General features: G+C 45.6%; 1 protein-coding gene and 2 long non-coding RNA genes across 5 annotated transcripts; 1 reads left to right on the top strand and 2 right to left on the bottom strand.

The window, feature by feature from the left end:
- Nucleotides 1-18504: 18504 nt before the first annotated feature.
- LOC147340339 (uncharacterized) lies at nt 18505-28465 on the top strand. 3 transcript variants are annotated; one of them, XR_015159347.1, is made up of 4 exons: nt 18505-19440; nt 19538-19623; nt 24370-24588; nt 26986-28465. It is a non-coding gene; the product is annotated as an uncharacterized LOC147340339 (long non-coding RNA). The 3 variants fall into 3 exon arrangements; XR_015159345.1 differs by lacking the exons at nt 18505-19440; nt 19538-19623 and having other exon boundaries at nt 23625-24588; nt 25361-28465; XR_015159346.1 differs by lacking the exons at nt 18505-19440; nt 19538-19623 and having other exon boundaries at nt 23878-24588.
- A 3805-nt stretch (nt 28466-32270) lies between these two features.
- On the bottom strand, nt 32271-34396 carry LOC147340340 (uncharacterized). The gene is made up of 2 exons (XM_086388700.1): nt 34011-34396; nt 32271-32892 (listed from the first exon to the last, which is right to left on the bottom strand). The coding sequence occupies exons 1-2, from the start codon at nt 34260-34262 to the stop codon at nt 32494-32496; spliced, it is 651 nt and encodes a 216-aa protein (XP_086244826.1). The 5' UTR covers nt 34263-34396; the 3' UTR covers nt 32271-32493.
- A 2992-nt stretch (nt 34397-37388) lies between these two features.
- LOC147340341 (uncharacterized) lies at nt 37389-44641 on the bottom strand. Its single transcript, XR_015159344.1, has 2 exons — nt 41136-44641; nt 37389-40532 (listed from the first exon to the last, which is right to left on the bottom strand). It is a non-coding gene; the product is annotated as an uncharacterized LOC147340341 (long non-coding RNA).
- Between the last annotated feature and the right edge of the window lie 27448 nt (nt 44642-72089).

Raw genomic sequence — 72089 nt, forward strand, 5'->3', positions numbered from 1 at the left:
TTCCATCTGATCAGTACACACTGGTCCCCTCATTCTGTTCCATGGAAAGTGTGTGCTGCATGGTATAACATGAATGCCTCACCATTCGTTTACAATCCAAAGACCATTGATTATTAGTGGACATAAAGAGGTTTTACACAATTGTTTGCTACCACCTTCATTCTACACACAGCTCTCCAAATGTGGGTGTGTTGATTATACATTTTAAAGTGGAGCTGCTGGGACAAAACTCAGTCGCCAATCACCCAATGAGCACCTATTACGTGTCATGCACTGGGGTTACTAGACAAAAATGTCCTTCCCTCAAGGACAGGACAAGGATTTTGTAAGGAGTTTTCACTTTAATAGATGTTGCCACAATGCTGACCATCTGTGGTTCAGAAGTCAAGCTTTTTTTTACTATCTCCTCACATCATTCTTGGGACAGACTGAGGGGCATCCCCTTTTACAGGTGTCCATGAGGCCACCCCACCCCATTTTGCCCACGCCCATCTCCTGCAGATTTGAACACACCAGCAGCAGTGATTGGTTGTGGGGCTTGGGAGGCAAGGAATCCTAGACCACTCTGGGCAGCCCACGTAGAAAATGCAGGCTCGAGCTCTCGCGGGTTACAGGGACAGAGCCCACAGATTAGTCCTGGGCTCACACAGTCAGGCAATGAAGTTGATGGACAGGATCTTGCAGTAGGGGCCCCGGGCCTGAACACTGGAGGACCAGTGGAACCCAGTCTCCAGGAGTGTTTGCTGCCCAGTCAATAGGGCAGTGTTGAGTTCTGTCAAGAGAACGCACTGGTCATAGCAAACACCCTCTTCCAACAACACAAGAGAAGACTCTACACATACACATGGACATCACCAGATGGTTGACACCGAAATCAGATTGATTATATTGTTTGCAGCCAAAGATGGAGAAGCTCTATACAGTCAGCAAAAACAAGACGCTTCGTCAACACGCTTCCCCAGGCAGTGGCTGCTTTAGTGAGGTCACTCTAGGAGTCAGCTGGCATCTGTGGGCGCATCTCTGAGTTTTAGGTAATCAGCCTTCTGAGTTGCAGTGTCCTAGGCACTTCTATTCTTTGGAACTCTGCATTCAAATGGGTATATCTTTCCTTTTCTCCTTTGCTTTGCACTTCCCTTCTTTTCACAGCTATTTGTAAGGCCTCCTCAGACAGCCATTTTGCTTTTCTGCATTTCTTTTTCTTGGGGATGGTCTTGATTCCTGTCTCCTGTACAATGTCACGAACCTCCGTCCATAGTTCATCAGGCACTCTTTCAGATCTAGTCCCTTAAATCTATTTCTCACTTCCACTGTATTGTCATAAGGGATTTGATTTAGGTCATATCTGAATGGTCTAGTGGTTTCCTCCACTTTCTTCAATTTCAGTCTGAATTTGGCAATAAGGAGTTCAGGATCTGAGCCACAGTCAGCTCCCGGTCTTGTTTTTGCTGACTGTATAGAGCTTCTCCATCTTTGGCTGCAAACAATATAATCAATCTGATTTCGGTGTCAACCATCTGGTGATGTCCATGTGTAGAGTTTTCTCTTGTGTTGTTGGAAGAGGGTGTTTGCTATGACCAGTGCGTTCTCTTGGCAGAACTCTATTAGCCTTTGCCCTGCTTCATTCTGTACTCCAGGGCCAAATTTGCCTGTTACCCCAGGTGTTTCCTGACTTCCTCCTTTTGCATTCCAGTCCCCTATAATGAAAAGGACATCTCTTTTGGGTGTTAGTTCTAGAAGGTCTTGTAGGTCTTCATAGAACTGTTCAACTTCAGCTTCTTCAGCGTTACTGCTCGGGGCATAGATTTGGATTACCGTGATATTGAATGGTTTGCCTTGGAAATGAACAGAGATTATTCTGTGGGTTTTGAGATTGCATCCAAGTACTGCATTTCAGACTCTTTTGTTGACTATGATGGCTACTCCATTTCTTCTAAGGGATTCCTGCACACAGTAGTGGATATAATGGTCATCTGAGTTAAATTCACCCATTCCAGTCCATCTTAGTTCGCTGATTCCTAGAATGTCGATGTTCACTCTTGTCATCTCCTGTTTGACCACTTCCAATTTGCCTTGATTCATGGACCTAACATTCCAGGTTCCTATGCAATATTGCTCTTTACAGCATTGAAACTTGCTTCTACCACCAGTCCCATCCACAACTGGGTGTTGTTTTTGGTTTGGCTCCCTCCCTTCATTCTTTCTAGAGTTATTTCTCCATTGATCTCCAGTAGCATATTGGGCACCTACTGACCTGAGGAGTTCCTCTTTCAGTGCCCTATCTTTTTGCCTTTTCATACTGTTTGTGGGGTTCTCAAGGCAAGAATACTGAAGTGGTGTGCCATTCCCTTGTCGAGTGGGCCACATTCTGTCAGACCTCTCCACCATGACCCATCTATCCTGGGTGGCCCCACACGGCATGGCTTAGTTTCATTGAGTTAGACAAGGCTGTGGTCCACGTGATCAGATTGGCTAGTTGCAAAGGAAAAAAGGAAAGATATACCCATTTGAATGCAGAGTTCGAAAGAATAGCAAGGAGAGATAAGAAAGCTTTCCTCAGTGATCAATGCAAAGAAACAGAGGAAAACAATAGAATGGGAAAGACTAGAGATTTCTTCAAGAAAATTAGAGATACCAAGGGAACATTTTATGGAAAGATGGGATCAATAAAGGACAGAAATGGTAGGGACATAATAGAAACAGAAGATATTAAGAAGAGGTGGCAAGAATACACAGAAGAACTGTACAAAAAAGATCTTCACGACCCGGATAATCACGATGGTGTGATCACTCACCTAGAGCCAGACATCCTGGAATGTGAAGCCAAGTGGGCCTTAGGAAGCATCACTACAAACAAATCTAGTGGAGGTGATGGCATTCCAGTTAAGCTATTTCAAATCCCAAAAGATGATGCTGTGAAAGTGCTGCACTAAATATGCCAGCAAATTTGGAAAACTCAGCAGTGGCCACAGGACTGGAAAAGGTCAGTTTTCATTCCAATCCCAAAGAAAGGCAATGCCAAAGAATGTTCAAACTACCACACAATTGCACTCATCTCACATGCTAGTAAAGTAATGCTTAAAATTCTTCAAGCCAGGCTTCAGAAATACGTGAACCACGAACATCCAGATGTTCAACCTGGGTTTACAAAAGGCAGAGGAACCAGAGATCAAATTGCCAACATCTGCTGGATCATCGAAAAAGCAAGAGAGTTCCAGAAAAACATCTATTTCTGCTTTACTGACTATGCCAAAGCCCTTGACTGTGTGGATCACAATAAACTGTGGAAAATTCTGAAAGAGATGGGAATACCAGACCACCTGACCTACCTCTTGAGAAATTTGTATGTAGGTCAGGAAGCAACAGTTAGAACTGGACATGGAACAACAGACTGGTTCCAAATAGGAAAAGGGGTAACTCAAGGCTGTATATTGTCACCCTATTATTTAACTTCTATGCAGAGTACATCATGAGAAATGCTGGGCTGGATGAAGCACAAGCTGGAATCAAGATTTCTGGGAGAAATATCAATAACCTCAGATATGTAGATGACACCACCCTTATGGCAGAAAGTGAAGAGGAACTAAAAAGCCTCCTGATGAAGGTGAAAGAGGAGAGTGAAAACGTGGACTTAAAGCTCAACATTCAGAAAACGAAGATCATGGCATCTGGTCCCACCACTTCATGGCAAATACATGAGGAAACAGTGTCAGATTTTATTTTTGGGGGCTCCAAAATCACTGCAGATGGTGACTGCAGCCATGAAATTAAAAGACGCTTACTCCTTGGAAGAAAAGTTATGACCAACCTAGATAGCATATTGAAAAGCAGAGACATTACTTTGCCAACAAAGGTCCATCTAGTCAAGGCTATGGTTTTTCCAGTGGTAATGTATGGATGTGAGAGCTGGACTGTGAAGAAAGCTGAGTGCCGAAGAATTGATGCTTTTGAACTGTGGTGTTGGAGAAGACTCTTGAGAGTCCCTTGGACTGCAAGGAGATCCAACCAGTCCATTCTGAAGGAGATCAGCCCTGGGATTTCTTTGGAAGGAATGATGATAAAGCAGAAACTCCAGTACTTTGGTCACCTCATGCGAAGAGTTGACTCATTGGAAAAGACTCTGATGCTGGGTGGGATTAGGGGCAGGAGGACAGAAGGGGACGACAGAGGATGAGATGGCTGGATGGCATCACTGACTCGATGGACGTGAGTCTCAGTGAACTCTGGGAGTTGGTGATGGACAGGCAGGCCTGGCGTGCTGCGATTCATGGGGTCACAAAGAGTCGGATGCGACTGAGCGACTGAACTGAACTGAATTCAATGTTCCGTCTATATTGTTAAAGATATAATATTCTGAAAAACAGAAACCACATAAATTACTTTCTGAATGAATGACATACTTGCTTCTGGCATTTCAACAGGCTCTGTATTTGATGCAAGCTCCTCCTTGACAGCAGGACCATCTCCACTTTACCCCCAGTCTTTGCCTCAGCCAATTCCTGGAGATCATTTTCCAGGTCAGAATCTTTAAAAAAATGTATCAATTCAGCTGTAAAGCATACAAGATAAACAAGGGAATGATAATATTGATTCCTTCAGTATTATGAATTAAAAGCTTTAGGCCAGTATGCTAAAATGTGATGAATAAGAACCTTAGGAGCATTATTTCAGGAACGTATTGCTGGAGAAAAAGGAAAGCAGAATTTTCTGAATGCAATTACCATTTGCCTTTCCCAGGATTGTCCTCAGACATCTTAGTTGCCCCCTTCTCTTTGTCTTGAAAACAAGGGAAAATTTGAGCGACCACACTAACCTGCAAACTATGCTCAGTTTTTTAGGAACTGTCTGAAGTCCTTTTCTAATGTTTCCTTTCCTCCTCTTACTGGTTCTGTCTTAAGACAGGGACAGGGGAATACTAGTATAAGTGGAAACAGAAGTGAAGAGACACAAGAAGAAGAGCTCCCCTTCTGGACCGTGCTTAGCTCTCTGTACATATACACATAATGAAGTCTTTGAGAACTCATAGCAACACTGTGAGGTAAGCATTTTTAATGCTATCATCCCTTTTCGCAGCTGAGGAGCAGAGACACACAGATGTTAATGGGTGAATGAATCTGCACAAAGTCACCTAGCTGGCAAGAGCTGAGTCAGATTGGTGAAAGTGCTGTTAAAGTGCTGAACTCCGTATGCCAGCAAATTTGGAAAACTCAGCAGTGGCCACAGGACTGGAAAAGGTCACTTTCATTCCAATCCCAAAGAAAGGCAATGCCAAAGAATGCTCAAACTACCGCACAATTGCACTCATCTCACATGCTAGTAGAGTAATGCTTAAAATTCTCCAGGCCAGGCTTCAGAAATACGTGAACCACGAACATCCAGATGTTCAACCTGGGTTTACAAAAGGCAGAGGAACCAGAGATCAAATTGCCAACATCTGCTGGATCATTGAAAAAGCAAGAGAGTTCCAGAAAAACATCTATTTCTGCTTTACTGACTATGCCAAAGCCCTTGACTGTGTGGATCACAATAAACTGTGGAAAATTCTGAAAGAGATAGGAATACCAGACCACCTGACCTACCTCTTGAGAAATTTGTATGTAGGTCAGGAAGCAACAGTTATAACTGGACATGGAACAACAGACTGGTTCCATATAGGAAAAAGAGTATGTCAAGGCTGTATCTTGTCACCCTGCTTATTTAACTTCTATGCAGAGTACATCGTAAGAAATGCTGGGCTGGATGAAGCACAAGCTGGAATCAAGATTTCTGGGAGAAATATCAATAACCTCATATATGCAGATGACACCACCCTATGGCAGAAAGTGAGGAACTAAAGAGCCTCTTGATGAAAGTGAAAGAGGAGAGTGAAAAAGTTGGCTTAAAGCTCAACATTCAGAAAACTAAGATCATGGCATCTGGGCCCATCACTTCATGGCAAATAGATGGGGAAATAGTGGAAACAGTGGCTGACTTTATTTTACTGGGCTCCAAAATCACTGCAGATGGTGATTGCAGCCGTGAAATTAAAAGATGCTTACTCCTTGGAAGGAAAGTTATGCCCAACCCAGACAGCATATTAAAAAGCAGAGATGTTACTTTGCCAACAGAGGTCCACCTAGTCAAGGCTATGGTTTTTCCAGTGGTCATGTACAAATGTGAGAGTTGGACTATAAAGAAAGCTGAGCGCTGAAGAATTGATGCTTTCGAACTGTGGTGTTGGAGCAGAGTCTTGAGAGTCCCTTGTACTGCAAGGAGATCCAACCAGTCCATCCTAAAGGAGATCAGTCCTGCATGTTCTTTGGAAGGACTGATGCTGAAACTGAAACTCCAATACCTTGGTCACCTGATGCGAAGAGCTGACTCATTGGAAAAGACCCTGATGCTGGGAAAGATTGAAGGCAGGAGGAGAAGGGACGACAAAGGTTGAGATGGTTGGATGGCATCACGGACTCAATAGACATGTGTTTGGGTGGACTCTGGGAGTTGGTGATGGACAGTGAGCCCTGGCATGCTGCAGTTCATGGGGTAAGAACGTGTTGGACATGACTGAGCAACTGGACTGAAGCACTTCTAGGGTGCCATCTCACTTCTTCCTCACTAGGCCCCTTGAAGAAAACCCTGTCACCCCTGTGTGTCCTTAAGTCGAGCTCTTTCTCTCACAGACCCTCTCCCTTTCCCCCTAGCCCTGAGGGACGTGCCCTGGACTCCTGGTCTGGGTCTGGATTTTCTCTGGATCCTGGAATGATTTTCAGTTTGGCTCTTTTGGGGACTTTATGACAGATCCCTGTGTGTGGGCAGGAAAGAGGTGTCCTGCAGAATGTAGGGAGTAGGCAGGGTCCTGAGGGGCTCCTCTGAGGCAGCACTGGTCCTGGGTAAGAGGCCACAAAAGGGCTGAGGGTGTAAATGAGGCCTGGGAGTAGGGCTGGGGAAAGGGCTAAAGAGGCCCCTGGGTGGGAGGGGAGGCCTGGTGGAAGATGAGGGGAGAGGTGGGGATTTGGGGAGAGAGAGGACTTGTGGCAGCTGTTACCAGGAGAGGGCCTTTGGAAAACGACAGATGATTAGAGGGATGTAAGGGAGTTGTCATAGCCACAGTGAGGGGAAGACCTCTCCTAGCTCCAGAATTCAGGATCCCACAGTGGATGCTGAGAGATGACAGAGAGGACAAGGTCCTCAGGGCTTGTTCTGTGGATCTGGTATTCACTCTAAACCTCCCATTGGGCAGGGTACAAAGTCACCATGACAAGAGGTTACTAGAGTGTGTTAGGTCCATTCTCAGGACCCAGACATGGGAAATCAATTTCAGAACCCCTCAGCTCTAAGGCAGTCCCCACCCCTGGAATGAACTTGCATTCCTCAGGATGACATGCCGGTGAATGCAGATTGCAGGGACTTCAAGACGGGACGCCTCACTCTCTTGGGGTTGACTGAACAGAAACCCACTGCCACTGCCCACACAGAAGCCCAGCGGCGAAGATTTGGGGCTCTGTGTCCCAGGGTGCAGCCTGTGGGTGGTGGGGGAGAAGTGTGAAGCCTCAGAGCTAATGGGGTGCTGTTAGCTAGAGTAATGTCCACTTAAAGAAAAGCATACAACAGAAGAGTTGTGAGTTTGAGTTGAATTCAGGGTCTTCTGGGGACTATAGCCTGGGACACAGTTACTCTGTTAGCTCTGAGGAAACTGCTCTGAGGAGGTAGCAGAAAAGTCGATATGATTTTTGGCTATGAAATACATGCAGTCAAGCATGGATATTGGTAAAAAATTACTATGAAACACAGAGATCAGATATCACACGTAAATCATTTTCATGCTTTTCTGTGTGTGGGAAGATGCAAGAATCTGGGGTCACTGAACCTTTTCCTGAGGTAGGCGTGTAACTAAATAAAGGCCAGCTTGTCCAAAGCACAGAGTGCCTCATCCTGTTTTTCGTCCTGAATCCCTCAGGATGCACTGTCATTCAGCAACCACAGAGGTTACAATTTAACCCTGTAGAACTGGCTGTGAGCAACGCTGTTTGTCTTAGGGATCCTAATTTTTCTGAGTCTACAGTTGGAATTTCTGAGCTGGCTGGGTTCTGTGTCCTCAGGTGTGATCTATTAAAGCTGTTTTGAGTGGGAGTCTAGGATGAGCAGTCGCTGAAGTGATTCCAGATATCTGTCCCAGGGCATGAAGTCTCTGAACTATTTAGGGGGTCTTTGTCAAGACGGTTGGGCCTCTGAGCTGTTCATGCATCTGCATATGACAATGGTCTTAAGATCCTCTTAAGACTTGAGGCTGGATGGACCCCACTGTCACGGGTCTTAGAAGTAGACCTGTGATTTCACATTTGCTATGATTTCTACCATGCCTCCCTACAGAGATAAAAGCTTGGGGTGCCATCCTCAGAAAGGGTAAGTCATGTGCAGTTCACAGGAGCCCATGGTAATAATCCTGTTAAGAACAATACCTGCTGACATAAGTACCGCCCATGATAGGGGTCCTGTGACAAAAACTGTGTACACACACCCACTCAGTGAATCTGCCCAACCCACAACAAGGAGGGCAGCATTTGCAGAAGGGAGCTCAAGGCCTGGTGCAGATGGAAGGTCTCAGTTCATGATGATGGGAGGAACCAGATGTAAGCTTGGGCTCCTTGGCAGAGCCAGGGAAGACTCAGCATGACCCTGGCCACGTAGAGGGTAGGGGGGCGTTTGCACAGGGCCATAAGGACCCTGTGACTGACTCACTGTCAGGATATGTCTCTGTGTCTCCCCATCACATACACACAACTTCTTACCTGGTGTATGGAATGCAATCTTAATATTCCCCGGAGAGGTGGTGCTAAAAGTCACAGAGGTGAGCCTCCAAGTAGCTGGGGAGAAACCTCACATTCGCCAGTTTGCACAAGGCTTCCACCACAAATGCAGAAATCCCTGCCTCTCTTCCCCCATCAAAGCAGTAATTGGCACTGAGGTCAGCAGGAGGGAAGGCTGGGCTGGACAAACTGTGAGGGACCCTATATACAGATGAGCCTCGCTATGACTGGTACATGTCCTTATCATGATAGGCAGAGGCCCCGGATGTGTGTTAAGGGAGCATGATTAAAGCCCAGGCCATGGGCAACTGAGTCATTCCCTAGAGACAGTCCCTGGGGAGGGGCTTTTATTCTCCTATAGAGAAAATGTACTGTACATCATCCAGTAGCAGGGCTGGGGGCCTGTAGGTGGGTGCTAACTAAGTGGGGACAGGTTGCTGCCAGAAGTAGACTCTTCATCCCTGTCTAATGCTCTATATTTGTCTTTTTCTCTGCCATCTCTGTGCTTGTTATATCATCCCTCTTTGCCTTTGCAAGACTCAGTGTGACCTCCCTCACACCAAGAGGTTCCTTGGCTTTGTCTCTCCTGAGGGTATCTTCAATTGACACGGATGTTCACTGGGAGCAGTAGGGGGGATTCTCCTTGAGTGTAGGGGATTCCAGGAAAGGCGTGTTCAATTGCAGATGGCCTGTGGCTTTTCTGGGGTAAATCAAGAGCTCCTCAAAAATCATTGTGTGATATGGGTCTCTGAGAGAAGCCTAGGGGTTCCTCTGGTAAGAAACCTCCTGTGGCTCAAGTCAAAGTCCTCCCTATGGCCAGAAAGCCCTATGGGACCTGACCCTCATTACCCCTCTCATCAGATCTCCTGGCTCTCCCTCCATTATGCTGTGACAGTCACATAGGCCTCCTCACTCGTTTCATACACACTACACTGAGTTCCTGGAGAAGGAAATGGCAACCCACTCCGGTATTCTTGCCTAGAGAATCCCGTGGACAGAGGAGTCTGCTGGGCTGCTGTCCATGGGGGTCGCACAGAGTCGGACATGACTGAAGTGACTTAGCATGCATGCATGCATTGGAGAAGGAAATGGCAACCCACTCCAGTATTCTTGCCTGGAGAATCCCAGGGACAGAGGAGCCTGGTAGGCTGCCATCTGTGGGGTCGCACAGAGTCAGACACGATTAAAGCGATTTTGCAGCAGCAGCAGCAGCACACTGAGTTCCACGCCCCACTTTCTCAACTGGCCTTATCTCTGTCTGGGATACTTTTCTCCCAGATAGGCATCTCCTCTAGGCTTTTACTCAAATGTCACAATCTTAGAAAGAACTTCCCTGACCACTCTTTCTAGGTATCATCCCCCCTATTTCACTATCCCGGTTTAATGTTAATCACAGCAGTTATGAACACCTGAAAATTACTTATCTTTTGGGGCTGTATGACCCCAACACAATATGTTTCATGAAGCCAAAGTTGATTTTCTCTTTCCTAACACACATAGTTGTGCTTGACACAAACTGTGGAGAGAATGAAAGAATGACGGAATGAATAAACAAATTTGAACTTGTTGAGAGAGGCATAGCTAGACAGGCTGAGGATTCTGCCAGGGAACATATTCAGGGATGACAAGATGGTGACAAAGCTGTGGTCTTTATTTTATCTGCACGGTATCCTTGTGTCCCCTTGGAGACGACCCCTTTCCTAACAGAATGGAATGTCCTGTTGTCTTTTTCAGTATTACTCGCAGTCAACGACAGAGGCCTTCCCCATGCCAGGCCTTCAGATCCCAGTCGGAAGCTTTCTCCGGACTGTGGCTGGCTTTCCCGATGAAACCGGTTCTGTACTAAACAGGAAAACACAAACAACCACAGAGAAAATGTTTTCAATGCTTCCTGTTACGATAGTGGCCCCTACAGAGAAGTAATCTTCAGTTTACGAAGACTTTTTTCTGGGTCCAAGATAGCAGCAATCGGTGGGGCTTTCATCCTAACTTTGCCTTTCCACCCTTGGAGGAGGATCATCCTCTAATGGTCCACCGGCATCTAGATCGGCTGTTCCTCAGTCTCACCACCAAGGGGCGCGCGAGATGAAACACTTTTGTCCTGGAATGTACCACTGAGGGGTAGCGGTAAGACCACCCACTCTGGAAGGTACCATCGGGAGAGGGCGTGTGACAGCGCAGAGAGCCCCTTTACACCGCGTCGGGGATCGGCCACACTTCCCAGCGGAGGCACTCGTGGCGCCATGGGTCCATACCCATTCGCTCCATTCCGTCTTCCCGTGGCATTCGAGTCTGAGTGGACACCGGTATTAAGCTGCAACTTTCTTCGTCTCTTTTCCATCTTCACCCCTTCGTTTCTACATGGTTACATCCAAGGGGGACGGCTACGGAGCGAGATAGGCTGCCAGTTGGGTCTGTGGCGTCAGGAAGCGCTCTGGGCATTGATTGGTCACCGCGTGCTTGCCGGAATTAGCTCTTATGGGGCGCGAATAGGCGCCGGAAATCCCGCGACTCCCGCTTTCCTTGATCGGCCCTCTTCGATTTGGCTGGCTGGCTGGTACAGGCACTGGGATCGCAGAGCTGGAACTGAGGGCCACAGGCCTGTGTGTACGCGTGCGCCTGCGTTGCCGTGCGCGGCTTTTGAGAGCATACAATTTTTCTCTGAGTTTTATTGCTTTTCCCGAAGGGGTCGAATAGCTGCCCTGGTTAGTGGCGGGGTTTGGCGCTGTCGCTAGAGGAGCATGCTGACGGCGTTTCAGTCTTGTTTAGCTCTCGCTCAGTCTGTATCGTGTGGACACGCACGGCCCTTTGCTCAAATGAATGCAATTCTTGTCCAGGGAGAGGTCTCTGAGTTTGGTGTCTCTCCCTGGAGAGTAAACTGTATCTGGCAGCTTGGGATTGTGTATTGCTACGTGTGACAACACAGGTGCTGTTTGGGTACATTTGATCTCCTTGACCCTTTGGGCGGAATTGTGAGTGATGGAATATTTGATCTGAGTGGATTTTGTGGGCCATAGTACAAAGCCTCTAGGATGTGTGTGCCTGTATTCCGGGGTGTGCATTTTTGGAGCTTTCTGGCATTTCAGTCCCTGGGTGTGAAATCTCTGTGTAGGCGTGTGCACCCCAGATTGTGAGATCTCTGAGTTTTTGATTCAGGGTCCCAAGTTGTGATGTCTCTGAGCTGCTTTAAGAATGGGTTTGTCTAAAGGTGTAAACTATGAGCTGCTTGGGGATCTGTGCACAGGGTGCAGGTTCTCCATTTGTCTGGGGACTTTATCTAAAGGTTATATGATATTCTTGAGATATTAAAAGTTCTGTCTTTCTGTTTAGGGTTTTTGTATTAGATCGGTAAGTGTCGAGTGGTTTGGGAGTCAGTCTCCATGATGTGAAGTATCTGTGCAGTTTTCATTTGTTTCCGTCTTGAAGACTTTGGTCTGTTTGGAGGGTCTTTGTCACAGTGTGTATGGTTATGGTCTCAGTTGTGTTTGAGGGCCTGAGACGAGTTATGTGCTCTCTGTGCAGAGATTCAGTGAGCTCTTTTTGGTGTCTCTGGGTATCTATCTGAGCTGCTTGGAGTCTTTGTGTCAGAAATAAAACCTCTTATGTTCTTGGCTGTGAGGTCTCTGTCCGGGAACTGAGGGTTTGGAAGCTGGTAGACATGATTCCGAGGCCTTGAACCTCACATGCTGACTGTGTGTTGTTGAGCGTATCATTTGTCTCCTGGAATCTCAGTATATATCATAATTAATACAGTGCGGCCAGTGCGCGTCTTGCAGGGTACCTGTGCATATTAGCAGTGTGTGTTGCCTGGCTCCAGACTGTCCTTCCGCAAATGTTTCTGAGCACCTGCCATATACCTGAGCACTATTGGAGGAGTTTGTGACAGGACAGAACTGACCAAGTCTCTCCTTTCGTAGACTTGGTGGTCAGTAAATAAATCAAGGGTGGCAGGCACTATGAAGAAAGATAATGCTAGATCGGGGGAAAGGATATATGTAGGTATGATGTTATTATTTTATACAAGGCAATGAGGGAAAGTCTCCCTGAAAGATGGCAATTAAGCAGAGATCTGGAGGAAGTGAGGGAGCAGGCCATGGGGTTATCTAAGGGAAGAGCATTCCAGGCAGAAGGAGTAACAAATGCAACTGTCCTGGCATGGAAATCTACTTGGCGTGCTCCTGAATGTCAAGCAGTCCTGTGATGCACGGGGTTTGGCATGTAGCACTCATTGAAAGGGGGTCTGGTTGCTGCTGTCTCTGTTTCTCCCACAATTTGTGATCATCTGCATTTCACAGGTGAAGGACTGAAGGCTCCAACATGTGCCCTGCACCTTCTCTCCTACCTATCCCTGAAATTAGGAGTGAAGCCTTCTGGTCCATCATGAGAGAGAGAGAGGGACTTTGAGTGTCCTAGCTGCAGGGATGTCACGCTGAATGTCAGCCAAGCAGCAGAGGTCAGTTATAATGTGGGAATCATGCCTCGTAACATTGGTACTCTCGATGAGGGGCAGGACTTACGAAGAAAAAGGAACTGGGGCAAAGGACAGAGGCAGGAAGGGAAGCTGGAGGACAGTGAGGGAAAAAAAAAACACGGCTGGCTTCATCACATTGCTTGGGTTTGGCCCAGTTCACGTTGATTGGCTGACTGTATTAGGACATATTCACCTTTTCCTGTCCCTACCCTTTATTTCCCTTCCCTTTTTTGTGCCTGAGCAAGTCAGTCCTAAAGCCATGAGGTGTGGCCAGGCAAGGCATGTGTATGTGTAAAGGGGCATCCCTGCCTGGAGAGTCAGAGCCCAAGGTGGAAAGAAGGATATCCCTGGGGGTTGGGTGGGAAGGAGGCTAACTGCTTCCTGCATTCAAGCTTGAGTGAGGTGTGGAAGTCAAGGGCCAGGGATGGTTCTGCACAGATTGTGAGGAGGACCTTTTTGTGGAGGAAGGATCACTTACATGCACTGGCATTCATCAACTCGGCAAATACATAAGAATGCTGAGAGCCACGTCTGTCAGTTTTGGAAAAGGGAATTTCCAATATGGAAAGGAAGTGAGCTAGAACAAATTCTGAGGAATTCTACTGGAACTAAAGGTCTCCGTGCAAACTTCTTGTGTTCGATAGGTGTGCATATGTGGCTAGACTGATCTATAACTATAGATGTGTGTCTACGTGTTTGTGTGTGTGATTGTGTACACACATGTATTCCCAAGTTACTGGAAACAGCAACATGCCAATGGCAATAATTACACCAGTCCCCAGATCCTAGCTTCTGAACACCTTTCTCCACTAAATGATGGGTTCCTAGGCTGAGGAAGGAAAGGTTAAATGAGCCTGGTTCACCTTGTCAGTAATAAGGGAAAGTTCAAGAATGATGGGGAGATGGCAGAGGGCTACAGAATATACCTTGAGGGCTCTCCCGCCATAAACACTCAGGACTCTCTTATTTTTTCCACCCTTTTTGAGGTATAATTGACATATATCCTGTAAGTTTAAGATGCCAATGTGATGATTTGAAACACACATATTTGGCAAAACAATTACCATGGCAGGGTTGGCACTCTATCGCCTCACATAATCCTTTTTAAAAATTGTTGAGGAAATAACATCTCAGAGCTACCCTCTTAGCTTTCACTGTATTACACAGTTTTGTTAATTATACTCACCACGCTATACATTGGATCCACGTAACTTATTCATCTCATACCTGTAAGTTTGTACCCTGTATTCAACATTTTCTCCAGGCCCTTGAAACCTTAGAAATTTCTGTAAGTTTGACTTTTTTAGATTCTGCATATAAGTGAGAAGATACAATATATGTCTTTCTCTTTCACCTTTTTCACTTAGCATAAAGCCTTTGAAGTCCATTCATGTTGTTGCAAAAGGCAGAGTTTTCTTCTTTGTGACTGAATAATAAATATTCCATTGTATATATCGCCACATTTCCTCCTTTAAAATTAATTTATTTTAATTGGAGGGTAATTACTTTACAATATTGTGATGTTTTTGTCATACATCAACATGAATCGGCCATAGGGATTCGCGTGTCCCCCCATCCTGAACCCCGCTCCCACCTCCCTCCCTACCCTATCCCTCGGGGTTGTCCCAGAGTACCGGCTTTGGGTGCCCTGCGTCATGCATGGAACTTAACACTGGTCATCTGTTTTACATATGGTGATGTACATGTTTCAGTGCTATTCTCTCAAATCATCCCACCCACTTCTCCCACTGAGTCCCAGAGTCTTGGCTTTATGTCTGTGTCTCCTTTGCTGCCCTGCATGTACAGTCGTTGGTACTGTCTTTCTAAATTCCATATATATGCGTTAATATACAGTATTTCTCTTTTTCTGACTTACTTCACTCTGTATAACAGGCTCCAGGTTCATCCACCTCATTGGAACTGACTCAAGTGTGTTCCTTTTTATACTTGAGTAATATTCCATTGTATATGTACCACAACTTCCTTATCCATTCGTCTGCCAATGGACATCCAGGTTGCTTCCATGTCCTAGCTATTGTAAACAGTGCTGCAGTGAACGTTGGGGTACATGTGTCTGTTTCACTTCTGGTTTCCTCGGGGTGTCTGCCCAGCAGTGGGATTGCTGGGTCACATGGCAGTTCTAGTCCCAGATTTTAAAGGAATCCCACACTGTTCTCCGCAGTGGCTATAGTGGTTTGCGTTCCCATCAACTGAGTGAGAGCATTCCCCTTCCTCCACACCCTATCCAGCATTTGTTGTTTGTAGACTTTTTGATGGTGGCCGTTCTGACCGGTGTCACCACGTTTTCTATATCCATTCATCCCTTCATAGACACTTAGTTGCTTACAACTTTTGGTTGAAGGTACAAAGTAAATTTCAGGTTAGTGTTAATCCTCAAACGTTGTTTTTCAGAATTATTTGGCTATTCTAGTTCGTTTGCCTTAGCACAGAAATTTTATCATCAGTTAGTCTATATGTACAAAAAAGTCCTGCTGAAATTTCTGACTGGAATTGTATGAAACTGATGGATCTGTATGCGGACTACTGACATCCTAATTATATTGAATTTCTCATCCCGTGAACACACCGTGTGCCCCCATTTTGTTAGGTCTTATTTAAGGAACCACGTTGCATTACCTTTTCTGCCATTGTTTTATCAAGTCTAATTCTCGTATATCAAATGCTGAAGATCTGAATCTGATGAAGATATGAAAATATTAGTAGTCAGACTTTCATCAGTAATGCCTTATTTCTTGTGTAGTTTTAACATTGCCCGTTTATTGTGTTTCTTATCTTTTCTGCTAATATTCATGATTGTTTAATCCAAGGATGATGGTATGGGTATTTTCTGGGGTAAATCGTGAGGAGATGTTCAGCTGTGTTTTGGGATGGAGAGTCTGAGGACAGGGGCACAGGGGAGAGAGAGCAGAGTGGGGGTGGGGGAGGTGAAAGCGTGGGGGCACGGACAGGGGGCTACTAGTACAAGCGGAAACAGAAGTGAAGAGACACAAGAAGAGCTCCCCTCTGGACCGTGCTTAGCTCTCTGTACGTATACGTGTAATGAAGTCTTTGAGTACTCATAGCAACACTGTGACGTAAGCATTTTTAATGCTATCCTCCCTTTCAGCAGCTGAGGAGCAGAGACACAGAGATGTTAATGGGTGAATGAATCTGCACAAAGTCACCTAGCTGGCAAGAGCTGAGTCAGATTGGTGCCCAGGCCAGAGAGAAACAGCCAGGTGTGGTATCTGACCCCCAATCTGGAATACAGTGCAGTGTCTGGTGTACTCTGGATCAAAAGGCAGATCAACCTCTATCCGCATGAAACATTACTATGGATCGGTGTATAGATTGAACACAGTGTCTCCTAGGTGTGTGAAAGGCCATGGGGTGTCATGTCAACGTGCACACATCACAGAGAACAGTTCCTGGTCCATACCGAGGTCTAAACAGTGTTTCCTCTCACCGATGTTAGTGGAGCACGCTCATCATTATGGAAAGTAGCATAACCATAGTGATAAACAGAGAGAACCACAGATACAATATGATGAAGAAATTACCTCCCCCATCTCGTAATTTTCTTAAATGCAGAGAACAAAACCTGGAAAGCAATAGACCACATATTAAGTTTTTTTCTCTTAAGGGTGACATTCTAGATAATTTCCAAGTAACATTTTATTAGTATTTTAATGTGTTGTATCTTCATTATTACACAGGCCGTTTTTCAATTATAATTGAAAAATGGACTTTCTGAAGACTCATTCTCCTCAGGTATCTTGAGGTTTCAGCATAAAAAAGTTGTGTTGGTATCCCTGCCAGGTGAAAACCCAATCAGCGCAAAGAAGTAATATCTTTGGTACAGTAGGTGGGGGGGCTGTGGGGAGTAGAGAGTTCCTGATGGAAGGCTGGCTAAACCTGCAAGCGTTGTGAAAAAGGTCACTGACGGTATAGGCCCAAACCAAACAACAGCTCACAGGTCCCAGGGAAGACACTGGTGTTCTATGCACGGAAATGTCTGCGTTAGGACTTTCAGACCTTTGCTCTTTTGGCTCCCATGATGCAGTGGGGCAGCTTGTGGCGCTTATAACACAGTCCTGCTTTGACCCAGGCTGTGGATGAGAGTCACAGCCTCCCCTGCAGCACTGCCCCCTTTGTGGGCGATCTGGAGCCCTTTTTGTGATGTCTGGGAGTCAACAGATTCCAAAGAGAAAGGAGAAAGAAGATACATAGCGCAGGGGGTACATGCACCCACCCTGTGCATGTGGTGCTAGAGATGGGCTAGAGATGCAGTTGCAGCTTGTTACAGGAACCCGTTGGGGATGAGTGGAGTTGGATTCAGTGACTCAAGGAAGAAATGTGGAAGTGAATGTAAAGGGAGAAAACACACTGAGAGGGTAAACAGCTCCAACTCCCAATTCTGTACCAGGGTAGGGTGCTCCATTACTGTTGTGAGAAGGCTCCCTGGTCTGAGCTCGGGGAGGGAGTGATGAGCGTTCTAAGGACCCGCCATCAACCCTAAGCAGGGGTGCTGAGAGTGTGAAGACATTGAGTCTCAGCCTTTAACACTGACAGACACAGAAAGCTTCTTAGCCCTGCTGAGAGTGGGGCTGTGGCACCTTAGGGAAGCTCAAAGGTAGGGTGGTGGTGGTGGTGGTTCAGTCACTCAGTCGTGTCCGACTATTAACGAGCCCATGGACTGCAGCATGCCAGGCTCCTCTGTCCTACACTATCTCCCTGAGTTTGATCAAATTAATGTCCATTGTGTTGACGATGCTATCTAACCATCTCACCCTCTGTCGCCCCCTTCTCCTCCTGCCTTCAATCTTTTCCAGCATTAGGGTGTTTTCCAATGAGTCAGCTATTTGCATCAGGTGGCCAAAGTATTGCAGCTTCAGCATCAGTCCTTCCAGTCAGTATTCAGAGTATTCAGTATTCATTTCCTTTAGGATTGGCCGGGTTGTTCTCCTTACAGTCTGAGGGATTCTAAAGGGTCATCTCTAGCACCACAATTCGAAAGCATCACTCAGCCTTCTTAATGATCCAACTCACACATCTGTACACGACTACTGGAAAAACCATAGTTTTGACTCTGCAGACCTTTGTCAGCAAAGTGATGTCTCTGCTTTTTAATTTGCTGTCTAGGTTCATCATGGGTTTCCTGGGGGCTCAGCGGTAGATAATCTGTCTGCAGTGCAGGGGAATTAGGACACCTGGGTTCAATCCCTGGGTCAGGAAGGTTCCCTCGAGGAGGACATGGCAGCCCACTCCAGTATTCTTGCCTGGAGAATCCCCTGGACAGAGGAGCCTTGGTCCATGGGGTCGAAAAGAGTACACTGAGAGACGTCACCTCCCAAACAGAGTCTCTGGCCAATGGGTTGTCTCTCTAGCTTTACTATTCTCAAGTAAAATCTGTTCCCTGGCCTCAGAAGCCATGTGAGATAACAAAGGAAACTTGAGGCGGTGGTGCTTTAAGCACTGATTTGGTGCGAGATCGTTATTCGTTTGGGCCAAGTGACTGCAGGGAATGAAATGGGGTAGGGTGATGAAAGAAATGAGATGATGAATTTATTGCCCCGGCCACCTCCCTGCCCCCAGGTAGCCGACTTCAGTAGGGCTGGCTGGTGTCAAAGCCTTGTGTGTGGGCTCACTTGTAACAACATCCTGTGTGTGGTATGAGCAACTTGGTGGGCAAATCAGACAGCATGGCCAAATATTCCTTTCTCAGAGTGGATGGAGGGAGAAGAGAGAAAAGAGTGATGAACCATGGGCTAGTTGGGAGTCACTTTCTAAAATCTCAGTATTTCTTCACAAGGTGTGTGTGTGAATTCTTTTGTTTATCTGAGAATTGGCTTTCGAGTTGAGGAAATATCATCGTGAGAGACTCCTTGTGACATGTGAAAAGAGGTTGGGAGTGAATTGGATTAAGGTCATTTTCCAAGTGTTTCACACCAAGTGTTTGTTTAAGGGGACAGCAGTGGCCTAAAGGAACTGAACTGAGTGGCTGAAATACAGGTTTCAGTTACTGAAATGTGAAGAGACTCTTTCTGGGATGTGTGGTCATCCTAGGCTGTGGTCACAGGCAACTCATAAACTCATAGGATTTGAACCGTGTCTTCCTAATGTCTTTTGCTTTCTGCCCTGGAATGTGGTGGAGGCCTCAGTTCCGGTGACTAAAGTTCCTAGGTAACAGTTCTCTGAGAAAAGTAGCTCTCTAGAAAAGAGCAGTGCCTGGGAAGCTGATCTAAAGTTTTAACATAGCCTGTGATGTAATTTTTGTTAGCTTCACCCAACATATGATCATTCAAAGGATATAGAGAGATGCACCTACTTCGGTATCTACCATTGGATTTTTCAAAGAAACATACAGTAAGATTGGCCTGGTTTTCTTTCTTCTTATTTATTTATTCATTGTTGGCTGCACTGCGTCTTTGTTGCTGCACGAGGGCTTTCTCTAGTTGTGGAGGAGGAGGAGTCCTCTCTAGTGGTGGTGCATGCGCTTCTCATCTCAGAGACTTCTCTTGTTGCGGAGCATGGCCTCTAGGCTCGGGGGCTTCCGTAGTCGGAGCAGGTGGGTTCAGTGGTTGTGACACACAGTCTTAGTTGCCCTGCGGCACGTGGAGTCTTCCTGGTCTAGGGATTGAACGCCTGCCTCTTGCATTGGCAGGTGGATTCTTTTTTTTTTTTTAATCATCAATTCATTTTAATTGGAGAATAGTTACTATACGATATTGTGATAGGTTTTGCCATATATCAACACGAATCGGCCGCAGGTATACGTGTGTCCTCACCTCCTGAACCCCCATCCCACCTCCCTCCCCACCCTATCCCTCTGGGTTATCCTGGAGCACCGGCTTTGGGTGCCCTGCTTCATGCATCGAACTTGCACTGGTCATCTGTTTTACATATGGTAATGTATATGTTTCACTGCTATTCTGTCAAATCATCCTTCCCTCACCTTCTTTCACTGAGTTGAAAAGTATGTTCTGTACATCTCTGTCTCCTTTGCTTCCTTGCATGTAGAATCGTTGCTACCTGCTTTCTAAATTCCATATATAGGCATTAATATAAGTATTTGTCTTTCTCTTTCTGACTTACTTCTCTCTGTATAACAGGCTCCAGGTTCATCCACCTCATTAGCACTGATTCAAATGCATTCCTTTTTATAGCTGAGTAATATTCCATTGTGTATATGCACCACAACTTCCTTATCCATTCATCTGCTGATGGACATCTAAGTTCCTTCCCTGTCCTAGCTATTGTAAATAGTGGTGCTGTGAACATTGAGGGGACATGTGTCTATTTCGCTTCTGGTTTCCTCGAGGTGTATGCCCAGCAGTGGGATTGCTGGGTCTTGTGGCAGTTCTATTCCCAGTTTTTTAAGGAATCTCTACTCTCTTCTCCATAGTGGCTGTACCAGTTTGCATTCCCACCAACGGTGGAAGAAGGTTCCCTTTTCTCCACACCATCTCCAGCATTTATTGTTTGTAGACTTTTTGATGATGGCCATTCTGACCTGTGTGAGATGATACCTCATTGTGGTTTTGATTTGCAGTTTTCTAATAATGAATGATGTTGAGCATCTCTTCATGTGTTTGGTAGCCATCTGTATGTCTTTGGAGAAATGTCTGTTCAGGTCTCTTGTCCACTTTTTATGGGGTTGTTAATTTTTCTGGTATTGAGCCGCATGAGCTGCTTGTATATTTTGGAGATTCATTCTCTGACAGTTGTTTCATTTGCTATTACTTCCTCCCGTTCTGAGGGCTGTCTTTTCACCTTGCTTATAGTTTCCTTCATTGTGCAAAAGCATTTAAGTTAAATTTGGTCCCTTTTGTTTATTTGTGTTTTTATTTCCATTACTCTGGGAGGTGGGTCATAGAGGATCTTGCTGTGATTTATGTCAGAGAGTGTTCTGCCTATGGTTTCCTCTTAAGAGTTTTATAGTTTTTGGTCTTACATTTAGATCTTTAATCCATTTTGAGTTTATTTTTGTGTTTGATGTTAGAAAGTGTTCCAGTTTCATTCTCTTACACATAGTTGAGCATTTTCCCCAGCATCACGTGTTGAAGAGATTTTGTTTACGCCATTGTATATTTGTGCCTCCTTTGTCAAAGATAACGTGTGCATAGGTGTGTGGATTTATCTCTGGGTTCTCTATTTTGTTCCATTGATCTGTATTTCTGTCTTTGTGCCAGTACCATTACTGTCTTGATGACTGTAACTTTGTAGTATAGGCTGAAGTCAGGAAGGTTGATTCCTTCAGTTCCATTCTTCTTTCTCAAGATTGCTTTGGGTATTCGGACTCTTTAGTGTTTCCATACAAACTGTGAAATTATTTGTTCTAGTTCTGTGAAAAATACCTTTGGTAGTTTAATTGGGATTGTGAGGAATCTACAGATTGCTTTGGGTAGTAGAGTCATTTTCACTATACTGATTCTTCCAATCCAAGAATGTGGTACATTTCTCCATCTATTTGTGTCATTGTTGATTTCTTTTGTCAGTTTTTTTTTTTTTATAGCTTTCTGTATACAGGTCTTTTGTTTCTTTATGTAAATTTATTCCTAAGTATTTTATTCTTTTCATTGCAGTGGTGAATGGGATTGTTTCCTTAATTACTCTTTCTGATTTTTCCTTATTAGTATATAGGAATGCAAGGGATTTCTGTGTATTAATTTTATATGGCAGGCACATTCTGAACCACTGGACCACCAGGGAATTCCTGGCCAGCTTGTCCTTGGGTGTGCAGCTCTCTGAGCTCTGACACACGGAGAGATTCCAGTGATCACCACCACGACCAGGACACAGGCCACGTCCATCACCCTAAAAACGCCCAGGTGCTGCCCCTTTCTGGTTTCCCCTCCCACACCCCAATCCCTGGCACAAGGATCTGTTCTCTTTTGCTACATTTTGTCCTTTGCAATTTTAAAATTCCTTATGTATTCTGAATAGAAGACCTTTCACAGATCTGTGCTTCACAAACATCTTTGCCCTAATAACAAATAGCTTCCCTTTTCATTATAGGAGACATGAGTGATGAAATGTACTTTTCCTCCCCACACTCAGAGCCCAGTGTTGTGTAGCCAGCAAGTGCCTGTGAGATTCTTCAGAAGTGAAAATGAATTCTGCTGTGTGTCAGTCTGTGCTCTCAGCTAGTCCCCAGAGCTGTATTTCTGCAGAAATCCACGAGTCTTCTGCAGACAGAGGCGCTTGAGAACAGGTATATTTACTGGAGTATGAACTTGTGATCTCATCAGAGAGCTTCAGAGCTCAGCCCATCTTGCAGGACTTGTCTCCCAAGGGAGCTTTTCTTCTTGGAACTCAGAGGCATGAGTTTAGTCTGTGTGGGCACGTTTAGCAGGGCTAACATGGCATTTCAAGGTTGTTCATCCTTTACCAGGTATCAGACCACATTCAAATATTTCTTTCTGTCACCTTAGTTACTCCTCCTTCAAAGACCCATCAGTTTGGAAGATTTCAATCCTAATTGATGAGGTGAGAAACCAGAGGACAGAGAAGTTAGGGGAATTGCTCAGAGTCACATAGGCCACCAGAGGAAAAGTGACCCACAAACTTCGGCATCCTCCATTCAGAGCCCCCGCTCTTTATTTCTTCAGTAAAGTTGTCATGTGTGTGTGCATGCTAAGTCACATCAGCCATGTCCAAGTCTTTGTGACCACGTGACTGTAGCCCGCCAGGCTCCTCTGTCCATGGGATTCTCCAGGCAAGAGTACTGGAGTGGGTTGCCATGCCCTCCTCCAACCCACGCCTCCTGCAGCTCCAGCATTGCAGGAGGATGCTTTACCGTTGAGCCACTGGGGAGGCCCAAATTTCACATATGATATTATATTTGTTTCAAGTGCACAACAGAGTGATTCCATAGTTTTAAACATTATGAAATGAATTGCTAGGATAAGTTTGGTTACCATGTGTCACCACAGAGATTTCTTACAAGATTATTGACTATATTCCCTGTATGTACATTCCATTCTCATGACTTATTTTATAACTGGAAGTTCGTAGCTCCTAATCCCTTCCCTGTTTTACACATCTCCCTACTCCCTCCTCCTCTGGTAACCACCAGTTTGTTCTCTGTGTCTCTGAGTCTATTTCTGTCTTGTTTCCCGTGTTCTCTTATTTTATTTCTGAGGTTCCACATGTAAATAAAACTGTGTGGTATTTGTCCTTCTCTGTGTGCCTAGTTTTTCTTGGCATAACACCCTCTAGGTCCATCCATGTTGTCGACAATGACAAGATTTCATTTTTTTTTTATTGCTGAGTAATATTCCACTGTGTGTGTGTGTGTGTGTGTGTGTGTGTGTACACCATTTCTTCCTTTTTGACTCATCTATTGATGGGCACTTCCATATCTTGGCTCCCCTTGGCTGTAAATAACGCTGCAGTGAACAGAGGAGCACGTATATCTTTTGTGACTAGTGTTTCTTCTATTCTTGAGAAAAATACCGAGAAGTGGAACTGCTGGATCATATGGTAGTTCTTGTTTTCAGTTTTTGAGGAAACCCTCATTGTCTCCATAGTGGCTGCACCGATATACGTTTCCACCAACACCTGAGGAGGGTTTCCTTTTCTCTACATCCTCCCCAACATTTCTTACTTGACAGGTATGAGGAAGTACTTCAACTGTGGTCTTGATTTTCTAATCCCTGATGAGGAGAAGTTCAGCATCTTTTCATATGTCTATTAGACATCTGTATCTCTTCTTTGCAGAAATGTCTATTCAGTGCTTTGCCCCATTTTAAAATCAGATTTTGGGTGTTTTTCCCAATACATTCTATGAGTCCTTTAGCTATTTTGGATATGTACCACTTTTGGGATGTGTATCACTTGCTCATATCTTCTCCCACTCAGCAGGTTGCCTTTTTCTTTTGTTGACGGTTTCCCTTGATGTGTAAAAGCTTTTTAGTTTGATGAACTCCCATTTGTTTATTTTTGCTTTTGTTGCTGTTGCCTGAGGAGACGTGTCAAAAAAACTAATGCTAAGACCTATGTCAAAGAGCATACTGCCTATGTCTTCTTCTAGGAGCTTTATGGTTTAAGGTCTAACAATTTCGCCTTTAATCTTCTCTTGTTGTTGTTTATTTTTGAATGTTGTGTAAGAAAGGGGTCCAGTTTTCCATAACCATTTATTGAAGAGACAGCATTTTCCGTGATGGATGTTCTTGGCTCCTTTGTCATAGACTAATAGGCCATATGAGCACAGGTCTATTTCTGACAGAGCATCCCCAACTGTACCCTCCGTAAAGGCTGGGGTGAAGTAAGAAGACCCGGTGACTCCAGTGTCCGTCCACAGCTGGTGGCACACCAAGTCTGGATAAGGTACGTCACTGATGCTAGCCACAGTGCACTGGGGCAGGGATGGTCATCCCCGCCTGGCACAAGTTCCCCAGGGTGGGATGCGATGGGCTCACTCCAGCAGCCAACCCAGGTCAATCCTGGCATCCCCAGTCCCTCATTTAGCCAATCATGAAGGTTTTCACTGTATATGTTACATCCCCTCCATGCTGTGTCACACTGGCTGTTGAGACGGGGAGGTGAGGAGGACATGCATGGCCAGTCCCTGCCCTCGAGAGTTGACTCATTGAGCAGAGAGGAGATCTGACACCCTTAGATGTGGTGGCGAGTGTGTCACTGATCCCCTGTGAGGCTGCATTGCTAGGAGATGAGAGGACTGACAAGGATCAGGGTAGATGAAGTGGACGTGGCCGGGGAGGGGACAGGGTATTCTGGGTCCTTGCTGTGCCAGTCCCAACTGCAGAATTACCTACAGTCTGCATGAGGGCGCCCGGAGGATGGATGGGTGGCTGTAAATGAGGATATCAGCAGCGCAACCCCCTCCCCACCTCAAAGTCTGTATCCCCAACCTGCCTATTGGGTATTGGTGATCTGGGGGTCACTTCTGAGCCAGAATCCTGTGATGTGTAGAGATGACCAGCACGTCAAATTCTAGACCAGAGACCGAGTCATAGGAACCAACAGGCCAGAGAATACTGGATGGGAGTTGGCTTAAAGGCAGTGGCCAAATAACAAATCTGAATGTACCTGTAGCAAGCAACGATATTGAACCATTCATTTAAAGACCTTCCCACAGGGAAATCCTGGGCCTCCTGATTTCATCAGTGAATTCTATCAAATGTTTGAAGAAGAAATAGCACCCATCCTTCACAGATTCTTCCTGAATAGACAGGAGGGAGGAGGAAACATTTCCTAATTCATCCTATAAGCACAGTATTACCCCAGTACCAAAGCCAGACTTGCCATCACCAGAAAGCTACAGACCCATATCTATCATGAATAGCGATGCATACACCCTCAACACAGTACCTGCAAACCAAATTGAGAAACATTTCGCAAAGGGCTGTGTGAGATCTTTCCCAGGATTGCAGTATTGGACCAACGCTCAACTTCAGTTACGGGAAACAGCGTACTGATGTAATGAAGGACGGAAACCACCTGCCATCTTGACAGACAAAGAAAAAGCATTTGACACAGTTCAAGACCCGTTCATGACAAATAAGTAAATAACTATATCAATAAACACGGTCAACTGCCGGGAGCAGGAGCTCTGCCCCTGGCAAAGGTCATGAGGAAGGAGGCTCGGCATACACAAAGGCAGGATTGAGCCGCAGGAGTCCCTCTGGAAATTCTCGAGCATCTACCCCCAAAACCAGAGTCTGCCTACTTTCTGCTTTGTGCTCTCACCTACACCTCTGATTTTACGGGGGGCTGTCCCCCACTACATCTCTCTGGAAAAAAAAAAAAGAGTTAACTTACAGCTCCAGTTAATAAAGTTCCTGGGTATGGTAGTGTTTCAACCTACAAACTCCTTTGGAAGTCCTTTAGCCTGCCCCTGAATAGGTTTTTCTGGCCACATGTGATTGCTCAGAGCCTCCCAACTGTGAGAGGCATGAGATGTTCTAAACTGTCTAAATACAGATTCCTTTGAGCAGTTAAAAGATTGATTAGAAATTGTATTGGTGAAGGGTTTTTCACTTGTTGGGCCAATGTTTGCTGCTAAGTCTCCATGTCCCTTACCTGCTGTGTCCCTGGCAGTGTATTGATTAATATAATTGGTGTAATTAGTAGCTTTAATGTTTGTAACCTTGGACCCTTGAGTTAATTCTTTTTCTTGTTATAGCCCACCACACCTTTGCCCTATAGGAATGCAACTTTAATGCTTTTGGAGGGTGGCGCCTGACTAATGACCTTTAGAGAAAAATAAGTTTTCTGAAGAAAGGGTCTTAAAATGTTAACAGGCCTCCGGGCCAGAAGATGATGCAAATCACCTAAACTTTTGCATATGATAGGTCTGCAGGAAGAAAGCCTGGCTTACTGCATGAGTCTACCCCTTCCCCCATTATCCTCTATGCATAATTTAAGGTATAAAAACTACTTTAGAAAATAAAGTGTGGGCCTTGTTCACCGAAACTTGGTCTCTCCATGTCATTCTTTCTTTCTCCTTCTGGCTGAATTTTTCCTCTGAGGTGGGGAAGCTCGTCAAGCCTACTAATTTTGCCTGGGCTTCTAAGACCTGACCGGGGAGGCCTTAGTGTCTCCTCTCCTTCGGGAGAACGGGAGGACACCTGCGGCCTTCGTAGGTGACGTAAATTCCCTGCTTTGGAATTTTATTCAGCCTCTTTTCTTCACTGAATTTCTTCGCTGAGCTATCCTTATTTCACCATGCTTTATATCCTTAATTAACGTTTTATTAAGCAGTTGTTTCCTGATCCTCGCTGATGCCGTCCCCGCTTCGAATTCCCTGGATCCACCTGGGCTGGACCCCGGCAGTCAACCATCTCTGGATAGAAGGGATCGTCGTTGCTGTGCTGAAGAACATCCCTGAGAAACATCCAGCTCTCGTCACTTCACATCTAGTAGAGTCTGAGTGAATGCTTGCCTCCTGAGATCCAGACCAGGACAGGAGGTCTGCTTCAACCACCTCTATTCCACACTGACTGAAGGGTCTAGCCTGTGCACCGTGCAAAGAAGAAATGAAATCATGGAGAAATGAGAAATGAAACCCATGTCCACACAAATACTTGTCCTTCGATGTCTTTCAAAGCAGCACTGTCTGTAATCTCCAAGTAGTGGAGCAGCCTAAAAGTCTGTCAGCTGGAGAGTGGTAAACAGAGTATTTATTCTGTAGCCATGCAGTGGAACAGCATAGATGGATGAAAAGTGATGAACTTCTGCTTTCTGCTGCCACATGGGTGAGCCTCCAAAGCACTTCGCTAAGTGAAAGAACCCAGACACAAAAGGCCACTTCCTGCAGGAGTCCGTTGATGTGAATGCACACAAAGGGCAAATCTAGAGAGACAGAAATTAGATGAGAGGATGCCTGGGCCTGCAGGTCCTGTTGGGGATCGACTGCTGATGGGTACACGGAACCTTTTAGTGGTGCTGGCAGTGTTCCACAACTGCACTGTGGAGGTGATTGCACCACTGTGTGAAGTTACTAAAAGTCAGTGCCCTGGAAGTGATGGCTGTGATTTGTGGTGTGTAACTATACCTCAGTACAGCAGTTTAGGAAGGTACTGCAGATGTCCAAGTGAGACATGTGGGAAAAGATATGCCATTGCTTTTTTTGTCAATGAGGAGCCCCTGCTCCTTCCACGTTCTGGGTCCGGCCTCCTCCACATGTGCTAGATGCTCCCTCCAGAGACAGTCGCTGTGCACGTCAGGACGGAATCCCCAGTGAGCACACACGTCTAGTGTGTCTCTGTGTTTACGCACAGACGCCCATTGTGTGCCCACAAGTCAATGGCTCTGGACAGGCTCCCAGAACCCACCCTGCATCTAAAATTCTACTTAGTTGTTTTCCCAGTCTTCTCAAATCACGTGGACCCAACTTCCGTTTCCCAGATTCAGTAACGGATCTTGGCCCTTAGCTCCAACCTCTGGTCACAGGAATACCTGTTACCCTGGTGCGAGGGCCCCTGCCTGACTTTAGCAACCCAGGAGGGATGCTCGGCAGAGCAGTAAGCAAGACAATGGAACTCCATCCATCCTCCTTCTGCCTTCAGGACTGAGGTGCGTTTCCCTCCCCTCCATCTGCCTGAGTGTCTGGTAAGGAACGGGACTTGGGGGCATAACACACCACTGAGTCATTGAAATTGTTCTACATATGGCTGTGAATAAATATGTAAAAATACCGTTCAGAAGGGAAGACACATAATTAAAAAAATATTTTAACGTCTTTAGTAGCAAACATGGCTCTTCAGTTCAGTATTCTATTTAAAAGCAGGACGAGTGAAGCATCATGAGATTGTGTTTCTCAACCTAAACTGTGCATCAAATCTCCCCTGGAGAGGCTTTAGAAGAGCTGATGCTGGCAGGACATCCCCAGAGAGTCTGAAGTAGTAGGTGTGTTGCCCTGGCGTGAGCATTATCTCAAAAAGTTCTCTTATGAAAGCCGAGCTTGCAGCTGTGGAAACAGAACCCATTCTTCCAGGAGGAAATGGAAGATCGAAAATTGGCAACTCCTCTCTACAGCGAAAGCATGTTTCCATCATGACCCGCTAGGCTAGACAGATATCTTAGGCTGAGGAAAGGGACAACTTGCCCAAATTAATACTACTTTGAAAACTGACCTTGTGCTTGCTCTGCTGCATGTTCCTGAATCCAAAGTTTTACAGTTGAAACCCTGCTGTTGTTAGTGAAACTTAGTATGTTTTAGTTCTTGTCAGGATCCCTTGTGCCTAGTTAGTTGAATACATTTCTAAAACACTGTGGAAATAACTTCATTCGACAGATCAGAATAGTGCATCAAAGATTAAAGATGGCTGAGAATTGTAGCTGCTGATGTTGATGTAGCAGGATCGGCTGTCAGCATATCTGCTGCCTGTGCTCAGTTGCCATTTTAACCTGTTTCCTGTGTTATCAAATTAACTCCCGTGCTCAGATGAAGACCAAATTGGAACGGAATGCTTATTGGGAAAAATACAGTTAAGCAATCCCTTGTTTGGTGCACACCCATGAAGACCCACCTCCCTAAACGTTCTTTAGGGATCTCTTCCGGATATTCTTTGGCACATTCCCCAGCGATGGACTTGCACTGCTGTGTCCTGACTCATCGTCTTGTTAAAGACAGGGCTTTCAACCTCTCAGGTGCATTACAGCACCCGGGTTCTCTCAGAGATCCAAAAGAGGGTGAAGGCCCGAGCTCAGGACACCTTCAGAGCGTGTCTGCAGGAACAGGGCCTCTCAGAGGAACCCATCCCCACCTGTGGCAATAGGAAGATCTCGGGTGAGCCTTTTCAAGAGCAGCTCCAGGGGAGTCATGGCACAGTGAAGATCACAGCCAGCAGCATGCCTGGGATTGTGGTTTAAGGAACTGGGTGGATGGCAGTGCCCATCCATGAGACAGGAAACGTTGGCCTGGGGCTACTAGCAGGCCTGCAGGGCTTATGGGACATCTGAGTGCAGATGCCCCATACGTCTCGGCCTGTGGGGAAAATGGGGCCCAGCTGAGATCTCCTAGGTAGATTTAGTGATAGGAAAAGCCAACAGCATACAGGGGGATACTGATGAAAACAAGTCAGATGGGTAAAAGCTCTGGGGGGTGACATGGTCACCCAAGAATCATGTGTGGAGTGGAAGAGCACAGGGCAGAGGTTGGAAACCAGAGGAAAACAAAGCCCAAGATTTAGGAGGGGATCAAAGTAAGTGGACAGACAAGGATACTTAGAAGTAATGGACTGAGAGGTAGGGGGAAAGCCAGGGTGGGCTGCTGTCACATCACAGACTCTGACCAAGGAAAAGTGGTGTTGAAAACGGAATGTGTCTGTGGCCAATACAGCACTGGGTACTATGGTTTGGCCCACGGAGCTCTTGGGAGACGTTAGCAAGGGGATGTTCTGTGGATGGGCACATGGCGGAGGAATCGAGAGGTAACCAGATAAGGATGATCCTGGTGTCTGTACTTTCAAGAAGCATGGCTTGAAAGGAACCAAAGACGCATGGTATTGGAAGTAGCAGGCTGTGTGCTTGCAGGGTATGATCTCCTCTCCTGGCTCCCCCTGGTGATGCTGACCTGCACCGCCCGTGGGTGGGATGGTGAAACTTGCATTTTTGTCTCCCTCCTCTTGCTGTGGGCCCGGTCCTCCCCGGCTGACTGAGCCTCAGCCACCCTGCTGGCATGTGCAGACCCCTCTGAATCTGGGTCTGATCGTCCAGCCCATCCCCCGGCAGGGACGTCCACTCCTCAGTCTCAGCCGCAAGGTCCCCTAGCCCATTGCCTGCTTAGGCTTCATCTAGATTCAGTCCCTTTCTACATTTCTCCCTCAGGTGATGCAGAGCCCTCCCTTGGATTTCACCTGCACCGCAGCAGGAACCAAGATCAGCTCCAGACAATGAAATTCCTAAACTGCAGCCACCCTTCTGCCCAAAGACTCCGTTGGGTCATTGTACAGTGTGCCCCCTGTGAGTCCCAAGTGTGAATGGGGTGCAACCCTCCTTTCCCTGGTGTTCCTCTTCATTTCTTGTCACACCTCCCTTGTCTGAGCTCTCTCAACTCTGCCTGCCACTGCCTCTGTGGGCCGTTCCCCCGCAGTGACTGGGACGCTCTTTTCTTTGGCTTGTCTTTCATTTGACCCAAGACTTCCCATACAATATCCAGGTGTACAATGTGTACCTTGTCGAGTACATCTAGGAGACACTGTTGTCACATAAGCCCCACGCCCCTGAACTATATTAAAAAAAAGAGGGATAAAGAACACAAGAGTCAAATATGCCAAAGGTGCCTGAGATGTTGGCTAAGATGAGCACTGAAGAGTGTCTGTGGGATCAGGAAGTATGGATATTAATGATGGCCATGACGAGGCCAGTTACAGGGGAGTGACTGGGACAAAAGCTCCACGGAAGGGGGCTGAGGAGAGAATATCTCAGCAGAATTTGAAGCAGTTTTGCTTTGAAGGGCAACCGGTAATGTGCCAGTAGCTGCAGAATAGGGTGGTGGAAGACGGTGGGTTTCCCTCTGTGCTGTGGAATGCTCCGATGTAGAGGGAGCAAGTGCTGGTTCAGGAGAGAGGAATGATAACTGCAGGTGCAAAGTCCCTGAGAAGGTTCAAGGCATGGGATCCTGGGCAGAGGTGAGGGGCTGGGTGCAGTCAGGAGCAGGCGTGGAGCGGGGCAGCAGAATGCCAGGGCAGAAGCATGCAGATCGGGACTGGGAAACTTGAGAAATCCCACGGGGTTGCTTCCGTATTCTCCACGAATTATTAGTGGGTGGGGCTGGTGGTCATTAGCATGGAAGAAGGTTACTAGTGTGTACTGTAGGAGTGTAGCTAGGTGATCATGAAACTGAACAGCGGTCTACTCCCGCCATGGATTCAAGATAAAACACTTCTGTAAAGTTTTCTCCTCGATGCTCAGGTGCTCAGACACAGGCAGGGAGTGGGCAGGCAGGAGGGTGCAAGGAGCCCAACAGGTGTGTTTGTCGGGGAGAGGTGTGTTTGCGGGGGAAAGCTTCCAGCCCTGGCTCAGCCGATCCAGGAGGGGCCTGGTGCATGCTGGGAAAGGACGCATGGCCGGTGAGCTGGAGGTCTCCAGGAGGTTGTGGTATCAGTGCACTGGCAGTAGTGCGAAGGAGCTGGAGGACAGGACGTCATGTTGAGGGTGATGCCAGGGAGGAAGGCTGGAAACAGGACAGCATGAGGGGCGCGGTCTTTCTTGATGCCCGGGGCGGGACGGTGGGCAGAAGGATGCTCGGGTAGGGAGGAAGGGAACATCGCTAAGGACGGAAAGTCTCCCGGGGTGACCGGGTGAGCCTCGTGGGCACTGAGGAGGGATCAGAAGAGTGAGGCCTGAGAGAACAGCGAGTGTACCACGGGAGGAACGCGTTCACAGGCCGGGGGTGGGAGGGAGGAGAATGGACAGGGGACTTGTAACGTCCCCGCACGTGGGGGGCTTCGGCAGTGGGCGACAGGACCCGGACGTCACGACCGGTCAGGTTCTTCAGTGGAGCGTTCCAAACAAGTTCCCAGACAAAACCCCCAGCCGACCAGGGCCAAGAGACTGGCACGGGCCTCACTGGGTGGCTGCGCGCATGCCCAGAGCCAGCCAATCGGAGTGCAGCCCCGCCCACCAAGCTCCGGATCTTCCCGGACACCCTAACTTCCTGCCCGTGTTGCTATGGTTCCGCGGACTGCTCGCTGTCCAGGGATGGTTTGGCCGGACCCCGTCGAGAGATTCTCTTCCTTTCTCTGGTCCTTACGGGCATCCCCCTTAACTTTCGCGTCCACGCTGTCCAGTCCTTTGCGGGAAAACCCAGCAGAAACGATGAATTTTCTTCCGGGCTTGCGGCCTTTTGGTTTCTGTAGCCTGCAGGTGGCAGTGTTGCTCCACAGTGTCGCCGGGCCGGTTTTTTCCTCTGCCCTCGCGCTTTAATAAAATAACAGGAAGCTTTTGGCCACAAGAAACAGCTGGTTTGGTTTTATTTTGTTTTCCTCCGCTTGTGCCGGTTGGCTGATTCAGACTGCGTCTGAGCCCTTCAGAGAACCCGTTGTGAGAACTTTTGCCTGACCCACTGACACTTAAAAATCCAACAACATAATATAAGCTGACATAGTGAATGTAGTGGAAGGAGTGGTTACCCTTGTCTTGCTTCCCATCGTTGAGGAATTCCTGTATGTTTAAAGAGAACTTTATTATGACAGTGAGTTTTGACTTCAAAATCATTACGTGAAGTGGAAGTGAAAGTGGCTCAGACGTGTCTGATTCTTTAAGACCCCTTGGACTGTAGCCTGCCAGGCTCCTCTGCCCATGGGATTCTCCAGGCAAGAATAATGGAGTGGGTTGCCATTTCCTTCTCCAGAGGATCTTCCCAACCCAGCGATTGAATCTGGCTATCCTGCACTGCAGGCTGACTCCTTACCATCTGAGCCACCTACAATAATAACATGATGGGGACAAGTGCCAAGCTAAGATCCTGCTGGGTAGTTGATGCTGGACACCACCCAAGAAGCAGATGCTATTACTGCCCTCATATGCCTTTGGGACCTTGGGCACACAGAGGAAGAGTCAGCTCTCCGGGTTCTCAGGGTTCCTCAGAGAGTGTCCCTATGTTCAGGTCTCAAGGCTGTCACATTGTAGCTTGCACACTGGTTTGCAGGATACATTCCCCTCCCCAGTGGAAGAGTGAAAGAAAATGCTCACTGGGATCCAGGGTAAGACAGCCTGCAATGCTGCCAAAGACTGACTGCAGGAGGAGAAGGGGATGACAGAGGACAAGATGGTTGGATGGCATCACTGACTCAATGGGCAGGAGTCTGAGCAAGCTCTGGGAGATGGTGAAGGACAGGGAAACCTCCTGACGTGCTGCATGCAGTCCATGGGGTCGCAAAGAGTCGGACACGGCCAACGGACTGAAAACCAACAATAACGTATTTATTACAATGAGATACTAAATGAAAGGGGGCGGGGAGGGAAATTACATAGAAAACGACTCATCCACTCTATCAAGATTATGACATGATAACACATTTATAATGCAAAGCACCTGGAAGTAATCAGCTGTTAAGGAGTACAAGTTGCTCAGCTCACTGCAAGGTGGGTACGGAAGGGACTTTAATCCAGAGTCGACTGACAGAGAAGAGGTCAGGGTAGTGACCCAAAATAACCATCTTGTTGGGGCCAGGTTGGACAGGACCCGAACATCACGAATCAGGTCCCGCAGTGGAGAGTTCTAAGCAGTTTCGGGGAGAAATCTCCCAGCGGACGCAGGCTGGGAAACTGGCACTGACCTCAATGCTCCCCAGGGCAGGCCCAGAACCAGCCCTCAGCAACTCTGGATCTTCCTGGACGTCCTGACTTCTTGCCCGCCTCGCTGTGGTTCTGTGGGCGGGTCGAGCGGAACTCGCGCGGTCCAGGGGCGGTTGGCCCGGGCCCCTTCGAGATGTTCCCTTTCTTTCTTTGGTCCTCAAGGGCATTCCCCATAAGTCCTCTGCCCGAAAACCCAGCGGGAAGGATCGATTTTCTTCCGGGCTTGCTGGCATTTTGGTTTCTGTGGTCTGCAGGGGGCAGTGTTGCTCCGCGGAGCCGCTTGCCCGTTTCTCCCCCGCCCGTCCGGGTTGAAATAAAGGTCTCAAAGCCTTTTGTGGTAATCAGCGGAGGATTTTCTTTCTGTGCTTGCGCCGGTTGGCTGGCTGGAAGTGCTGAGGAAAATGCTGAGACATATATTAAGCAAACTGAAAAATGAACAACAGAGAGAAAATATTAAGCAGGTCAAGGGAAAAGTAGCAAATAACATAGGAGGGAATCCTCATAAGATTATGAGCTGATTTCTCAGCAGAAACTCTGCAGGCCAGAAAGGAGTGGCATGATAGATTTAAAGTGGTGAAAGGGAAAAATCTAGAACCAAACATACTCTACCAAGCAAGGCTCTTTCAGATTCAACAGAGTAATCAAAAGACAGGCAAAGGCTCATGAAATTAGAATACTTCCTAACACCACAGGGGGGGAAAAAAACTCAAAATCAATTAAAGACCAAATGTAAGGCCAGATACTATAAAATTCTTAGAGGAACACACAGGAAAATATAGGAAAGGCTCAGAGAATTCAGTTTGGTGTGGTACTGTGTAAAAGAGTTAGACTCGACTAACCGACTGAACTGAACTTGCTGTGTAAAATACATGAAAAGAGGATATTGCTAATTTTTTTGTTAGAGTGTTCTGCCCATTTGTTCCCCTAAGAGTTTTATAGTATCTGGCCTTATATTTGGTCTTTAATTGATTTTGAGTCCCACCCCCCCCAGCCCCCACCGTGGTGTTAGGAAGTATTCTAATTTCACTCTTAGGGGAACAAATGGGCAGAACACTCTAACAAAAAAATTTAGCAATATCCTCTTTCCATTAATTGAAATAAAATAAAAATAAAGAAATGGGACCTAATTATACTTACAGTATTTACACAAGTTACTGTCTAATTTTCACAGCACCACTTATTGAAGATGCTGTCTTTTCTCCATTGTACATTCTTACCTCCTTGGGTATAGATGAGGTGCCCCACAGGTGCATGGGTCTATTTCTGGGCTTCCTATTGTGTTCCATTGGTCTTTCTTTTTGTTCTTGCCTAGAGATGTTACATGAGTCTTTGTTGTAAAGCTGGTGTGGTACTGTTGAATTCTCTGAGCCTTTGCCTGTCTTTTGATTACTCTGTTGAATCTGAAACAAGAGCCTTGCTTGGTAGAATGTTTTTGGTTGTAGGTTTTCCCTTTCACCACTTTAAATATATCATGCCACTCCCTTCTGGCCTGCAGAGTTTCTGCTGAGAAATCAGCTGATAATCTTATGGGGTTTCCCTCTTATGTTATTAGCTACTTTTCCCTTGACCTGCTTAATATTTTCTCTTTGTTGTTAATTTTTCAGTTTCTTAATATGTGTCTCAGCATTTTCCTCAGCACTTGGAACCAGCCAACCGGCGCAAGCACAGGAAAAATATCCGTCGCTGATTACCGCAAAAAGCTTTGAAATATTTTTTCAACCCGGACGGGTACAGGAGGAACGGGCAAGCGGCTCCGCGGAGCAACACTGCCCCCTGCAGACCACAGAAACCAAAATGCCAGCAAGCCCGGAAGAAAATCGATCCTTCCTGCTCGGTTTCCAGCGGAGGACTTAATGGGGGATGCCCTTGAGGACCAGACAAAGAAAGGGAACATCTCGAAGGGGCCCGGGCCAACCACCCCTGGACCGCGCGAGTTCCGCTCGACCCACCCACAGAACCACAGCGAGGCGGGCAAGAAGTCAGGACGTCCAGGAAGATCCGGAGTTGCTGAGGGCTGGTTCTGGGCCTGCCCTGGGGAGCACTGAGGTCAGTGCCAGTTTCGCAGCCTGCCTCTGCTGGGAGATTTCTCCCCGAAACTGCTTAGAACTCTCCACTGCGGGACCTGATTCGTGATGTTCGGGTCCTGTCCAACCTGGCCCCCACAAGATGGTTATTTTGGGTCACTACCCTGCCCTCTTCTCTATCGACTCTGGATTAAAGTCCCTTCCTGATTCACCTCGCAGTGAGCTGAGCAACTTGTACTCCTTAACAGCTGATTACTTCCAGGTGCTTTGCATTATAAATGTGTTATGTCATAATCTTGATGGCGTGGATGAGTCGTTTTCTATATAGTTTCCCTCCCCGCCCCCTTTCATTTAGTATCTCATTGTAATAAATACGTTATTGTTGGTTTTCAGTCCGTTGGTCGTGTCCGACTCTTTGCGACCCCATGGACTGCATGCAGCACGTCAGGAGGTTTCCCTGTCCTTCACCATCTCCCAGAGCTTGCTCAGACTCATGTCCATTGAGTCAGTGATGCCATCCAACCATCTTGTCCTCCGTCATCCCCTTCTCCTGTAGTCAGTCTTCCGCAGCATTGCAGGCTGTCTTACCCTCGATCCCAGTGAGCATTTTCTTTCACTCTTCCACTGGGGAGGAGAATGTATCCTGCAAACCAGTGTGCAAGCTACAATCTGACAGCCTTGAGACCTGAACATAGGGACATCTCTGAGGAACCCTGAGAACCCGGAGAGCTGACTCTTCCTCTGTGTGCCACAGGTCCCAAAGGCATATGAGGGCAGTAATAGCATCTGCTTCTTGGGTGGTGTCCAGCATCAACTACCCAGCAGGATCTTAGCTTGGCACTTGTCCCCATCATGTTATTATTGTAGGTGGCTCAGATGGTAAGGAGTCAGCCTGCAGTGCAGGATAGCCAGATTCAATCGCTGGGTTAGGAAGATCCTCTGGAGAAGGAAATGGCAACCCACTCCATTATTCTTGCCTGGAGAATCCCATGGGCAGAGGAGCCTGGCAGGCTACAGTCCAAGGGGTCTTAAAGAATCAGACACGTCTGAGCCACTTTCACTTCCACTTCACGTAATGATTTTGAAGTCAAAACTCACTGTCACAATAAAGTTCTCTTTAAACATACAGGAATTCCTCAACGATGGGAAGCAAGACAAGGGTAACCACTTCCTCCACTACATTCACTATGTCAGCTTATATTATGTTGTTGGATTTTTAAGTGTCAGTGCGTCCGGCGAAAGTTCTCACAACGGGCTCTCTGAAGGGCTCAGATGCAGTTTGAATCAGCCAACCGGCACTAGCGGAGGAAAAGAAAACAAAACCAAACCAGCTGCTTCTTGAGGCAAAAGGCTCCCTGTCATTTTATTAAAGCGCCATAGCGGAGGAAAAACCGGCCCGGCGACACTGTGGAGCAACACTGCCACCTGCAGGCTACAGAAACCAAAAGGCCGCAAGCCCGGAAGAAAATTCATCGTTTCTGCTGGGTTTCCGCGCAGAGGACTGGACAGCGTGGATACGAAAGTTAAGTAGAAAGCCCGTAAGGGCCAGAGAAAGGAAGGGAATCTCTCGACAGGGTCCGGCCAAACCACCCCTGGACAGCGAGCGGTCCGCGGAACCATAGCAACACGGGCAGGAAGTCAGCGAGTCCAGGAAGATCCGGAGCTTGGTGGGCGGGGCTGCACTCCGATTGGCTAGCTCTGGGCCTGCGCGCAGCCACCCAGTGAGGCCCGTGCCAGTCTCTTGGCCCTGGTCGGCTGGGAGTTTTGTCCGGGACCTTCTTTGGAACTCTAGAGACAAACTAGATGTGTGTGCTCACTGGGGATTCCGTCCTGATGTGCACAGCGACTGTCTCTGGAGGGAGCATCTAGCACATGTGGAGGAGGCCGGACCCAGAACGTGGAAGGAGCAGGGGCACTCCTCGTTGTTACAAAAGCAATGGCATATCTTTTCCCACATGTCTCACTTGGACATCTGCAGTACCTTCCTAAACTGCTTTACTGAGGTACAGTTACACACCACAAATCACACCCATCACTTCCAGGGCAGTAACTTTTAGTAACTTCACACAGTGGTGCAGCCACCACCACAGTGCAGTTGTGGAACACTGCCAGCACCACTAAAAGGTTCCATGTACCCATCAGCAGTCGATCCCGAACAGTATCTGCAGGTCCAGGCATCCTCTCATCTAATTTCTGTCTCTGTTGATTTGCCCTTTGTGGGCATTCACATCAACGGACTCCTGCAGGAAGTGGCCTTTTGTGTCTGGGTTCTTTCACTTAGCACAGTTCTTCAGAGGCTGACCCATGTGGCAGCAGAAAGCAGAAGTTCACCACTTTTCATCCATCTGTGCTGTTTCACTGCATGGCTACAGAATAAATACTCTGTTTACCACTCTCCAGCTGACAGACTTTTAGGCTGCTCCACTACTTGGAGATTACAGACAGTGCTGCTGTGAAAGACATCGAAGGACAAATATTTGTGTGGACATGGGTTTCATTTCTCATTTCTCCATGATTTCATTTCTTCTTTTGCATGGTGCACAGGCTAGACCCTTCAGTCAGTGTGGAATAGAGGTGGTTGAAGCAGACCTCCTATCTTGGTCTGGATCTCAAGAGGCAAGCATTCACTCAGACTCTACTAGATGTGATGTGACGAGAGCTGGATGTTTCTCAGGGATGTTCTTCAGCACGGCAATGACGATCCCTTCTATCCTGAGATGGTTGACTGTGTTTATTGATTTAGTTATTTACTTATTTGTCATGAATGGGTCTTGAACTGTGTCAAATGCTTTTTATTTGTCTGTCAAGATGGCAGGTGGTTTCCGTCCTTCATTATATCAATACGCTGTTTCCCATAACTGAAGTTGAGTGTTGGTCCAATACTGCAATCCTGGGAAAGATCTTACACAGATCAGATCATTCGCTCAGTCGTGTCCGACTCTTTGCAACCCCATGAATCGCAGCACGCCAGGCCTCCCTGTCCACCACCAACTCCTGGAGTTCACCCAGACTCATGTCCATCGAGTCAGTGATGCCATCCAGCCATCTCATCCTCTGTCGTCCCCCTCTCCTCTTGCCCCCAATCCCTCCCAGCATCAGAGTCTATTCCAATGAGTCAACTCTTCGCATGAGGTGGCCAAAGTACTGGAGTTTCAGCTTTAGCATCATTCCTTCCAAAGAAATCCCAGGGCTGATCTCCTTCAGAATGGACAAAGTAGGGAAAACCACTAGAACATTCAGGTATGACCTAAATCAAATCCCTTATGATTATACAGTGGAAGTGAGAAATAGATTTAAGGGCCTAGATCTGATAGATAGAGTGCCTGATGAAATATGGAATGAGGTTCATGACATTGTACAGGGGACAGGGATCAAGACCATCCCCATGGAAAAGAAATGCAAAAAAGCAAAATGGCTGTCTGGGGAGGCCTTACAAATAGCTGTGAAAAGAAGAGAAGTGAAAAGCAAAGGAGAAAAGGAAAGATATAAACATCTGAATGCAGAGTTCCAAAGAATAGCAAGAAGACAGAAGACAGCATTCTTCAGCGATCAATGCAAAGAAATTGAGGAAAACAACAGAATGGGAAAAACTAGGGATCTCTTCAAGAAAATCAGAGATATCAAAGGAACATTTCATGCAAAGATGGGCTCGATAAAGGACACAAATGGTATGGACCTAAGAAAAGCAGAAGATATTAAGAAGAGATGGCAAGAATACACAGAAGAATTGTACAAAAAAGATCTTCATGACCCAGATAATCACTATGGTGTCATCATTGACCTAGAGCCAGACATCCTGGAATGTGAAGTCAAGTGGGCCTTAGAAAGCATCACTACGAACAAAGCTAGTGGAGGCGATAGAATTCCAGTTGAGCTATTCCAAATCCTGAAAGATGATGCTGTGAAAGTGCTGCACTCAATATGACACAAAATTTGGAAAACTCAACAGTGGCCACAGGACTGGAAAAGGTCAGTTTTCATTCCAATCCCAAAGAAAGATCTCGCAGAGCCCTTGGCAAAATGTTTCTCGATTTGGTTTGCTGATACTGTATTGAGGGTGTATGCATCACTATTCATGATAGATATGGATCTGTAGCTTTCTGGTGATGTCAAGTCTGGCTTTGGTAATTGGGTAATACTGTGCTTATACGATGAATTAGGAAATGTTTCCTCCTCCCTCCTGTCTATTCAGGAAGAATCTGTGAAGGATGGGTGCTATTTCTTCTTTAAACCTTTGATAGAATTCACTGATGAAACCAGGAGGCCCAGGACTTCCCTCTGTGGGAAGGTCTTTAAATGAATGGTTCAATATCATTGCTTGCTACAGGTACATTCAGATTTGTTATTTGGCCACTGCCTTTAAGCCAACTCCCATCCAGTATTCTCTGGCCTGTTGGTTCCTATGGCTTGGTCTCTGGTCTAGGATTTGATGTGCTGGTCATCTCTGTACATCACAGGATTCTGGCTCCTAGTCTGTAACTGGGGAGAGTATGCTGTCTCAGAAGTGACCCCCAGATCACCAACACCCAATACGCAGGTTGGGGATACAGACTTTGAGGTGGGGAGGGGGTTCCACTGCTGATATCCTCATTTACAGCCACCCATCCATCCTCCGGGCGCCCTCATGCAGGCTGTGGGTAATTCTGCAGTTGGGACTGGCACAGCAAGGACCCAGAGTACCCTGTCCCCTCCCCGGCCACGTCCACTTCATCTACCCTGATCCTCGTCATTCCTCTCATCTCCTAGCAACGCAGCCTCACAGGGGATCAGTGACACACTCGCCACCACATCTAAGGGTGTCAGATCTCCTCTCTGCTCAATGAGTCAACTCTCGAGGGCAGGGACTGGCCATGCATGTCCTCCTCACCTCCCCGTCTCAACAGCCAGCCTGGCACGGCATGGAGGGGATGTAACATATACAGTGAAAACCTTCATGATTGGCTAAATGAGGGACTGGGGATGCCAGGATTGACCTGGGTTGGCTGCTGGAGTGAGCCCATCGCATCCCACCCTGGGGAACTTGTGCCAGGCGGGGATGACCATCCCTGCCCCAGTGCACTGTGGCTAGCATCAGTGACGTACCTTATCCAGACTTGGTGTGCCACCAGCTGTGGATGGACACTGGAGTCACCGGGTCTTCTTACTTCACCCCAGCCTTTACAGAGGGTACAGTTGGGGATGCTCTGTCAGAAATAAACCTGCGCTCATATGGCCTATTATTCTATGACAAAGGAGCCAAGAACATCCATCACGGAAAATGCTGTCTCTTCAATAAATGGTTATGGAAAACTGGACCCCTTTCTTACACAACATTCAAAAATAAACCACAACAACAGAAGATTAAAGATGAAATTGTTAGACCTTAAACCATAAAGCTCCTAGAAGAAGACGTAGGCAGTATGCTCTTTGACATAGGTCTTAGAATTAGTTTTTTTGACATGTCTCCTCAGGCAAGAGCAACAAAAGCAAAAATAAACAAATGGGAGTTCATCAAACTAAAAAGCTTTTACACATCAAGGGAAACCGTCAACAAAAGAAAAAGGCAACCTGCTGAGTGGGAGAAGATATGAGCAAGTGATACACATCCCAAAAGTGGTACATATCCAAAACAGCTAAAGGACTCATAGAATGTATTGGGAAAAACACCCAAAACCCGATTTTAAAATGGGGTAAAGCACTGAATGGACATTTCTGCAAAGAAGAGATACAGATGGCTAATAGACATATGAAAAGATGCTCAACATCTTCTCCTCAGGGATTAGAAAATCAAGACCACAGTTGAAGTACTTCCTCATACCTGTCAAGTAAGAAATGTTGGGGAGGATGTAGAGAAAAGGAAACCCTCCTCAGGTGTTGGTGGAAACGTATATCGGTGCAGCCACTATGGAGACAATGAGGGTTTCCTCAAAAACTGAAAACAAGAACTACCATATGATCCAGCAGTTCCACTTCTCGGTATTTTTCTCAAGAATAGAAGAAACACTAGTCACAAAAGATATACGTGCTCCTCTGTTCACTGCAGCGTTATTTACAGCCAAGGGGAGCCAAGATATGGAAGGAACCTAAGTGCCCATCTTAGGTTCCTGATAGATGATAGATGATAGATGAGTCAAAAAGGAAGAAATGGTACACACACACACACACACACACACACACAGTGGAATATTACTCAGCAATAAAAAAAAAAACAACAATGAAATCTTGTCATTGTCGACAACGTGGATGGACCTAGAGGGTATTATGCCAAGTAAAACTAGGCACACAGAGAAAGACAAATACCACACAGTTTTATTTACGTGTGGAACCTCAGAAATAAAATAAGAGAACACGGGAAACAAGACAGAAATAGATTCAGAGACATAGAGAACAAACATGGTTACCAGAGGAGGAGGGAGTAGGGAGATGTGTAAAACAGGGAAGGCATTAGGAGATACAAACTTCCAGTTACAAAATAAGTCATGGGAATGGAATGTACATACAGGAAATATAGTCAATAATCTTGTAAGAAATCTCTGTGGTGACACATAGTAACCAAACTTATCGTAGCAATTCATTTCATAATGTTTAAAAATATGGAATCACTCTGTTGTGCACTTGAAAGAAATATAATATCATACATCAACTTTGGGCCTCCCCAGTGGTGCAGCGGTAAAGCATCCTCCTGCAATGCTGGAGCTGCAGGAGGCGTGGGCTGGACTCCTGGGTCGGGAAGATGACCTGGACGAAGGCATGGCAACCCACTCCAGTACTCTTGCCTGGAGAATCCCAAGGACAGAGGACCCTGGTGGGCTACCATCATGTGGTCGCAAAGAGTTGGACATGACTGATGTGACTTAGCATGCATGCACGCATGGCAACTTTACTGAAGAAATAAAGACTGGGAGCTCTGAATGGAGGATGCTGAAGTTTGTGGGTCACTTTTCCTCTGGCGGCCTATGTGACTCTGAGCAATCCCCCTAACTTCTCTGTCCTCTGGTTTCTCACCTCATCAATTAGGATTGAAATCTTCCAAAATGATGGGTCTTTGAAGGAGGAGTAGCTAAGGTGACAGAAAGAAATATATTGAATGTGGTCTGATACCTGGTAAAGGATGAACAACCTTGAAATGCCATGTTAGCCCTGCTAAACGTGCTCACACGGACTAAATTCATGCCTCTGAGTTTCAAGAAGAAAAGCTCCCTTGGGAGACAAGTCCTGCAAGATGGGCTGAGCTCTGAAGCTCTCTGATGAGATCACAAGTTCATACTCCAGTAAATATACCTGTTCTCAAGCACCCCTTTCTGCAGAAGACTCATGGATTTCTGCAGAAATACAGCTCTGGGGACTAGCTGAGAGCACAGACTGACACACAGCAGAATTCATTTTCACTTCTGAAGAATCTCACAGGCACTTGCTGGCTAAACAACACTGGGCTCTGAGTGTGGGGAGGAAAAGTACATTTCATCACTCATGTCTCCTATAATGAAAAGGGAAGCTAGTTGTTATTAGGGGAAAGATGTTTGTGAAGCACAGATCTGAGAAAGGTCTTCTATTCAGAATACATAAGGAATTTTAAAATTGCAAAGGACAAAATGTAGCGAAAGAGAACAGATCCTTGTGCCAGGGATTGGGGTGTGGGAGGGGAAACTAGAAACGGGCAGCACCTGGGCGTTTTTAGGGTGATGGATGTGGCCTGTGTCCTGGTCGTGGTGGTGATCACTGGAATCTCTCCGTGTGTCAGAGCTCAGAGAGCTGCACACCCAAGGACAAGCAGGCCAGGAGTTCCCTGCTGGTCCAGTGCTTCAGAATATGCCTGCCATATAAAATTAATACACAGAAATCCCTTGCATTCCTATATACTAATAAGGAAAAATCAGAAAGAGTAATTAAGGAAACAATCACATACACCACTGCAATGAAAAGAATAAAATACTTAGGAATAAATTTACATAAAGAAACAAAAGACCTGTATACAGAAAGCTATAAAAAAAAAAAAAACCTGACGAAAGAAATCAACAATGACACAAATGGATGGAGAAATGTACCACGTTCTTGGATTGGAAAAATCAGTATAGTGAAAATGACTCTACTACCCAAAGCAATCTGTAGATTTATCACAATCCCGATCAAACTACCAAAGGTATTTTTTACAGAACTAGAACAAATAATTTCACAGTTTGTATGGAAACACTAAAGAGTCCGAATACCCAAAGCAATCTTGAGAAAGAAGAATGGAACTGAAGGAATCAACCTTCCTGACTTCAGACTATACTACAAAGCTACAGTCTTCAAGACAGTATGGTACTGGCACAAAGACAGAAATACAGATCAATGGAACAAAATAGAGAACCCAGAGATAAATCCACACACCTATGCACACGTTATCTTTGACAAAGGAGGCACAAATATACAATGGCATAAACAAAGTCTCTTCAACACGTGATGCTGGGGAAAATGCTCAACTACGGGTAAAAGAAAGAAACTGGAAGACTTTCTAACACCATACACAAAAATAAACTCAAAATGGATTAAAGACCTAAATGTAAGACCAAAATCTATAAAACTCTTAAGAGAAAACCGTAGGCAGAACACTCTCTGACATAAATCACAGCAAGATCCTCTATGACCCATCTCCCAGAGTAATGGAAATAAAAACACAAATAAACAAAAGGGACCAAATTTAACTTAAATGCTTTTGCACAATGAAGGAAACTATAAGCAAGGTGAAAAGACAGCCCTCAGAACGGGAGGAAATAATAGCAAATGAAACAACTGTCAAAGAATGAATCTCCAAAATATACAAGCAGCTCATGCGGCTCAATACCAGAAAAACGAACAACCCCATAAAAAGTGGACAAGAGACCTGAACAGACATTTCTCCAAAGACATACAGATGGCTACCAAACACATGAAGCGATGTTCAACATCACTCATTATTAGAAAACTGCAAATCAAAACCACAATGAGTTATCATCTCACACAGGTCAGAACAGGCATCATCAAAAAGTCTACAAACAATAAATGCTGGAGATGGTGTGGAGAAAAGGGAACCTTCTTCCACCGTTGGTGGGAATGCAAACTGGTACAGCCACTATGGAGAAGAGAGTGGAGATTCCTTAAAAAACTGGGACTAGAACTGCCACACGACCCAGCAATCCCACTGCTGGGCATACACCTCAAGGAAACCAGAAGCGAAACAGACACATGTACCCCCCAATGTTCACAGCAGCACTATTTACAATAGCTAGGACAGGGAAGGAACCTAGATGTCTATCAGCAGATGAATGGATAAGGAAGTTGTGGTACATATACACAATGGGACATTACTCAGCTATAAAAAGGAATGCATTTGAATCAGTGCTAATGAGGTGGATGAAGCTGGAGCCTGTTATACAGACAGAAGTCAGAAAGAGAAAGACAAATACTTATATTAATGCCTTTATATGGAATTTAGAAAGATGGTAGCAACAATTCTACATGCAACGATGCAAAGGAGACAGAGACGTACAGAACACACTTTTCAACTCGGCAAAAGAAGGCCAGGGTGGGATGATTTGAGAGAATAGCAGTGAAACACATACATTACCATATATAAAATAGATGACCAGTGCAAGTTCAATGAATGAAGCAGGGCACCCAAAGCCGGTGCTCCGGGATAACCCAGAGGGATAGGGTGGGGAGGGAGGTGGCATGGGGGTTCAAGAGGAGAGGACACACGTATACCTGTGGCCGATTCGTGTTGATATATGGCAAAACCCATCACAATATCGTATAGTAATTATTCTCCAATTGAAATGAATTGATGATTTAAAAAGTAAAACAGAAGCCCCCTGCCAATGCAACGGGGCAGGCGTTCGGTCCCTAGTCCAGGAAGACTCCACGTGCCGCAGGGCAACTAAGACTGTGTGTCACAACCACTGAACCCACCTGCTCCGACTACGGAAGCCCCTGAGCCTAGAGGCCATGCTCCGCAACAAGAGAAGTCTCTGAGATGAGAAGCGCATGCACCGCCACTAGAGAGGACTCCTCCTCCTCCACAACTAGAGAAAGCCCTCGTGCAGCAACAAAGACGCAGTGCAGCCAACAATGAATAAATAAATAAGAAGAAAGAAAACCAGGCCAATCTTACTGTATGTTTCTTTGAAAAATCCAATGGTAGATACCGAAGTAGGTGCATCTCTCTATATCCTTTGAACAATCATATCTTGGCTGAAGCTAACAAAAATTACATCACAGCCTTTATTAAAATTTTAGATCAGCTTCCCAGACACTGCTCTTTTCTAGAGAGCTACTTTTCTCAGAGAACTGTTACCTAGGAACTTTAGTCACCGGAACTGAGGCCTCCACCACATTCCAGGGCAGAAAGCAAAAGACATTAGGAAGACACGGTTCAAATCCTATGAGTTTATGAGTTGCCTGTGACCACAGGCTAGGATGAACACACATCCCAGAAAGAGTCTCTTCACATTTCAGTAACTGAAACCTGTATTTCAGCCACTCAGTTCAGTTCCTTTAGGCCACTGCTGTCCCCTTAAACAAACACTTGGTGTGAAACACTTGGAAAATGACCTTAATCCAATTCACTCCCAACCTCTTTTCACATGTCACAAGGAGTCTCTCACGATGATATTTCCTCAACTCGAAAGCCAATTCTCAGATAAACAAAAGAATTCACACACACACCTTGTGAAGAAATACTGAGATTTTAGAAAGTGACTCCCAACTAGCCCATGGTTCATCACTCTTTTCTCTCTTCTCCCTCCATCCACTCTGAGAAAGGAATATTTGGCCATGCTGTCTGATTTGCCCACCAAGTTGCTCATACCACACACAGGATGTTGTTACAAGTGAGCCTACACACAAGGCATTGACACCAGCCAGCCCTACTGAAGTCGGCTACCTGGGGGCAGGGAGGTGGCCGGGGCAATAAATTCATCATCTCATTTCCTTCATCACCCTACCCCATTTCATTCCCTGCAGTCACTTGGCCCAAACAAATAACGATCTCACACCAAATCAGTGCTTAAAGCACCACCGCCTCAAGTTTCCTTCATTATCTCACATGGCTTCTGCGGCCAGGGAACAGATTTTACTTGAGATGAGTAAAGCTAGAGGGACAGCACATTGGCCAGAGATTCTGTTTGGGAGGTGATATCTCTCAGTGTACTCTTTACGACCCCATGGACCAAAGCTCCTCTGTCGAGGGGATTCTCCAGGCGAGAACACTGGAGTGGGCTGCCATGCCCTCCTCCAGGGAACCTTCCCGACCCAGGGATTGGACCCAGGTGTCCTAATTCCCCTGAATTGCAGACAGATTTTCTACCGCTGAGCCCCCGGGAAACCCATGACGAACCTAGACAGCATATTAAAAAGCAGAGACATCACTTTGCTGACAAAGGTCTGCAGAGTCAAAACTATGGTTTTTCCAGTAGTCGTGTACAGATGTGTGAGTTGGATCATTAAAGAAGGTTGAGTGATGCTTTCGAATTGTGGTGCTAGAGAGATGACCCTTTAGAATCCCTTGGACACTAAGGAGAACAACCCGGCCAATCCTAAAGGAAATGAATACTGAATACTCTGAATACTGACTGGAAGAACTGATGCTGAAGCTGCAATACTTTGGCCACCTGATGCAAATAGCTGACTCATTGGAAAACACCCTAATGCTGGAAAAGATTGAAGGCAGGAGGAGAAGGGGGAGACAGAGTGTGAGATGGTTAAATAGCATCACCAACACAATGGACATTAATTTGATCAAACTCAGGGAGATAGTGTAAGACAGAGGAACCTGGCGTGTTGCAGTCCATGGGCTCGTTAATAGTTGGACACGACTGAGTGACTGAACCACCACCACCACCACCCTACCTTTGAGCTTCCCTAAGTTGCCACAGCCCCACTCTCAGCAGGACTAAGAAGCTTTCTGTGTCTGTCAGTGGTAAAGGCTGAGACTCAATGTCTTCACACTCTCAGCGCCTCTACTTAGGGTTGATGGCGGGTCCTTAGAACGCTCATCACTCCCTCCCAGAGTTCAGACCAGGGAGCCTTCTCACAACAGTAATGGAGCACCCTACCCTGGTACAGAATTGGGAGTTGGAGCTGTTTACCCTCCTCAATGTGTTTTCTCCCTTTATATTCACTTCCACATTTCTTCCTTGAGTCACTGAATCCAGCTCCACTCATCCCCAACGGGTTCCTGTAACAAGCTGCACCTGCATCTCTAGCCCATCTCTAGCACCACATGCACAGGGTGGGTGCATGTACCCCCTGCACTATGTATCTTCTTTCTCCTTTCTCTTCGGAATCTGTTGACTCCCAGACATCACAAAAAGGGCTCCAGATTGCCCACAAAGGGGGCAGTGCTGCAGGGGAGGCCGTGACTCTCATCCACAGCCTGGGTCAAAGCAGGACTGTGTTATAAGCGCCACAAGCTGCCCACTGCATCATGGGAGCCAAAAGAGCAAAGGTCTGAAAGTCCTAACACAGACATTTCCGTGCATAGAACACCAGTGTCTTCCCTGGGACCTGTGAGCTGTTGTTTGGTTTGGGCCTATAGCGTCAGTGACTTTTTCACAATGCTTGCAGGCTTAGCCAGCCTTCCATCAGGAACTCTCTACTCCCCACAGTCCCCCCACCTACTGTACCAAAGATATTACTTCTGACTTCAGTGTGCCGATTGGGTTTTCACCTGGCAGGGATACCAACACAACTTTTTTATGCTGAAACCTCAAGATACCTGAGGAGAACGAGTCTTCAGAAAGTCCATTTTTCAATTATAATAGAAAAACTGCCTATGTAACAATGAAGATACAACACATTAAAATACTAATAAAATGTTACTTGGAAATTATCTAGAATGTCACCCTTAAGAGAAAAAAAGTTAATATGTGGCCTATTGCCTTCCAGGTTTTGTTCTCTGCATTTAAGAAAATTACGAGATGGGGGAGGTAATGTCTTCATCATATTGTATCTGTGGTTCTATCTGTTTATCACTATAGTTATGCTACTTTCCATAATGACGAGAGTGCTCCACTAGTGTCGGTCAGAAGAAACACTGTTTAGACCTCGGTATGGACCAGGAACTGTTCTCTGTGATGTGTGCATGTTGACATGACACCCCATGGCCTTTCACGCACCTAGGAGACACTGTGTTCAATCCATACACAGATCCATAGTAATGTTTCATGCGGATGAACATGTTGATCTGCCTTTTGATCCAGAGTACACCAGACACTGCACTGTATTCCAGATTGGGGGTCAGATACCACACCTGGCTGTTTCTCTCTGGCCTGGGCACCAATCTGACTCACAATCTAGTCACCAGCTAGGTGACTTTGTGCAGATTCATTCACCCATTAATGTCTCTGTGTCTCTGCTCCTCAGCTGCCGAAAGGGAGGATAGCATTAAAAATGTTTACCTCACAGTGTTGCTATGAGTACTCAAAGACTTCATTATGTGTATATGTACAGAGAGCTAAGCACGGTCCAGAGGGGAGCTCTTCTTCTGTCTCTTCACTTCTGTTTCCGCTTGTACTAGTAGCCCCCTGTCCCTGCCCCCACGCTTTCACCTCCCCCACCCCCACTCTGCTCTCTCTCCCCTGTGCCCCTGTCCTCAGACTCTCCCTCCCAAAACACAGCTGAAGATCTCCTCACGATTTACCCCAGAAAATACCCATACCATCACCCTTGGATTAAACAATCATGAATATTAGCAGAAAAGATAAGAAACATAATAAACAGGCAATGCTAAAACTACACAAGAAATAAGGCATTACTGATGAAAGTCTGACTCCTAATATTTTCATATCTTCATCAGATTCAGATCTTCAGCTTTTGATATACGAGAATTAGACTTGATAAAACAATGGCAGAAAAGGCAATGCAACGTGGTTCCTTAAATAAGACCTAACAAAATGGGGGCACACGGTGTGTTCACGGGTTGAGAAATTCAATATTATTAGGATGTCAGTAGTCCGCATACAGATCCATCTATTTCATACAATTCCAGTCAGAAATTCCAGCAGGACTTTGTTGTACATATAGACTAACTGATGATAAAATTTCTATGCTAAGGCAAATGAACAAAATAGCCAAATGATTCTGAAAAACAATGTTGGAGGATTAACACTAACCTTAAATTTACTTTGCACCTTCAACCAAAAGTTGTAAGCAACTAGGTGTCTATGAAGGGATGAATGGATATAGAAAACGTGGTGACACCGGTCAGAACGGCCACCATCAAAAAGTCTACAAACAACAAATGCTGGATAGGGTGTGGAGGAAGGGGAACGCTCTCACTCAGTTGATGGGAACGCAAACCGCTATAGCCACTGCGGAGAACAGTGTGGGATTCCTTTAAAATCTGGGACTAGAACTGCCATGTGACCCAGCAATCCCACTGCTGGGCAGACACCCCGAGGAAACCAGAAGTGAAACAGACACATGTACCCCAACGTTCACTGCAGCACTGTTTACAATAGCTAGGACATGGAAGCAAGCTGGATGTCCATTGGCAGACGAACGGATAAGGAAGTTGTGGTACATATGCAATGGAATATTACTCAAGTATAAAAAGGAATGCACTTGAGTCAGTTCTAATGAGGTGGATGAACCTGGAGCCTGTTATACAGAGTGAAGTAAGTCAGAAAAAGAGAAATACTGTATATTAACGCATATATATGGAATTTAGAAAGACGGTACCAATGACCCTACATGCAGGGCAGCAAAGGATACACAGATGTAAAGAACAGACTCTGGGACTCAGTGGGAGGAGTGGGTGGGATGATTTGAGAGAATAGCATTGAAACATGTACAGTACCATATGTAAAATAGATGACTGGTGTTAAATTCCATGCATGACACAGGGCACCCAAAGCCGGTATTCTGGGACAACCCTGAGGGATAAGGTAGGGAGGAAGATGGGAGGGGGGTTCAGGATGGGGGGACACGTGAATCCCTATGGCCGTTTCATGTTGATGTATGACAAAAACATCACAATATTGTAAAGTAATTACCCTCCAATTAAAATAAATTAATTTTAAAGGAGGAAATGTGGCGATATATACAATGGAATATTTATTATTCAGTCACAAAGAAGAAAATTATGCCTTTTGCAACAACATGAATGGACTTCAAAGGCTTTATGCTAAGTCAAAAAGGTGAAAGAGAGAAAGACATATATTGTATGTTGTCATTTATGTGCAGAATCTAAAAAAGTCAAACTTACAGAAATTTCTAAGGTTTCAAGGCCTGGAGAAAATGTTGAATACAGGGTACAAACTTACAGGTATGAGATGAATAAGTTTCGTGGATCCAATGTATAGCATGGTGAGTATAATTAACAAAACTGTGTAATACAGTGAAAGCTAAGAGGGTAGATCTGAGATGTTATTTACTCAACAATTTTTAAAAAGGATTATGTGAGGCGATAGAGTGCCAACCCTGCCATGGTAATCGTTTTGCCAAATATGTGTGTTTCAAATCATCACATTGGCATCTTAAACTTACAGGTTATATGTCAATAATATCTCAAAAAAGGTGGAAAAAATAAGAGTCCTGAGTGTTTCTGGTGGGAGAGCCCTCAAGGTATATTCTGTGTCCCTCTGACATCTCCCCATCGTTCTTGAACTTTCCCTTATTACTGACATGACAAGGTGAACCAGGCTCATTTATCCTTTCCTTCGTCAGCCTGGGAACCCATCATTTAGTGGAGAAAGGTGTTCAGAAGCTAGGATCTGGGGACTGGTGTAATTAGTGCCATTGGAATGTTGCTGTTTCCAGTAACTTGGCAATACATGTGTGTACACAATCACACACACAAACACGTAGACACACATCTATAGTTATAGATCAGTCTAGCCACATATGCACACCTATCGAATACAAGAAGTTTGCACGGAGACCTTTAGTTCCAGTAGAATTCCTCAGAATTTGTTCTAGCTCACTTCCTTTCCATATTGGAAATTCCCTTTTCCAAAACTGACAGACGTGGCTCTCAGCATTCTTATGTATTTGCCGAGTTGATGAATGCCAGTGCATGTAAGTGATCCTTCCTCCACAAAAAGGTCCTCCTCACAATCTATGCAGAACCATCCCTGGCCCTTGACTTCCACACCTCACTCAAGCTTGAATGCATGAAGCAGTTAGCCTCCTTCCCACCCAACCCCCAGGGATATCCTTCTTTCCACCTTGGGCTCTGACTCTCCAGGCAGGGATGCCCCTTTACACACACACATGCCTTGCCTGGCCACACCTCATGGCTTTAGGACTGACTTGCTCAGGCACAAAAAAGGGAAGGGAAAGAAAGGGTACGGACAGGAAAAGGGGAATATGTCCTAGTACAGTCAGCCAATCAACGTGAACTGGGCCAAACCCAAGCAATGTGATGAAGGCAGCCATGTTGTTTTTTTTTTTCCCCTCATTGTCTTCCATCTTCCCTTCCTGCCTCTGTCCTTTGCCCCAGTTCCTTTTTCTTCTTAAGTCCTGCCCCCCATCGAGAGTACCAATGTTACGAGGCATGATTCCCACATTATAACTGATCTCTGCTGCTTGGCTGACATTCAGCGTGACATCCCTGCAGCTAGGACACTCGAACTCTCTCTCTCTCATGATGGACCAGAAGGCTTCACTCCTAATTTCAGGGATAGGTAGGAGAGACGGTGCAGGCCACATGTTGGAGCCTTCAGTCCTTCATCTGTGAAATGCGGATGATAACAAATTGTGGGCGAAACAGAGACAGCAGCAACCAGACCCCTTTCAATGAGTGCTACATGCCAAACCCCGTGCATCACAGGACTGCTTGACATTCAGGAGCACGCCAAGTAGATTTCCATGCCAGGACAGTTGCATTTGTTGTCCCTTCTGCCTGGAATGCTCTTCCCTTAGATAACCCCACAGCCTGCTCGCTCACTTCTCCAGATCTCTGCTTACTTGCCATCTTTCAGGGAGACTTTCCCTCATTACCTTGAATAAAATAACAACATCATACCTACATATACCCTTTCCCCTGATCTAGCATTATCTTTCTTCATAGCGCCTGGACCCTTGATTTATTTACTGACCACCAAGTCTACGAAAGGAGAGACTTGGTCAGTTCTGTCCTGTCACAAACTCCTCCAATAGTGCTCAGGTATATGGCAGGTGCTCAGAAACATTTGCGGAAGGACAGTCTGGAGCCAGGCAACACACACTGCGAACATGCACAGGTACCCTGCAAGACGTGCACTGGCCGCACTGTATTAGTATGATACATACTGAGATTCCAGGAGACAAATGATACGCTCAACAACACACAGTCAGCATGTGAGGTTCAAGGCCTCGGAATCTTGTCTACCAGCTTCCAAACCCTCAGTTCCTGGATAGAGATCTCACAGCCAAGAACATAAGAGGTTTTATTTCTGACACAAAGACTCCAAGCAGCTCAGATAGATACCCAGAGACACCAAAAAGAGCTCACTGAATCTCTGCACAGAGAGCACATAACTCGTCTCAGACCTTCAAACACAACTGAGACCATAACCATACACACTGTGACAAAGACCCTCCAAACAGACCAAAGTCTTCAAGACGGAAACAAATGAAAACTGCACAGATACCTCACATCATGGAGACTGACTCCCAAACCACTCGACACTTAGCAATCTAATACAAAAACCCTAAACAGAAAGACAGAACTTTTAATATCTCAAGAATATCATATAACCTTTAGATAAAGTCCCCAGATGGAGAACCTGCACCCTGTGCCCAGATCCCCAAGCAGCTCATAGTTTACACCTTTAGACAAACCCATCCTTAAAGCAGCTCAGAGACATCACAACTTGGGACCCTGAATCAAAAACTCAGAGATCTCACAATCTGGGGTGCACACGCCTACACAGAGATTTCACACCCAGGGACTGAAATGCCAGAAAGCTCCAAAAATGCACACCCCGGAATACAGGCACACACATCCTAGAGGCTTTGTACTATGGCCCACAAAATCCACTCAGATCAAATATTCCATCACTCACAATTCCGCCCAAAGGGTCAAGGAGATCAAATGTACCCAAACAGCACCTGTGTTGTCACACGTAGCAATACACAATCCCAAGCTGCCAGATACAGTTTACTCTCCAGGGAGAGACACCAAACTCAGAGACCTCTCCCTGGACAAGAATTGCATTCATTTGAGCAAAGGGCCGTGCGTGTCCACACGATACAGACTGAGCGAGAGCTAAACAAGACTGAAACGCCGTCAGCATGCTCCTCTAGCGACAGCGCCAAACCCCGCCACTAACCAGGGCAGCTATTCGACCCCTTCGGGAAAAGCAATAAAACTCAGAGAAAAATTGTATGCTCTCAAAAGCCGCGCACGGCAACGCAGGCGCACGCGTACACACAGGCCTGTGGCCCTCAGTTCCAGCTCTGCGATCCCAGTGCCTGTACCAGCCAGCCAGCCAAATCGAAGAGGGCCGATCAAGGAAAGCGGGAGTCGCGGGATTTCCGGCGCCTATTCGCGCCCCATAAGAGCTAATTCCGGCAAGCACGCGGTGACCAATCAATGCCCAGAGCGCTTCCTGACGCCACAGACCCAACTGGCAGCCTATCTCGCTCCGTAGCCGTCCCCCTTGGATGTAACCATGTAGAAACGAAGGGGTGAAGATGGAAAAGAGACGAAGAAAGTTGCAGCTTAATACCGGTGTCCACTCAGACTCGAATGCCACGGGAAGACGGAATGGAGCGAATGGGTATGGACCCATGGCGCCACGAGTGCCTCCGCTGGGAAGTGTGGCCGATCCCCGACGCGGTGTAAAGGGGCTCTCTGCGCTGTCACACGCCCTCTCCCGATGGTACCTTCCAGAGTGGGTGGTCTTACCGCTACCCCTCAGTGGTACATTCCAGGACAAAAGTGTTTCATCTCGCGCGCCCCTTGGTGGTGAGACTGAGGAACAGCCGATCTAGATGCCGGTGGACCATTAGAGGATGATCCTCCTCCAAGGGTGGAAAGGCAAAGTTAGGATGAAAGCCCCACCGATTGCTGCTATCTTGGACCCAGAAAAAAGTCTTCGTAAACTGAAGATTACTTCTCTGTAGGGGCCACTATCGTAACAGGAAGCATTGAAAACATTTTCTCTGTGGTTGTTTGTGTTTTCCTGTTTAGTACAGAACCGGTTTCATCGGGAAAGCCAGCCACAGTCCGGAGAAAGCTTCCGACTGGGATCTGAAGGCCTGGCATGGGGAAGGCCTCTGTCGTTGACTGCGAGTAATACTGAAAAAGACAACAGGACATTCCATTCTGTTAGGAAAGGGGTCGTCTCCAAGGGGACACAAGGATACCGTGCAGATAAAATAAAGACCACAGCTTTGTCGCCATCTTGTCATCCCTGAATATGTTCCCTGGCAGAATCCTCAGCCTGTCTAGCTATGCCTCTCTCAACAAGTTCAAATTTGTTTATTCATTCCGTCATTCTTTCATTCTCTCCACAGTTTGTGTCAAGCACAACTATGTGTGTTAGGAAAGAGAAAATCAACTTTGGCTTCATGAAACATATTGTGTTGGGGTCATACAGCCCCAAAAGATAAGTAATTTTCAGGTGTTCATAACTGCTGTGATTAACATTAAACCGGGATAGTGAAATAGGGGGGATGATACCTAGAAAGAGTGGTCAGGGAAGTTCTTTCTAAGATTGTGACATTTGAGTAAAAGCCTAGAGGAGATGCCTATCTGGGAGAAAAGTATCCCAGACAGAGATAAGGCCAGTTGAGAAAGTGGGGCGTGGAACTCAGTGTGCTGCTGCTGCTGCTGCAAAATCGCTTTAATCGTGTCTGACTCTGTGCGACCCCACAGATGGCAGCCTACCAGGCTCCTCTGTCCCTGGGATTCTCCAGGCAAGAATACTGGAGTGGGTTGCCATTTCCTTCTCCAATGCATGCATGCATGCTAAGTCACTTCAGTCATGTCCGACTCTGTGCGACCCCCATGGACAGCAGCCCAGCAGACTCCTCTGTCCACGGGATTCTCTAGGCAAGAATACCGGAGTGGGTTGCCATTTCCTTCTCCAGGAACTCAGTGTAGTGTGTATGAAACGAGTGAGGAGGCCTATGTGACTGTCACAGCATAATGGAGGGAGAGCCAGGAGATCTGATGAGAGGGGTAATGAGGGTCAGGTCCCATAGGGCTTTCTGGCCATAGGGAGGACTTTGACTTGAGCCACAGGAGGTTTCTTACCAGAGGAACCCCTAGGCTTCTCTCAGAGACCCATATCACACAATGATTTTTGAGGAGCTCTTGATTTACCCCAGAAAAGCCACAGGCCATCTGCAATTGAACACGCCTTTCCTGGAATCCCCTACACTCAAGGAGAATCCCCCCTACTGCTCCCAGTGAACATCCGTGTCAATTGAAGATACCCTCAGGAGAGACAAAGCCAAGGAACCTCTTGGTGTGAGGGAGGTCACACTGAGTCTTGCAAAGGCAAAGAGGGATGATATAACAAGCACAGAGATGGCAGAGAAAAAGACAAATATAGAGCATTAGACAGGGATGAAGAGTCTACTTCTGGCAGCAACCTGTCCCCACTTAGTTAGCACCCACCTACAGGCCCCCAGCCCTGCTACTGGATGATGTACAGTACATTTTCTCTATAGGAGAATAAAAGCCCCTCCCCAGGGACTGTCTCTAGGGAATGACTCAGTTGCCCATGGCCTGGGCTTTAATCATGCTCCCTTAACACACATCCGGGGCCTCTGCCTATCATGATAAGGACATGTACCAGTCATAGCGAGGCTCATCTGTATATAGGGTCCCTCACAGTTTGTCCAGCCCAGCCTTCCCTCCTGCTGACCTCAGTGCCAATTACTGCTTTGATGGGGGAAGAGAGGCAGGGATTTCTGCATTTGTGGTGGAAGCCTTGTGCAAACTGGCGAATGTGAGGTTTCTCCCCAGCTACTTGGAGGCTCACCTCTGTGACTTTTAGCACCACCTCTCCGGGGAATATTAAGATTGCATTCCATACACCAGGTAAGAAGTTGTGTGTATGTGATGGGGAGACACAGAGACATATCCTGACAGTGAGTCAGTCACAGGGTCCTTATGGCCCTGTGCAAACGCCCCCCTACCCTCTACGTGGCCAGGGTCATGCTGAGTCTTCCCTGGCTCTGCCAAGGAGCCCAAGCTTACATCTGGTTCCTCCCATCATCATGAACTGAGACCTTCCATCTGCACCAGGCCTTGAGCTCCCTTCTGCAAATGCTGCCCTCCTTGTTGTGGGTTGGGCAGATTCACTGAGTGGGTGTGTGTACACAGTTTTTGTCACAGGACCCCTGTCATGGGCGGTACTTATGTCAGCAGGTATTGTTCTTAACAGGATTATTACCATGGGCTCCTGTGAACTGCACATGACTTACCCTTTCTGAGGATGGCACCCCAAGCTTTTATCTCTGTAGGGAGGCATGGTAGAAATCATAGCAAATGTGAAATCACAGGTCTACTTCTAAGACCCGTGACAGTGGGGTCCATCCAGCCTCAAGTCTTAAGAGGATCTTAAGACCATTGTCATATGCAGATGCATGAACAGCTCAGAGGCCCAACCGTCTTGACAAAGACCCCCTAAACAGTTCAGAGACTTCATGCCCTGGGACAGATATCTGGAATCGCTTCAGAGACTGCTCATCCTAGACTCCCACTCAAAACAGCTTTAATAGATCACACCTGAGGACACAGAACCCAGCCAGCTCAGAAATTCCAACTGTAGACTCAGAAAAATTAGGATCCCTAAGACAAACAGCGTTGCTCACAGCCAGTTCTACAGGGTTAAATTGTAACCTCTGTGGTTGCTGAATGACAGTGCATCCTGAGGGATTCAGGACGAAAAACAGGATGAGGCACTCTGTGCTTTGGACAAGCTGGCCTTTATTTAGTTACACGCCTACCTCAGGAAAAGGTTCAGTGACCCCAGATTCTTGCATCTTCCCACACACAGAAAAGCATGAAAATGATTTACGTGTGATATCTGATCTCTGTGTTTCATAGTAATTTTTTACCAATATCCATGCTTGACTGCATGTATTTCATAGCCAAAAATCATATCGACTTTTCTGCTACCTCCTCAGAGCAGTTTCCTCAGAGCTAACAGAGTAACTGTGTCCCAGGCTATAGTCCCCAGAAGACCCTGAATTCAACTCAAACTCACAACTCTTCTGTTGTATGCTTTTCTTTAAGTGGACATTACTCTAGCTAACAGCACCCCATTAGCTCTGAGGCTTCACACTTCTCCCCCACCACCCACAGGCTGCACCCTGGGACACAGAGCCCCAAATCTTCGCCGCTGGGCTTCTGTGTGGGCAGTGGCAGTGGGTTTCTGTTCAGTCAACTCCAAGAGAGTGAGGCTTCCTATCTTGAAGTCCCTGCAATTGCATTCACCGGCATGTCATCCTGAGGAATGCAAGTTCATTCCAGGGGTGGGGATTGCCTTAGAGCTGAGGGGTTCTGAAATTGATTTCCCATGTCTGGGTCCTGAGAATGGACCTAACACACTCTAGTCACCTCTTGTCATGGTGACTTTGTACCCTGCCCAATGGGAGGTTTAGAGTGAATACCAGATCCACAGAACAAGCCCTGAGGACCTTGTCCTCTCTGTCATCTCTCAGCATCCACTGTGCGATCCTGAATTCTGGAGCTAGGAGAGGTCTTCCCCTCACTGTGGCTATGACAACTCCCTTACATCCCTCTAATCATCTGTCGTTTTCCAAAGGCCCTCTCCTGGTAACAGCTGCCACAAGTCCTCTCTCTCCCCAAATCCCCACCTCTCCCCTCATCTTCCACCAGGCCTCCCCTCCCACCCAGGGGCCTCTTTAGCCCTTCCCCCAGCCCTACTCCCAGGCCTCATTTACACCCTCAGCCCTTTTGTGGCCTCTCACCCAGGACCGGTGCTGCCTCAGAGGACCCCCTCAGGACCCTGCCTACTCCCTACATTCTGCAGGACACCTCTTTCCTGCCCACACACAGGGATCTGTCATAAAGTCCCTGAAAGAGCCAAACTGAAAATCACTCCAGGATCCAGAGAAAATCCAGACCCAGACCAGGAGTCCAGGGCACGTCCCTCAGGGCTAGGGGGAAAGGGAGAGGGTCTGTGAGAGAAAGAGCTCGACTTAAGGACACACAGGGGTGACAGGGTTTTCTTCAAGGGGCCTAGTGAGAAGAAGTGAGATGGCACTTTAGAAGTGCTTCAGTCCAGTCGCTCAGTCGTGTCTGACACTTTGATACCCCATGAACTGCAGCACACCAGGGCTTGCTATCCATCACCAACTCCCAGAGTCCACCCAAACACATGTCCATTGAGTCTGTGATGTCATCCAACCATCTCATCCTTTGTCGTCCCTTCTCCTCCTGCCTTCAGTCTTTCCCAGCATCAGGGTCTTTTCCAATGAGTCAGCTCTTCGCAACAGGTGGCCAAAGTATTGGAGTTTCAGCTTCAGCATCAGTCCTTCCAATGAACACCCAGGACTGATCTCCTTTAGGATGGACTGGTCGGATTTCCTTGCTGTCCAAGGGACTCTCAAGAGTCTGCTCCAACACCACAGTTCAAAAGCATCAATTCTTCAGTGCTCAGCTTTCTTTATAGTCCAACTCTCACATCCATACATGACCACTGGAAGAACTATCCCTTGACTAGGCAGACCTCTGTTGGCAAAGTAATGTCTCTGCTTTTTAATATGCTGTCTAGGTTGGTCATAACTTTTCTTCCAAGGAGTAAGCATCTTTTAATTTCATGGCTGCAATCACCATCTGCAGTGATTTTGGAGCCAAGAAAAATAGTGTCAACCACTGTTTCCACTGTTTCCCCATCTATTTGCCATGAAGTGATGGGCCCAGATTCCATGATCTTTGTTTTCTGAATGTTGAGCTTTAAGCCAACATTTTCACTCTCCTCTTTCACTTTCATTAAGAGGCTCTTTAGTTCTTCACTTTCTGCCACAAGGGTGGTGTCATTTGCATATCTGAGGTTACTGATATTTCTCCCAACAATCCTGATTCCAGCTTGTGCTTCATCCAGCCCAGCATTTCTCATGATGTACTCTGCTAATAAGTTAAATAAGTAGGGTAACAATATACAGCCTTGACATACTCCTTTTCCTATTTGGAACCAATCTGTTGTTCCATGTCCAGTTCTAACTGTTGCTTCCTGACCTGCATACAGATTTCTCAAGAGGCATGTCAGGTGGTCTGGTATTCCCATCTCTTTCAGAATTTTCCATGGTTTATTGTGATCCACACAGTCAAAGGCTTTGGCATAGTCAATAAAGCAGAAATAGATGTTTTTCTGGAACTATCTTGCTTTTTCCATGATCCAGCAGATGTTGACAATTTGATCTCTGGTTCCTCTGCCTTTTGTAAACCCTGCTTAACAATCTGGATGTTTGTGGTTCACGTATTTCTGAAGCCTGGCTTGGAGAATTTTGAGCATTACTTTACTAGCGTGTGAGATGAGTGCAATTGTGCAGTAGTTTGAGCATTCTTTGGCATTGCCTTTCTTTGGGATTGGAATGAAAACTGACCTTTTCCAGTCCTGTGGCCACTGCTGAGTTTTCCAAATTTGCTGGCATATTGAGTGCAGCACTTTCACAGCATCATCTTTCAGGATTTGAAATAGCTCAACTGGAATTCCATCACCTCCACTAGCTTTGTTCGTAGTGATGCTTTCTAAGGCCCACTTGACTTCACATTCCAGGATATCTGGCTCTAGGTGAGTGATCACACCATCGTGATTATTTGGGTCATGAAGATCTTTTTTGTAGAGTTCTTCTGTGTATTCTTGCCATCTCTTCTTAATATCTTCTGCTTCTGTTAGGTCCATACCATTTCTGTCCTTTATCGAGCCCATCTTTGCATGAAATGTTCCCCTGATATCTCTAATTTTCTTGAAGAGATCTCTAGTCTTTCCGATTCTGTTGTTTTCCTCTATTTCTTTGCATTGATCGCTGAGGAAGGCTTTCTTATCTCTTCTTGCTATTCTTTTGAACTCTGCATCAGATGTTTATATCTTTCCTTTTCTCCTTTGCTTTTCGCTTCTCTTCTTTTCACAGCTATTTGTAAGGCTTCTGCAGACAGCCATTTTGCTTTTTTGCATTTCTTTTCCATGGGGATGGTCTTGATCCCTGTCTCCTGTACAATGTCAGGAACCTCACTCCGTAGTTCATCAGGCACTCTATCTATCAGATCTAGTCACTTAAACCTATTCCTCACTTCCACTGTATAATCATAAGGGATTTGATTTAGGTCATACCCAAATGGTCTAGTGGTTTTCCCTACTTTCTTCAATTTCAATCTGAATTTGGCAATAAGGAGTTCATGGTCTGAGCCACAGTCAGCTCCTGGTCTTGTTTTTGTTGACTGTATAGAGCTTCTCCATCTTTGGCTGCAAAGAATACAATCAATCTGATTTTGGTGTTGACCATCTGGTGATGTCCATGTGTAGAGTCTTCTCTTGTGTTGTTGGAAGAGGGTGTTTGCTATGACCAGTGCATTTTCTTGCAAAACTGTATTAGCCTTTGCCCTGCTTCATTCTGTATTCCAAGGCCAAATTTACCTGTTACTCCAGGTGTTTCTTGACTTCCTACTTTTGCATTCCTGTCCCCTATAATGAAAAGGACATCTTTTTTGGGTGTTAGTTCTAAAAGGTCTTGTAGGTCTTCATAGAACCGTTCAACTTCAGCTTCTTCAGCGTTACTGATTGGGGAGGGAACATTACTATTACTTTAATAACAGAGTTCACATATTTTTTGAAAGATAGTTCAGACCCTAGATGCCTGAGTGCCTGACTTACAGACTTTCAAATAAAGAAACAGACAGCATCAATGCCATATCGAATTGAAAATATGAAACCGTTTTCTTCTCTTGAGTATAAGTACTTTAAGCAACAGCTAATAATTTTCAGGTTCTCTTATAATTTGTGCTTGTAACAAATATGTAACGCATTTGTAATAAATATCAGTTTATATGAAATATGCTCAGGCATTCAACTGGTTCTAGTACCAGCTTTAACATAATGTGTGTGATTCTGGAAAATCCCTTAACTTCTAAACTCAACTTTACTCATATAAGTTGTGAATTCAGAACAGGTATACTAAAATGCTAATTTTCCAATGCTAATTTTTGCATTCTCTGGTTCTCTTCGATGGAATGCATACAAGAATTCTCTGTTTTTTGTGATTTATTTATCATAAAATAGCATCTTGAGTCAAATTATAACAGGGGAATTGAGATTTTATTTTCTGATGGGGAACACATGTACACCTGTGGCTGATTCATGTCGATGTATGGCAAAAACCACCACAGTATTGTAAAGTAATTAGCCTCCAATTTAAATAAATATATAAACTTTAAAAAAATGAGCCAACATTCTGCTTGATGTTTGTTAAATTCTCTCAAATTCTGAATTCTCTAGCTCTTAAAAAGTTGCATTTTAAATCCTTTCCCCAATGAAGCATGAAATGACTGAACAATGAAATGGCAAAAGATAGTCTAGTTTCCTGTGTCTGTGGCTGATCAGGTTGAGAGAGTGCATGTAGTCAGTGATGTTCAAGGCAGGTGTGAGTAAGATACACATGCTATGCACACTACCTGCCCCCACGTTTGGTCTGTGTTTTGGGGGAATTTTTGCTTATTTTAATTGGAGGATAATTACTTTGCAATACTATGATGGTTTTTGATGGTGGTTTTTGCCATACATCCCACTCGTAAAGAACTGTCACTCTTAAAGAACTAATAAAAATCTGAGCCTCATGATACAATCGTCTCTAACCATATCAAATATGTTATTTTTCCTCTTTGATACATCAGTTTAAAAAGTTTTGAAGGTCAAAGTCTGTAACTCTAGTTCTTCCTGCATAATCAACTTAGTATCTTTCACACACGTGTTTTCCAAATCGCTGACAATGAATTGCATGGTTCTGATTTTAAAGGAAGAACTTCATGGTTAGGGAAGAATTTACTGTGTATTAGCCTTCTAAATATTTTCACTTTACGTTTTTGTTCCATTCCATTAGAACATTTAGACGAAAATACCACTTCCAGTCTACTTTCAAGTAACTATAGAACATGATTAAAAGGTTCTCATAGAAAACTCTTAGCCCTAAATATGTGTGGTACCTAAAAAGAACAATACATAAATTACAAAGCACATAAATATAAAATCCTACATACAATATAAAAGGTAAGAAAAAGAGCAACAGAATAAACCTACGGGAAAAAGAAAAAGATACTTAATAAAAGACAGGTATGAATTGTTAGGAAGAGGAAAATAAATTCAACTAATAAATAAAGACAATGCGCTAGTTTACATAATTTTTTAACACACATATATACATTTTTTAAATATTCTTTTCCACTGTGATTTTTCACAGGACATTGGACCTAGTTCCCTGTGCGGCATAGTAGGTACTTGTTGTTTATCCATTCTGAGTGTAATAGTTTGTATCTGCCAACCCCAAATTCCCAGTCCATTCCTCTCAGTTTACATAATTGTGAAGAAAATGGACAAAGCCCAAGTACACATAATAGGAAATATGAACAAGACACTGTTGCTGCTGCTGCTGCTAAGTCGCTTCAGTCGTGTCCGACTCTGTGCGACCCCATGGACGGCAGCCCACCAGGCTCCCCCGTCCCTGGGATTCTCAAGGCACGAACACTGGAGTGGGTTGCCATTTCCTTCTCCAGAACAAGACACTAACAGTTAGTATATTACAGAATTAAAACAGTATAATCTGGAACTCAGATATTTTCAGAATATCAATGAAATGGCTAATAGGATAGAAAAACAAATACTGTTTAACATACCCCATGGTAACTAAATAACTAAACATCACAGATACCGTGGATGAACTTTTGAAATTAGTCAGAGTTGTCTCTCAAAAGCCATTATCATTTAGAAGCAAAGAAAATATCTGCTTTTCCAGATTTTCTTTCTGTCTTCCTACTTGCTTTTCTGTCTCACTTATATGCCCTCTTGCTCTCCCTTTTCTTCTTTTCTCTCCTTTTTTTCTTTATTTTTTTTTGGTGTGGCTGTGAGAAACAGTCCTATTTCTTCTTCACATTTTGATGTTGCCAGTGATAGTAATGACTTAAAATTAGTGCCACCATATAATTTATTATACCAACTGGAATGCTTTCCAGGGTGAAAAACACATAGAATTATATGAGGGCCACAAGTAAAAAGGGGGACAAATGTTGAACCAACGTAAAACAACCATATCAGGGATAAACTAAAACAAATGAAAATTTCTATACTTTTCCACAGTAGAGAAGAAACAAATGTAATACCGGCCTTTTTATTTACTTCACTTAAGCAGTAACAGAGAGAACAACTGTTTAGCTATCCTATATTCAGAATATTATTTCAAATCAATACATTTAAATGATACTTTTTTGGGATTTTTTGTTTCATTTTTTTGTGCATTTTCGTTTTCTTAGGGTGCTTTTTGTTGTTAGATATTTTACTGAATGTGTACACAGTTTTGCCTTCTACTGAAAACTACCTTCTGATAGGTTCCATTGATTTCATTTGTTCTGAACTCAGTGTCCTTCTTTTCTTGTATAACTAGGAAGAGTAGTGTGTTTTTAAAAATACTGGTAATGTGCCTGAAAAGTCTATAAAATATAGAGGATTAACTGAAGGTAAGCCAAAGGGTCGCCCTTAGTGTTCCTGTTTTAGTCCATTTTATAAAACTACAACTGCAGTGAACTTTGTATACCTCTCCTGTCACTGAAATAAAGTTCTGCTAAGTAACTTTTTTAATGTTTATATTATAGGTGAAGGGCAACCATTTGCTTGAAAGAAGATAAACTGAAGCCATCTCTGCTGTTCTTACGCTGTATATTTGACTGTTAATGTTCTGTCAATAAAGCTTCATTTTCTACTTGCACATGTTTTGTTAAATTTATCCCTGGGTATTTATTGAAAATTCATGGTTTACGATTTTTATCGTCTAGTTGAGGATGTATGTAGAGATAGAATGTTTGTATATATACTTTCTGTCCAACAGTTCCTCTAAATATAAGTATTAATTCCAAAACTTTAGATCTAGATTGTTTTTGCTTTTCAAAATATACTATTATATTTGAATATCAACAGTTTCTACTGGCTTAAATCTTAAACCTTTCCTCATTTTGCAGCATTGAACAAACCTAGCCAGAATAGTCTTGACTAAAACAGGTGATAATCAGCATTTTTTCCTGATAGGAAATGAAAAATCTACTCCATTTCAACCTGTTTAAGTTTTTTTTTTTTTTTTTGTAGATATACTTTCTCAGAGTAAGTTCCATTCTATTCCTAGTTTGCTGTCTTAAATATAGATTAATTTTCATCAAACACTTATACTGCATCAATTGTGATGGTGATAGAATTGTTTTCCCTCCATTTTTCTATTAATGTGGTGAATTGCATTGGTAACCTTATACATGTAAACCACCCTTGCACTTCTAGGGTTAAAAATTTGGTCATAACATATTCTTTATGTGTAATCAAATGTTAATACATATATGTACATATATATACCCACACATAAAAAGTCATAAAAGCCTTTGGTCTTCTCTTGAATATGTGGGTTTACAAAATGTGCCACCCAAGTCTCATATGGTCCCTGATGAAATCATTGACAGGGAAACATTTTTTAAAACTTAATATATTTGTATTGTCCTATAGAGAAATGAAATGCCAAAGTCATTGTTAAAGGTTCTAGAGAGACAGAGAAAAAAACTGCTGTCAAATTCCATGGCAAATGCCACAGGGTATCTTTCACACACTTCTGACTTGCCTTCCAAGTTTTTTTGGGTACAGGGAGAGAGCAGCCACAAACATCTTTTCTTCTCCGTGACATCCTCCATTGGCTTGATAATCACCAGATCTCAGAAGCCCTCCAGCTGTGCGTGTGTGTGTGTTAGTCACGCAGTCATGTCCGACTCTTTGTGACCCCACAAACTGTAGCCCGCCAGGCTTCTCTGTCCATGGAATTCTTCAGGCAAGAATACTGGAGTGGATTGTCATTCCCTTCTCTAGAGGATCTTCCCAACCCAGGGATCGAACCCTGGTCTCCTGCATCACAGGCAGATTCTTTACCGTTCGAGCTACAGGGAAGTCCTCCAGCTGTCTGATTCCTCCCTTATATCCTTATTATTACATAGTAACAAAACGCTTACATCTCTGAGCCCCCAACTGCATCCTCATGCACCAAAAAATATATTTCTGCAACAAAGGATCTATTCAGAATGAACTCTGCTTAGGGAATAACAGGGGATTATAAACAGCAGCTGTTGTGCCCTTACAGAGGTATGAAAACCCAGGTCCAAAAGGACTGAAAATGGGAGGTTCAAATCTACCACGAGACTTAAGTTAGAGTGTCCCATCTTACCAAAAACTGTGTGAAAAAGCCCCTAGGTCATGGAGCTGCCTGACAAGAATAGATCCTAGCTAGAAGAAAAGGGAAAGGAGCGAGGGGAACTTCATGAGCCAAAATGACTTGAGTCTTATCTGCTCTGTCTCCTTATTGGCTATGACATGACATAACTGGGCTTCCCTGGTGGCTCAGTCGGTAAAGAATCCGCCTGCAGTGCTGGAGACCTGAGTTCGATCCCTGTGTTGGGAAGATCTCCTGGAGGAGGCCAGGGCAACCCACTCCAGTATTCTTGCCTGAAGAATCCCCATGGATAGAGGTGCCTGACGGACTACAGTCCATGGGGTTGCAAAGAGTCGGACATGACTGAGTGACTAAGCACAGCACGTGACATAACTTAGAGTATCAGTACTGGCTCTGCCACATACTGTGTGAAGGTGAGAAAGGTATTTACATCCTTTGGATCTGTTTTCCCATTTCTGAAATGGAAATTCCAGGTTTACACTAAATATTTGTTATGAAGAATAAACAAGATAACATGTGAAGTAGGCATTACATTGCAAATGGATTTGGCTTATTCTACTCCAATTTTTCATTTAAACTTCCAAAATTTTTAATTTCATTTACCTTTACAATTAGAATTTTCTCAAGTGATACAGATTTTGAATTTCAAGTAGACTATAAGGTTAACTTTTAAAATGAATTTGACTTCAGAAACATATTTTGTCTAAATAAATATATTGATTCAATAGCAGATTCAATAGCTGGTATCAGACATGGCATCCATTCTAAGGTTGGTTTGTTAATGAGGATTGACAAGGCTACCCTAAGTCATAATATGTAGTGAAAACTGTGCTCCTTGCTGTGTGTGATGACAAAGAAAATAAGCCAGTATTCTGGTCACGCAACATCACAAACTCAACACCAGACTGTGTCACGTAGTCAGGCAGCCAGTCCCTAAGTCACAGCGCAGGAGCTACAGGGCCTCAGGGCACCACTGCAGTTGTTAGTTTGGCTTGTCACCTTCTACGGGCTTGGCCAGTAAAGAGACAATGAACCCGAATGGATTCAGATTCTACCTTACAGACAGTGCAGAAGCAATATGACCCTGGTGTCAGTTACCTTGCCCTAGTCCTGCGGTTTGATACTATATTGGAAGGCCTCAGTAACAGGCACTACAGGTGGTGGGTCTCTGCCAGGAAGGAGCCCGCAGTTGTGCCCTATGGCACTGAGCAGCTCTGTAGTCCACAGCTCTATCTCAGCTGGGGCTAGGGAGACCATCCTATGTTCAACTGAAACGAGAGGTGGATGAGTAGCAACTTTGTGTCACCTCCAGCTGGATGAGGAGGCAGGTGAGAAATGGCCTCACAGCAGCTCTTCATCAGGCTGCTTATCTCCCCTTGCTGCAAGAGCAATCAGGAGGTTCTCTGACAAGATTCAAGTCAGCCTGCAGTTTAGCCTTGTCTACGTAGCCTAAGTGGGGACATGCAAAGGCACCAGGGCATGAAGACAGAGCCACACCCCTACAGTGTCTGGAACAAGACACAAGACTATGTATGGTGCAACAAATATGATACCTATATACTGACTCCTATATGGAGGAGATGCTTTTCCTGTCAGTCATCAAAAATATTCCTTCATTAGGTATACACATATTGATTACTAGCATGTCTCAGGACGTGTCTGCAGTGCTTGAAATAACAAGACCAGTGATGTGAGGTGGATGATGGGAATATCACACTGGTGGACCAGACAGACACATAAACAGAAAAGAAGCGCAAAGGAGAAACACAGGGAATGGACCTAAGGGAAAAGCAAAGCAAAACGGTGAGCAGGGTGGCCAAGAAGCAGGAGGAAAGCTAGAAGATAAGGTTCATTCTAAGAGTAAAGAGGTTATATATAACACAGCTGTGCTTTGACCCAGGCTGTGGATGAGAGTCACAACCTCCCCTGCATCACTGCCCCTTTTGAGGGTGGTGTCTGGGAGTCTAGAGATTCTGAAGGGAGAGAAAGAAAATAGAGAGTGCAGGGGGTACGTGCACCCGCCCTGATAGAGATGCAGGTGCAGCTTGTTACAGTTATCAGGTGGGGATGAGCGGAGTTGGATTCGGTGACTCAAGAAGAAATGTGCAAATGAATATAAAGGGAGAAAACACATTGAGAGGGGGTAAACAGCTCCAACTCCCATTTATGTACCAGGGTAGGTGCTCCATTACTGTCGTGAGAAGGCTCCCTGGTCTGAGCTCTGGGAGGGAGTGATGAGCATTCTAAGGACCCATCATCACCTAAGCAGGGGGCACTGAGTGTGTGAAGACAGAAGTCTCAGCCTTTACCACTGAGAGACACAGAAAGCTTCTTCGCCCTGCTGAGAGTGGGGCTCTGGCAGCTTAGGGAAGCTCAAAGGTAAGGGGGAGGTGGTGGTGGTTGTTCAGTTGCTCAGTCGTGTCTGACTATTTATGCCCCATGACCTGTACCCAAACTCATCTTTCCATGTCGTCTCCCTCCATACCAGAGTTCACAGTTTACACTCAAGCTGGGTTCTAGTGCAGGCCTTACCAGCCCAGGCTCTCTGCTTCAGCCTTAAATTCCTTATCTGTAAAATGGCAATAACTCTATCTGTTGGTGAGGTTTATTGGGAGACCTAGTGGGGATAACAGATGTAAAACACCTAGCGCCCATGACCTGGCAGGTGGAAGGCACTAAATAAACGGCTGTGTCCTCTATCAGCTCCTGTAATGCACAGCATCTGGTGTGGGATAATACTGTGACTCAGTCGATGTCTTTGGACTGAAGGGTCTAGCCTGTGCAAGGGGCAAAACAAAAATGAAATTGTGGAATAATAAGAAAGAAAGAAATGAAACCTATGTCCACACAAATACTTGTCCTTACATGTCTTTCACAGCAGCACTGTCTGTATTCTCCAAATAGTGGAGCAGCCTAAAAGTCTGTCAGAGGAGAGTGGTAAACAGAGTATTCTGCAGCCATTCAGTGGAACAGCACAGATGGATGAAAAGTGATGAACTTTTGCTTTCTGCTGTCACATGGGTGACCCTCCAAAGCATTATGCTCAGTGAAAGAACCCAGACACAAAAGGCCACTTCCTGAAGGAGTCCGTTGATATGAAATGCCCACAAACGGCAAATCTACAGAGACAGAAATTAGATGAGAGGATGCCTGGGCCTGCAGGTCCTGTTGGGGATCGACTGCTGATGGGTACACGGAACCTTTTAGTGGTGCTGGCAGTGTTCTACAACTGCACTGTGGTGGTGGCTGCACCACTGTGTGAAGTTACTAAAAGACACTGCACTGGATGCATTGAATGGCTGTGATTTGTGGTGTGTAACTATACCTCAGTGAAGCAGTTTAGGAAGGTAATGCAGATGTCCAAGTGAGACATGTGGGAAAAGATATGCCATTGCTTTTGTAACAACGAGGACTGCCCCTGCTCCTTCCACTTCCTGGGTCCGGCCTCCTCCACATGTGCTAGATGCTCCCTCCAGAGACAGTCGCTGTGCACGTCAGGACAGCATCCCCAGTGAGCACACGTCTAGTGTGTCTCTGTGTTTACGCACAGGCGCCCGTTGTGTGACCACAAGTCAGTGGCTCTGGACAGGCTCCTAGAAGCCACCCTGCATCTGAAATTCTACTTAGTTGTTTTCCCATTCTTCTCAAATCACGTGGACCCAGCTTCAGTTTCCCAGATTCAATAATGGATCTCAGCCCTTAGCTCCAACCTCTGGTCACAGAAATACCTGTACCCTGGTGTGAGGACCACTGCCTGAGTTCAGCAACCCAGGAGGGATGCTCAGCAGAGCAGTAACCAGGACAACGGAACTCCATCCATCCTCCTCTGCTGCCAGGACTGAGGTGTGTTCCCTCCCTTCCATCTGCCTGACTGTATGGTAAGGAAAGGAACTTAGGGGCATAACACAGCACGGAGTCATTGAAATTGTTCTAAATATAGCTGTGAATAAATATGTCAAAATTCCTCTGAGAAGGGAAGACACATAATTACAAATTTTTTGAAATTTCATTAGTAGCAAACATGGCTCTTCACTTCAGGAATCCGTTTAAAACCAGGACGATTGAAGCATCATGCGATTGTGCCTCTCAATCTTAACTGTGCATCAAATCTCCCCTGGAGAGGATTTAGGAGAGCTGAGGCTGGCAGGACAGCCCTAGAGATTCTGAAGTAGTAGGTCTGGAATGCGGCCCTGGCCTCAGCATTATCTGAAAAAGTTCTCTTATGAAAGCCGAGCTTGCAGCTGTGGAAACAAAATCCATTCTTACAGGAAGAAATCCAACATCGAAAACTTGCGACTCCTCACTACAAGCAAAGCAGGCGTTCATCATGACCCGCTATACTTGACAGCTCTCTTAGGCTGAGGAAAGGGACAACTTGCCCAAATTAATACTAGTTTGAAAACTGACCCTGTGCTTGCTCTGCTGCATGTTCCTGAATCCAAAGTTTTACAGTTAAAACCCTGCTGTTGTCAGTGAAACTCAGTACGTTTTAGCTCTTGTCAGGATCCCTTGTGCCTAGTTGAATACATTTCTAAAACACTGTGGAGATAACTTCATTCGACAGATCAGAATAGTGCTTTAAAGATCAAAGATGGCTGAGAATTGTAGGTGTTGATGTTGATGTAGAAGAATCGGCTGTCAATGTATCTGCTGCCTGTGCTCAGCTGCCGTTTTAAACTGTTTCCTGTGTTATCAAATTAACTCCCATGCTCAGATGAAGACCAAATAAGAACAGGATGTTTACTGGGAAAAAAACAGTTAAGGAATCCCTTGTTTGTTGCACACCCATGAAGACTCACCTCTTGAAACGTTCTACTTTAGGGATCTCTTCTGGATATTCTTTGGCATGTTCCCCAATGACGGGCTTACCCTGCTGTATCCTGACTCACTGTCCTGTTAAAGACAAGGCTTTCAACCTCTCAGGTGTATTACAGTGGCCAGGTTCCCTCAGACATCCAAAAGAGGGTGATGACCTGTGCTCAGGACACCTTCAGAGTGTGTCTGTAGGAACAGGGCCTCTGAGAGGAACGGATCCCCACCTGCGGCAACAGGAAGATCTCGGGTCAGCCTTTTCCAGAGTAGCTCCAGGGGAGTCATGGCTCGGTGAAGATCATATCCAGCAGCATGCCCTGGATTGTGGTTTAAGGAACTGGGTGGATGGTGGTGCCCATCCATGAGACACCCCAGGGAATGTTGGCCTGGGGCTACTAGCAGGTCTGCAGTGCTTATGGGACATCTGAGTGCAGATGGCCCATATGTCTCAGCCTGTGGGGGATCTGGGGCCCAGTTGAGTCATTTTAGGTAGACCTGGTGATAGGAAAAGCCATCAGCGTAGAGGGATACTAATGAAAACAAGTCAGATGGGTAAAAGCTCTGGGGGGTGACATGGTCACCCAAGGATCATGTATAGAATGGAAGAGCACAGGGCACAGGTTGGAGACCAGAGGAAAGCAAAATCAAGATTTAGGAGGGGATCAAAGTAAATGGACAGGCAAGGAATCTAAGAAGTAATGAACTGAGAGGGAGGAGGAAAGCCCGGATGGGCTGCTGTCACAGACTCTGACCAAGGAAAGTGTTTTTGAAGACGGAATGTGTCTGTGGCCAATACAGCACTGGGTACTACGGTTTGGCCCATGGAGCTCTTGGGATACGTTAGCAAGGGGATGTTCT

The sequence above is a fragment of the Bos grunniens genome, chromosome X (assembly GCF_055505025.1).
Source record: "Bos grunniens cultivar Pamir isolate PY7600 chromosome X, Bosgru_T2T1.0, whole genome shotgun sequence".
Taxonomy (NCBI): domain Eukaryota; kingdom Metazoa; phylum Chordata; class Mammalia; order Artiodactyla; family Bovidae; genus Bos; species Bos grunniens.

Excerpts from the sequence above, each read along its gene's own strand:
- LOC147340340 (XM_086388700.1), bottom strand. The coding sequence starts at position 34,262 with ATGCCAGCAAGCCCGGAAGAAAATCGATCCTTCCCGCTGGGTTTTCGG. Across the intron at positions 32,893-34,010 it reads CTGCCCTGGGGAGCATTGAG|GAATTCCTCAACGATGGGAA; the intron begins GTCAGTGCCAGT and ends TTAAACATACAG.